Genomic DNA, 71735 nt, shown 5'->3' with positions numbered 1-71735 from the left:
GAAATCACAGCGTCAACAGTCACCCATCCTTTTAACAGTCACAACAGCCTTTTCCAGCTGAATCTCACTATTTCAGTTTCCTAGCATCAGAGATGGTCTCTTCTAAAGCCTCCTCAGGGTAAACCCATTGATTCTAAACCAGACTCAAATTGCAGCAGCCACTAGGGAAAACAGTATGGAGGGTCCTTCAAAAATTAAAAATAGAACTACCATATGATCGAGCAATTCCACTTCTGGGTATTTATCTGAAAAAATTCAAAACACCAATTTGAAAAGATATATGTACTCCTGTGTTGATTGAAACATTACATAAAATAGCCAAGATATGGAAGCAACCTAAATGCCCACTGATAGATGAATAAAGCTGTGGTACATATATACAGTGGAATATTACTAAGCAAGAAAAAAGAATGAAATCTTGCCATTTGCGACAACATGGATGGACCTAGAGGTATTATGCTAAGTGAAAGAAGTCAGACAGAGAAAGACAAACACCATATGATTTCACTTATATGTGGAATCTAAAAAACAAAGAAACAAACAGATACAGAGAGCAAGCTGATGTTCACTAGATGGGAGAGGGATTGGGGGAAATGAGTGAAAAAGGTGAAAGGGATTGAAAAGTACAAGTTGGCAGTTATAAAAATGGCTACGAGGATGTAAAGAACAGTCAGTAATATTGCAATAACTATTTATGGTGTCAGATGGGTACTAACTTATTGGGGTGGTCACTTTATAAGGTGTATAATGTCTAATCACTATTTTGTACACTTGAAATTAATATATTGTATGTCAACTGCAATTGAAAAATAAATTTAAAAAAATTTAAAAACAATCCCAGCAGGCCCTAACAGGTACAAAATATGACCTATGATGGTGCTGCACACACCAAAAGAACTAATTTATATCACCAGAAACCTGGGGAAAATGTGTGTGAATCCAATAAAGGAATCATAGTGGAAGGAATGAAGTGTTGGATTGGGCTGAATTTATTTATATAAATATATAATAGCGTGTGTTATGTAATATAAATTCAAACAGAGATTCAGTGTGTTCTTGATTCAATGTGTCAAGTCAAGTGGCTGGAGTGACTCTGTTTCTTTATTTAGTTGACTGAAACCTGGACCCAAAGGTAGTGACACTAAAACATTAAAGAAAAAGCAAAGAGAAAGCTTCCTGTACACAACAAACAGAAGATGGGGAAAGGCAATACTGGTTTCAAAGATACTCAGTTTTTAAGAATGAATGAAGCCTGGCTGGTGTGGCACAGTGGTTGAGCATCAGCCTATGAACCAAGAGGTCACAATTTGACTCCTGGCCAGGGCACACGCCCAGGCTGGGGGCTCAGTTCCCAGTAGGGGGTGTGCAGGAGGCAGCTAATGGATGATTCTCATCATTGATGTTTCTATTTCTCCAGCTCTCCCTTTCTCTCTCTGAAATCAATGAAAACATATGTTTTTAAAAAAAGAATGAATAAAAAGGAATGGGTTGTGCACCTGGCCAGTGTAGCTCAGTGGTTAGAGTGTCGGCCCATGCACCGAAAGGCTGAGGGTTCGATTCCTAGTCAAGGGCACCTGGGTTGCAGGTTCAATCCCTGGCCCCGGTTGGGGCACAGGCAGGAGGCAACCCATTGATGTCTCTCTTACATCGATGTTTCTCTCTCTCTCCACCCCTTCCTTCACTGCCTTTAAAAATCAATGGAAAAAATATCCTCTAGTAAAAAATTAACAAAATATAAAAAAATAAAATAAAAAGGGAATGGGTTGTGTTCTTAGCCAGGTCTAAGAGAGTTAGCCCTTGTGAAGTTAATTTCTGCTTTTCACACTAATTTCAAGCATGAACATCATGGTCCATTTTTTCCCAGCCTTGCGTGCCATTTGCAATTTGCAGATATTCTTGTCTGGGAGCTGTGGTTAATTTTAATGAGAGATTCTAATGAAATCAGCAGGTCAAGCATAAAATCCTTCCTCTCTTTCCAGCTGTTCTTTCTCCCTTGGAACTAGTCCCTTTGGTTGAGTCCAAGGAGCCTTCTCCCGGGTTCCAAGGGCTATGAAGTCCACCAGTTTTGTGACTTTTCAGTTGTGACACCAAATTTTCTATTTGTGTGTGTTAAGGAAGTTGAAACTTCTTTGTATCATGACTTGAACACGCTGGGAGCAGAATCAAACGGACCACGTGACCCAACACTAGACAATGAGAACATAGGAGGGGCCTGAATTCTGTGCCAGCTCCCGGGTTTTCAGCACTCTCCCCGCCCCAGTCCCCAAACAGTACTGTCCTCGAATTTTTTAGCAGAAAAAGCCCTCATGAATCTAAGGAATAAGGTCGGCTGCCTGAATATTTTTTCTTTTAAGCAGATTCAGTCCCAGAATGTTCTTCATAAGCTTAAATTCTGCTTCTTATTTTGAAAAGAAATTACATATTTTCTTTTTTTTTTTACTCTTACGTAAAAACCTGAGCCCTCAAAAAACAATTATGCAGTGTCGTTGTGAATCTAAGACCCTAAGTCTCACTGTGGGACCCACATGAATCAGGTATTTTAGGTCTAGTATAAGCAAGAAGAGGACAGTGTTCCGAACATCACTGTCCCATGTTTACATCATGTATAGTATCCATCACTTAGCTGACATCACTTTTTTCCATGAAATCATTCAAAGGGAAAGATTTGGTCTCTTTCTCCGAACTTCCATGGAACTTGCCAATTTAATTTTAATTTCTTTTACTCTATAATTTTTATTTTTATTTAGAAAATATTATTTTTTATCACACCAATATCATAGTGGGAAAGTTGGGCTACCATACTGTGAGGATGTTAATTCAACACCTAGTATTTATTTGAAATATTTAATTTTTAAAAACCTAAGTTTTGGTTCAATGCTGCACCATGTAACCACAACAATATTCTAATCCCAGTTTATCAAATTATTAAATACAGAGCGACTTATTGCAGTCCTACATTTTCTCATTGTAAGATATAAAATCACATTGACTGCTGCTACCTCTATTCTAGGAGCTTTGCCCACACAACCTGCCAGCTAATTGCTTAATAATCCTGTACTGATTTATGCTGCAGCAGCAACTTTATGCTGGATTTTCCAGTATCAAAGCAGGGGTGTGGTAGTCCTGTAAAGATAGCAATTATGCCAGCGCAAACTTAAAAAATTCTGCTTACCAGAATTTGCAAACTGAGACATCCTTTAAAACAAATACAGAGCCCCGGCTGGGTTGGCTCAGCAGTTAGAGCATCATCCTGCAGACAGAAGGGCCCCAGGTTCGATTCTGGCCAAGGACACGTACTTCGGCTACAGGCTCAGTCCCCAGTCCTGGTGGGGCCTGTGTGGGAGGCAAGCAATCAATATGCCCTTCTCACATTGATGTTTCTCTCTCTCTCTCTCTCTCTCTCTCCCTTCCACTCTCTCTGAAAAGCAATGGAAAAAAATATCCTTCAGGAGGATTAAAAAAAAACAAATACAGAGCATCCAGAGAAATACCTGTTTATAATATAAACACTTTACCCGGAGGTGCCTTCATTTTCTTCTATAAAGGACAACACTCTTACTTTGTAGTAAATCTCACTGTGTAACGATCGTTAAATATTTTACAGTAATTTCTCATGTATGCTTGAACAAGTCAAAACATTTGAGATTCACAGTTATGAACTTCCCTCAAACTGTTTCTAAGTCAACGGCAAGATTCATAAAACGTAGATTAGAGGGCTCTTACACAATATCCAGCTCTCTCACTCCTAAACATCTTCCATATTTTTGGGAAACTTTTAGTAATACAGTTTAAACACAATTTCTTTTCTTCCCTGAATCTCTCTGCCTTGGCAGCTACAATAAGATTTTTAAAAAGTATTATCATTAAATCAGAAGTTCTGAGTCTTGGTTAATTGTTAAGCATTTTGATGTCCAAATTATGTAAGGCTCCCCGTATATCTCATTTAAATGACATCTCGTGAACTATTTCTTCTCACTTTTGGCTGCGGATCAGTGCTTTCTGAGACATTTACTTAAATCATAAGTAGAGTTGCCATTTACATCTGACTTTCCCATAAACCATGAAAATATTTTTAGTATAAATATGTCCCAAATATTGTGTAGGATATACTTATACTAAATTTATTTTCATGGTTATGCGACTCAATTTTAGCTTGGTAATATGTATTTTTAAAACAGCTTTATTAAGATATTCATGCCTGATAAATTCCACCACTTCAATTGTACAGTTCAGTGGTTTCTGGCATGTTCACAGAACTTTGCCACCATCACTACAATCTAATTTTAGAACATTTTCATCATCCCAAAAAGAAGCCCTGTCAGCATTATGAGTCACTCCCCATCCCTGCCCCCTTATTCCACTGCCCTAGGGAACCCCTAATTTACTTTCTGTCCCTGTAGGTTTGCCCATTCCGGGCATTTCGCACACATGGACTCATACAACACGCGGTCTTTTGAGACTGGCTTCTTTCACTTAACAGGATTTCAAGGTTCTTCGGCGTTGCAGCGTGGATCAGCACATCCAGTACTTTTATTTGCTGAATCTGGCAGCCCGAATCGTAAGGCATTAGAGAGCAGAGCATGTTGCCTAGCACAACGCCAAGAACTGTCCCTACTCCCGGACCCAGGCCCAAACCGATCCCTGGAGACGCTCTTTCAAATCGTCACCCCTCCTTCGTACTCTCAGCATTTGCCATTTTGGGTGTGCAGACCTGGGGTCAGAACTTCCCTCAAGATAACAGGACTGGGGCAGTTAGAGGAGAAGCTGACAAGAATCAGAGGTAGAAGCCCCAGAAAGAGCTGGTGCCCCAGTTGGCGGTGAAAGGACCTGCAGTCGCCTGCAGCAGCCAAATACATGAAACACACACCAGCAGGGGTCGGAGCTGGGGGTCTGCTCCACACACCCGGGTCCTTAGGATGCCTCTGCCCTTCTGTTTCCTTTAGGGCTCCCCTTGATGTTGGCTGTCAGCAGATGTTCCCTCTATGAAACGTTAGGGAGGAAGGATTTAGAACAACACAGTGCGATGAGCCCACAGCCGGAAGTTCAGGTCGGGCTGGCCTTGGTGGTGAGAGTGGTCCTGGGGTAGGAGGATGTGATCTGAGGACACAAAGCAGTTTTGCTGGACAAGTTCAAAGAGCTTGACTTCACATCTGTCAACATTGCTCTTCCCCCGCCCGACCTCCCTGACACCCGACCCCCTTCCCAACACTCCAGCCCTCACTCCCACACCCCAGCCTGACCTTCCCAACACCCCAGCCCTCACTCCCACACCCCAGCCTGACCTTCCCAACACTCCAGCCCTCACTCCCACACCCCAGCTTGACCTTCCCAACACCCCAGCCCTCATTCCCATACCCCAGCCCTCACTCCCACACCCCAGCCCTGATTCCCACACCCCAGCCCTCACTCCCACACCCCAGCCCTGATTCCCACACCCCAGCCCTCACTCCCACACCCCAGCCCTGATTCCCACACCCCAGCCCTCACTCCCACACCCCAGCCTGAACTTCCCAACACCCCAGCCCTCACTCCCACGCCCCAGCCCTCACTCCCACGGCTGCTCCTTCCCTGCCCCTTTTAGCTGCCCTCAAGGACATGGTGATTGAAGACATGAGGCCCTACATTTGCCCTGAATGTCATTTCTGCTCATGGTCTCAAAAAACACTGGTCTGTGGGTGACAAGCCACCTTGGATGCTCCACAATTCTCTGATTAGACTGCGAAGCAGAAAGCTTAACCTAGGCGACCAACTTCTCCAAACAATCTCTTTCTTTTGTTCTTTCTCTGTGTGACTTACTCTTTGCCTTCCTCAGAGTTAGAGAGTTTGATTCGCTCCGCGTGGATGGGTTATGTGACTCTGGAGAGGTTGTGTGACTCGCTGCTGAGGGTGAGTCAGAGGATCCTGCCTCTCGGGGGATTTGAGCCACAAGTTCAAGGCCCACTCTGCCTCGGTGCCAGGAGGCTGCATGCACGCCGGTGCAACCCAGGACGGTGTCCCGCACCCTCTGCTTGTGAAATATGCGTTTCAGGCCTGATGCAGCCTTCAGCTTAAGCCCCGTGGAAGCCGCAGGCAGCCCAGGAACTCCCCCAGAGGGCCTCACGCTACCCCCGGCCCCCCAGAGTAACCTGCTCACCCGCAGGACATGCTCAGCTGGCAGAGCGAATTTTTATCACATTAAAAGAAAAAAAAGAGAAAGAAAACTCTAATCATCATGCTCCCAAAGCTCCTGCAAAGAGGTCAGCGCAAATGCAATGCCTATCAAATGCTGTTCAGGGAACAGGGCCCGGTGAACTTGTCCCAAACTTTCGTTTCTTAATGTTTTTGTGGTTGTTTTTTTAATTTCCAGTCTACTTCATGTTCCAAATATTTATGGTTCCCTGAGGGAGCCTCTTGCCTGTCAGGATTCTAGGCGGAGATGAAAGAATGACAAACAGAACCAGGGCGGGGAGGGCTGTGCTAAAGGAGGCGTCCAGTCTGTGCTGTGGGAGCCCCCTGCGCCCCCCCCCCCCCCGCTGCCCCCCCAGGCGCGCAGGGCCCAGCGGCTGGCAGCCTTCAGGAAGGCCCTGCTGCGGGGCCCCATCTCTCCCTGCCGCGGGGCCCCATCTCTCCCTGCCGCGGGGCCCCATCTCTCCCCGCCGGGCCGCCAGCCCCTCATTCCCCACCAGCACCATGAGGAAAATACCAGCGTCTCATTAGGTTTCACCACGTTCACTAGTTCACAGCAGCAAAACGTAAGGAGACTAAGCGCACATTGTATGCGGGAAAAGCAAATGAAAAAGACCTGAAAATGAGAAATGCAGCCCTGGCAGATGTGGCTCAATGGTTGGAGTGTCGGCCCATGCACCAAAGGCTCATGGGTTTGATTCCCAATCAAGGGCACGTTCCTGGGTTGCAGGTTCGATCCCCCGCCCTAGTCGGTGTGTATTCGGGAGGCAACTGATCAAATCAATGTTTCTCTCTCTCCCTCTCTCTCTCTCTCTCTCCACCCCACTCCCTTCCACTCTTTCTTAAAAAAAAAAAAGAAATCATTGGAAAAAATATCCTTGAGTGAGGATTATCAAAAAATAAAAGAGAAATGTATAAGAAACAAACACAAAGTCATTGAATGATTCAGGAGATGCCAAACCTCATCTCAGACCTCTGTGACAGACAAGGGATGGCCTAAGTCCACCCAAAAAAGTACAGTTGAAATCAGTACATTTGATTTTAAAATGTCGAAAAGAGATTAACCAAAGAACTTGTATGCATATATGCATAACCTATAGACAGACAATAGTGCAGTCAAGGCCCGTGGAGGGGGTGGCAGTGGGGGGAGGGGAGCAATGGGGGCGAGGGGGACATCTGTAATACTTTCAACAATAACGATAAATTTTAAAAAATAAAATGTTGAAAAGCAGGGAAAGATGTTTGGAAATATTTTGTTCACATGGGGTTAAAAAATTAGCAACTTGGCTATCTACAGCAATTTGTCAAGAGATGTGGACAGCTGAGGTCTATACTGGGTTGAATAGTGTCTCCCCAAAATTCACATCCACCGAGAACCTGTAAATATGACCTTATTTTTAAATGGTTACACATGTAACCAAGTTAAGATGAGGTCAAACTGGATTAGGGTGGGCCTTACTCCAGTGACTGGTTTCCTTATAAAAACAGGAAAATTCAGAAACAGACATACAGGGAAGATGGTTATGTGAAGACAAAGGCTGAGACTGGGCTGATGCTGCCACAAGCCAAGGAGCACCGAGAATTTCCAGCAACTCCCAGAAGCTGGAAGAGGCGAGGAAGGGTCCTCCCCTAGAGCCTCAGAGAGCACGGCTCTGCTCACTCCTTGATTTCGGACCTCCAGCCTCCAGAACTCTGAGACGGAGCATTTCTGTCATTTAAAGCCACCCCGTTTGTGGTATTTAGTTTGGCAGCCCCAGAAAAATAATACAAGGTCCCGTTCTGCCTGGTTCATTCAATTAATGTAGACAGTTGCTTTTGAAATAAATAGATGTTGTCTGTTGAGCAATTAGCAATTTCCAGAAAAGCTTCTAAGCATTTTGTCTGGGTCGACTCGCTTCATCTTTATAATAACCTTCTGAAGTGGACAGTATTGTTTTGAGAAAATGTTGAAGCTCTGTTGCTACAGATGAGAACGTGCGGCAGAAAGATATTAAGGAAGCAGCTCAAGTTCACTTGGCTGGTGAATGTTGGAGTAAGACCCGGCTGGGGCAGGGTGGTTCCAGGATCATGCTCTGCTTGCTGCCCACACAATACACTGTGCACACGGAATCATCCAGATCAGTTGTTTTCAGAGAGGAAATGATCCAAGTAATTCACTTAGCCTCATTGTGGATAATTCAGGTCAAAAGTTGGCAAAACAAAATGTCGTGAATTTACGGTTCGTTGGTGATTCCCCTCAACTTGCCTTTGCTCTGGCAACAGGGTGCTAGTCACTCATTCACTGACCCTTCAGGCCATCCTTTGGTGCCTTTGCAATATTGCAATAGTTATTTCTCTTTCCTGGAATGATTTTCCTGGCTTTGGCATATTGTAAATTGCATCTTATCTTTCAAGTCACTGCTCACATGCCATGGTGAGTTTAGAAGAATGTGCACCTAACAGCAGAGCTTCAAAATGCATGAAGCAAAAACTGATAGAACCAATAAAAGACTTGAACAAACGCACAATTTTAATTGGAGACTTTAACATTCCTCCCTCAGTAATGGAGATAACTAGGAGTCAGAAAATCAGTAAGGACTTAGAGGAACTGAACAAATTGGATCCAGTTTGACATTTATAGAACACTCCACCCAACAACTACAAAATACACATTCTTTTCAACTGCGTGTGAAACATTTGCTGAGATAGACTATGTCCTGGTCACTGAACAAACCTTTATAATTTAAGAGAATTGAAGTCATACCAAAAAATGTTGTTGGACCATAACGGAATTAAGCTAAAATCAATAACAGAAAGAAAGATATCTGGAAATTCCCCAGAGATTTGGAAATTAAGCAATTCACTTAATCCCTTACAATAACCATATGGGGTGGGCATTATTATTATTCTCACAACTGATTAAAGATATATATTTATTATATCTTTTTAATTATATATGATATAATTACATTATATATTTTTATTATATTTTTTTATTTATTATATATTTATCATATATGGGAAATTAAAGAGCTTGCCCAATTCACTCAGCTAGTGTGTACTGGGGTCAGGAACTGGACTCAGGCAGGCTGGCTCCGGGATCACTGTCCAAAAGACATACTTTGGAGCAGCCTAAGTCCTCCAGCCAGTGTTTTCCTGCATCAGATGATCCAGATAAATCACTAAGCTTCATTTTAAATGATTCAGGATATTTTTACTGGGTATGAAATACCAAAGTGACGGGTTTTACCCCACTAAGCACTTTGAAGATGTACTTCCACTGTCTCCTGCCTCCATTGTTTCTGACCATTGTTCTCTGTGTAATGTGCCTTTTTGCTTTGCTTGCTTATCTCTGGTTTTTAGCAGTTTGCTGATGGCTTGCCTAATGGAATTTTTCTTTGAATTGATCCTGCTTGGAATTTGTTGAGTTTCTTGAGTCTATATGTTGAAATACTTTTTATCAAACTTGGAAATTTGGGAGCCATCATTTTCTTTGAAAGCTATTCTGCCACATTCTCTCCCCCTCCTCTTCCTCTGGGGCTGCATCTTAGATGTTGCCCCACAATCACTGAGGCCCTGCTCATTTTTTTAAAAGCCTTTTTATTCTATTTGCTTCAGCTGGGATGATTTCTATTCATCCATCTTCAAATTCACTGACCCTTTCTTCTGCAGTTAAGTGTATCCAATAAATGTTTCATTTTGGATATGTATTATTTAATTCAAGGAGATCTATTTGGTTCCTTTTAAAAATCTCCTGGCAGCCACTAGAATACAACCTCCAGCTGGTTACAAGGGCAGGGCATTTTATCCATCTTATGCGCTGCTTTCCCCTATTCCCTAGAACTGGAATAATATTTGTTCACAGGCAAATACACGACTCCATCTCCCCGGCCGTAGCTAACGAGACAAGGTGTCAACAGCTGACCCAGTGAAGAACAGTTGGGAACAAACGAGAGCTTCTGAGGTTCTTCTTCTATTCCCTCCAATGTCTGATGATCTCAAGTTCTGCTGGTCCTTCTTATTAAAAAAATCTAAATCTAGGGCAGTTGCTGATTGTATTAGTTTGGGTTCCAAAGCAGCAGGCCCTGGAAACCCTAAGAGAAGTATTCAAGTCCAAGCAGCTGATATTGGAAAGGATCCCAGGAAACATCTATGGTTAAGTTTGGAGCTGAGGCAGGGAAAGGACAGCAGCCAAACCAAGGTGTGTTACCCAGCCCTCTCTAGGCAGCTGGGCCTTCATCCCGGTGGAGGATCCTGGGAGTCCGTGTAGGGTGTTCCCCCCGAAAGGGCGAAGGAGCTTTGGCTTTTATGCACCATTCTTATCCGTCTTTGGTTGAGGGCTGCTGGGCTTGGGGTGAGGGAGTAAATTCTCCAGTGCTTTTAGTCCGCCAAACTGACATTCTTGGGGAGCCGAAGAAAGACCTCAGGCGCCAGAAGCCGTGCAGAGCGTTCCAGTGGGAAGGCGGGAGGGGACAGGCGAGGGTCCTCCATCAGGCCCCAAACACATCTAAGAAGACAAATATTTACTACAGAGCTAGACCCACATAAATGTTAGTCTAGAGCAGTAGATAAACCGTCGGTTTTGGAGTCAACCCAGCTTGGGCTCAGTTAAGATCTCTTCTGGTTAAATGTTTTGTGATCCTGAAAAAAATGACCGAAGTTCTCTGATTTCCAGTTCCCTCATTTACAAAGGGGTGCATCGCACAGGACTGCTGTGGAGAGCAGACAGACTGTTCTTGCCCACAGTCAGCCCCGAGAAGGGATTTACATCCTTCCCCTTCTCCTGGCTTTACGCCAAAACGATCAATTGTGGCGTCTCCGGGGTGCGTGCGCCAGAAGGAATCTGTATTGCGGACATGGGGTGAAGGGAGAGCACTGGCTGGCATTCTTTAACTACGTGAGGCGGGAACGTCTCCTCGCCTGCTTCCTAGTTTTCAGTCTGAGTGCCTGGAGAGGAGAGGACAATTTACAGAAATGTAGAAGCCAGAGGGAGAGAAGTCGTTTCCGGGCAAGGAGGACTAATGAGGCAGTTCAGGTAAATATTTGGATATTTAGTCCACTAGAGGTCAAAGATTTTAACGGTGTATTAGCTCACCTTAAGCATTTTAAGCAAATGTATTTACTTTCATATAGATCACTAGGTTTTGAGTTAGAAAACCCCAGTTCAAACCCCAGCTCTGCCACCAACTAAACGAATCATTTGATTTTATAAGCCTCAGTTTCCTTACCCACAAAATAAAATTATACATGCTCTCTCTATTTCCTAAAGGGATGACATGAAAACTCTATATAAACTATCAAGTGCCACTATAAAGACATGAACATGTTACTAATACATTATAAAGACATGAATATTGTTACCATAAACATTAAAAAGTATTTCTGTGGACTTTCAGTCAGGGCAAGACCATTATAACTATTTCCTGATCCTCACAGCAATAGGACACTAACATTTAAGAACACTGGGACAATATTTTCAATAAAATTAGGTGACAAGGTTGAGTCAGGAACCTCACAATGGCGGTAGGTAGGACCAAACCACCAACAAAACCTGCTCACATGCTTGGAGGGTCAGCAGCTATGTGAGGAATTTAGGGGAGAAGGAAGGAGCGTTCTGATGGTGCGGGAGCAGGTGATGTGCTGATAACCGAGCTCTCCAAAAACAAAACAAAACAAATAGGCAAAAACCAACTTGACTTGTAGTGTTTGCTGATTTGGGGGTACACATACTCCACCATAGTTACCTGAACTAACTGCAGATTTGGGAGGAGCTGCACACAATTGGGTCTTGCCAGCCAGGGTAACCTGAGAGTTTAGAGTCAGAGCACGGGTGTTAGAAAAGGGCCACCCTCCCAAGGGAGGACTCCACTCCCAGAGGACACTGGAGTGACCTAAGTCCTCGAGGATCTCAGAAATACTCATTAAAACTCTCCTTCTAGGAGGTCAAAGACCCCCCCTGAGTAAAACCCTCTGGTGGTAGAATCTGAATTGACCAGAGCAGGGCCCTGGGCGCAGACAGAGATAAGGTACAAAGGAAGGGCCTGTGGCCCGGAGGTGAGACACCCAGAATGCAGCACTTTGAAGACAAGAACAGTGACGGGAACCTGGGAGCCAAAATCCACCTTGGTCTTGGCCCTACTCCCTACATGACAATATTGTTTTTAAATTACAGGGAAAACCCTCTTCCATCAGTATACACATTAGAAAAGAAATGTAATTAAACCCCCATATGAAGATATTTTAAGGAAGAAGAGAAAAATGAATTGAATTCTGTACCAACAGGCAAGAAGGCACGCCCGGAAAACACGGCCACAGGGCAGATGAAAAGACTGGTTTCTAATACAAAATAAACTCAAAATAATTTTTAAAACTCTGAGGGTTACACAGACATGGCATCAACATGATATATGAGAGTTCAGAAATGAGACAGCCAGACCACAGGGGGTGTCAAGTCAGGGCTGAGAGAGCTCAGAAAAAAATTAGAAAATATTATGTATGAATTAAGACTAAGCAAGAAGTTACACAGGAGCAGGCAGGCATCGCGAAAGCACGGCAAGGGAAACTGAGATGAGAAAGGAGGAAAGGAAGAAATCCAACAGAAATTTAAAAAGGATTTCTAAAAAGATAGAGGAAGAAAATCCAACAACGTACAACTGGAGATCCTGAAGGAGACCAATCAGTAGGTCAGAAAAAATGCAAACTCAAGAACTCTGTCCTGAAACAGAAAGACGCTTGAGCCCACCTACCGAAGGTCACACCGCGTTCCTGCGGAACTCAGCCAGGTGGCCCAGCGGGGACACGTTCTAACCAAACTACTGGGATGGAAGGTTAAAGAGCGAGTCATTTGGTGTCCAGACCAAAGGGAAAAACAAATGATAACGGAGAAAAGATTAGACTTGTGCCAGACTTGCTGATAAAAACGCTTCATAACAGACAAGAGCGTAACAGTATATTTATAAGACTCAAGGAAAGAAAACATAAACCAAGGATTTTTGTATCCAGAAAAATTATATACCTTTCAAAAATAAAGGTTGGGGTGATGGATGAAAAAAAGATGAAGGGATTAAGCAAAAAATATATTTATATAAAACACATAGAAACAGACAACAGAACAGTGACAGCCAGAGGGAGAGTGGGGTGCGGAAGAGCTGGAAGGAGGCAAAGGGGGGACCAAGGGGGTCGGAAGGGGGCTTGACTTGGGCAACGGGCACGCGATGCAGTGGGCAGGCGATGTTTTGTTGAGTTGTACGCTTGAAACGTGTGTGGTTTTGTTAACCGATGTCACCCCAATAAACTCAATAGAGCAAATTAATTAATTTAATTAACTTAATTAATACAATAAAGGTCACAGACCATTATAAACATGCAAGACCTCAGATAATATTGCTCCCACATGCCCACTGAGGAATCTATAAAAATGAGCTCCAGGCAACACCTCAAAATAATCAAAGGAAGCTGCAGAACAAAGACTTAGGTGAGCCTTAAATATATCTGTCCACAGAACTAAGACCAAGAACTGATGGGAATAAAAATAGAAGAAGGCGTTTCAATACTATATATACTGACAATCCAGATATAATACAAATAATAGAAACACAGAATGAACCAAGTCTTTGGAAAGTAGAAAGAGCTCAGTAAGTCAGTCACGGTATTGAGTGTGAGCAGGAGACTCACTTTAATTCCGATGCTGGGTGAGAAAGCGGAGAGCGAAAAAGTGGTATTTGGTAGTTTCATTATTACCCATAGTTGTGGGCAAGTAGACAATATATAAAAAGGAGGAGCCTAAAGGTGTTCTACAAAGATAGCAATTAGAACAAAAATGCACTTTCCTAAATATTAAGATATACAGACAGAGCTAAAGCAAAGAAAAAAAATCCACATTGTAAAAGTGTAAGTATGTACATATATATATAATTTTTATTACACTATTTTATCTTATAAGACTATATAATAGATACACTGTGTAAGAGAGGAAGGATACATAGGGACACTTCCAAAAAAACCAATAAAGAAATAACCCAAAATTAATAAAAAGAATTACCTAGTGGGGTAGAGGTTGGAATCCTGGAGACAAGTAGGACGGAAGCAAGACAAGCGAAATTTACCATGTTGCGTCGTTCAGAAACAGGAGGCGGTTTACACAATTGAAAAATAAATTAAAAAACAAAGAAAGTATAAAGCAAACCCAAAAGATGGGAAAAAAAACTTGAAACAACCACCTTAGCTACATATAAAGCTGTGGCATAACCATACAGAGAAAGCAAGTATTTTAGTGAAACTTTAAAACAGAACTTTTACTGTATATTGTTAGAATCATACAATCTAAGAACACGAAGAACACCAAAGGAAATTTAAAAGTTCAATCAGTAGTGTTTTAGTAATATTGGTGTACTTATTTCTAGACTGTTATAGGTATATTATAGGATAAAGCAAGTAAGTAACTGTTTTAATGTTGTTAGGAACTAAGATTTTCAGTATGAAAGAAAGGAGAGGCTAAAAAAATTTTTTTAATAACCTTATATAATCTTAAATCTAAATTAGAAATATCATATGAACTCATAATTTTAAAACAAATGTAAAAAGTATGCCAATTCTTTTGAGAGTCCACCTCAAAATGGATCACAGGCTTAAAGGTAAAAAGAAATCTACAGTCGTCCCATATCCACGGGGGATACGCTCCAGGGCCCCCAGTGGATGCCTGAGACCAGGCTTGGTACCGAACCCCGCAGATCCTGGCTTTCCCACGTGCACGCACACCTATGATAAAATTTAATTCATAAATTAGAGTAAGAGATTAGCAATAACTGATAAAACAGAGCAACGATAACAACATACCATATTAACATACCATATAACAATATACCATAACAACAGTCAAATTCTTATTCCAGGGGCACCCCAAGAACCCCACTTTCCCCAGCAACCTGTGGGAACAAGGAGCCCTCCCCCCACTTGTACCACTTTCTCCCGAAGGGAATCTCAGGGTCACATTTCTAGATATGGGGGACCTTCTCAAGCGATAGCGCTGGAGCAGGTCCTCTGAGGGGAACTTCCCACGTGGGAAGAGGGGGTTCAGTGTGGGGATGTAAACTGAGGACCCCTTCCCCATCCTGGAGCACTGCGCAGCCCTGGCGCCCCTCACCGCCTCGGGGACTGTCACAGGCCTCTAGGAAGCAGGGTCACGCCCAGGACCCGTCCACTGACTCTCTTCCCCCTGCTGCTGGGATATGTTCCTATAAAAATAACATTTATCATTTTTTCTTGCTAGAAAAGAACACAGTTACTATAGAAAACACTTTAAAACAGATACGACGAAAATAAAGTCCCCTATAACCCAATAATCCAAAACCAGAGCTTGGCGAGGACACGCCCGGTCGTTTGCCTCTGGCTAAGTGTCTGTAGCGGTCGCTTTGCTTTGTCCCGCAGAACAAGATCACGTCCCGCGTGCTCTCTGGTCACTTGCTTTCCTCTCAACAACGTACCGCGGCCGTTTTCCCAAGTTGTTAAATATTCCTCTGTGCCCAGAGCCGTAGCTCGGAACAAAGGCGATTCCAGCGGGGAGGGCCCTTCTCACAAAGGCGGATCCGTCCGTCGGGGCCCGAGGATCTGCCCAGCCAAGCAGAGGGGATGGCGGGGGGACCCGGCGGGCGCTCCCTGGGAGCGGGAGTGCCAGGGGCGCCCCTCTGCCAGGCGGCCTTGCCACCCTCTTCGGGGGCTGGGGGCTGCCCTCTGGAGTGGCAGCTGGGTGGCAGGGGTGGAGGGTGCTGGAACACGGGGTGGGGAGGCCCCTGAGGACCCGGACACCTTCGGATGGCAGGGAAGTCTCAGCCGGACACACCCCTCTTGCTGGACATGTTTACTTCTGGAAGAAACGTGATTTTATGCGGCGTCACCTCCCAGGTGGAGGCGCTTTGCAGACGCCGCGGAAACGCGTGGGGCCTGAGAACTGCAGCCGGGCCGCTTTCTCCACGTGGCCACATCATGTTTAATCAGAGGCGGTCACCAGCAGGGCAACGTCCGCCTGGGGGTGTGATCCCCACGCAGCAGGCGGCGGGTCACCGCAGCCCCAGGCCCAGGCAGGGGCGCAGCGGGCAGGGCCCTGGCAACGTGGCCTGGGAGCTGCACCCCGCGGCAGTGGGGCCGTGGGGAAGCGCTCAGCTCCACCAGCTCCGGCTTCTGAAGCTGTTTTTTCAGCTAAGTCCCTGAAAACCTTTCCCTTCACAGCTGGGTTCCAATTTTAAAACATAAAAGCTCATTGTCCCGAAGTCACCCAGCCTGTCTGACCACTTTGGAAATTTCTTTCTGCTCCAAACAACTGGGAGCCAGTCGGTCACCCCGCCGTCCTGGGTGGTGGGACCGTTTTCACGCATGGGGGCCCCTCAGCCACGCTCTTCAGGGGCAGCTGGTCTCACTTTCCAGGGCGAGGTGAGGCGACACTCGAAAAGAGAGGCTCCGCTTACCGGCGGGCTCAGACTTGACTCAGAACAGTCAACACTCCACTGCCTGAGAGAGGAATTATTAACCTGAAAAACACAGTGTCGCCGGGACTAGTTCTGGGTCTGGACCCAGACGCTCTCCTCCCACCAAACCTGAGCCAGGCTCCTTGAGCCCCCTGCGCCCCGAGGCCCGGCCTTGGCCTTCCCTCCCTGTCTGGGGAGAGTCCGGTTTAAGGAGGAATCCTTGGTCCCTGACCACCCTGGTCGCCTTTGGCAAGAGTCCTGCCACTGCTGTTTCCTCTGAGCCATGTTCCAACCCTGAGCCCCACCTCCCCGCCCGGCTGTAGTGGGCCGAGTCCCCTCTCCCTGACAAAACCCCAGGGCCGGAGGCCCTCTGCCTCGCCGTCCTGAACAAGCGTCCTGAACAATTTTTAACTGTGTGTGTGGTGAGAAAGCCATCAAGCCAAGATCACCTGGTTTTAAAGAATTCACGCAAAATAACTGATTGAACACAATTCCGGCGTTCCTTCAGGCCCGGCTCTTGCACCGGTTTCCCGAGGCAATCATTCGGACCGTCTACAACAGCGGGATGCTGATTTTCAGTGTATGGTTGCTAAAGGTTTGCAACTATGAGGAGGAAGAAAGTGGGTATCTGCTAGTCTGTAGACGTCGTGGTGTTGGTTTTATCTTTACAGCTGGAGGTTCCTTGCCAATTTGAGTTTTCAAAGTAGAAGCTTTAAGCAGGTGGGTGCGGCAGATGCACCCCTAGGCCCTGGTCCCGATGAAGCCAGGAGGAGGGCGCTGGTCTCCTTCCGAGGAACCAGCTGCTGCTACCGAAAATGTCAAAGCCATCAAATCACACAACCCGACATGCCTGTCCTCCAGCCTTCCGGTACGTGGTTATTTCACAGGATAGGGGGAAACAGTGACGACGAACCCAAACCAAAGCCCTTGAACAACATTAGAGCAAGCGGAAGGCACCAACTCATCGCTCTGAAAATTACAAGGAGAAAGAATTAAGCTACTGAAAATTCTCTCCTTCCTACAGTAACTTTATTTTAGGGTAATTTAACAGACCTAATAGATGAGGGGGAAGTTTCTATACAAAATAACTCTAGCCAATAAATGCAGAATAGCATTTTAAAATTACATTTTACAACTTCTAATTCATCGATTCAGACCCTTGCCAGGTGGGTGTTTAGTTGAAACTTTTAATAAGGCGGTTAGGGTGTCATCCTCTAACCCACTGATCAGCTGAGCATGCCAAATATGAGACATAAATACAAAGAGAAAACAGGGACAGGGGCAGGCCGCAGCTAGGGACTGCGCAAGCTTTGCTCCCCAACTCTCACCATCCATAGGAAACGCAGGGGACAGAGACACAAGCTCAGTGACACCGGGGCAAGCAATCAGCCAACACCGGAATGTGGAGTATTTTACAAGATAACACTGCATTTCTTCAACACTTCAATGACCAGGGATAAAAAGGGGGAAGGGGCTGTTCTACAGTAAATGAAACTTTTAAAATGACTTGTGAGACATAAATATAATGATCGACCTTGTTTGGATGCTGATTCCAACCAACCTTGAAAAGACTGCTTAGTCAGTCAGGAAAACGGAATCTACGCTGTGAATTAGACGAGCTTAAGGAGTTATTGGTAATTATTAATAATACATTGTGGTTACGTTTTTAGGAAGTCCTGTTACTTACGGGTGGAATTATCTAAGTGGGGAACAGGTGTGGGTGGGGTACAAGACCACGTAGACGGCAAAGCATTACAGCTACGGAAGCCGAGCAAAAGCAGGTAAGTGCGTTATAGTCTTTACTTTTCTGTGTGTTTGGTAATTTTCACAATAAAAAAGAAAATGCAATCAAGGATGGCAATCAGGGTGCAGAAGACATTGTAAATGTAGTCTGAGCAGCTAACACCTCTGAGGAAAATCATGCGCCATCACAGAGCCCCTCCTGCCCTGTTTAAATAATTCAGCATTGCACCTTGAATATAGCACTTTTTTCTGTTAAATTTGGATTTGGGATCCAGTCCTTTGTTGAGACAATGATGGTCGATTAGCACCCAACATCAAACATTTTTCAAACTATAATCCTCCCATCTGATGAGCATGATAAAGCTAAAAAGAGAAAAGTTTCATCCCCAAATCCTTCGATTCCAGCAGGCAAAGCCCAGCTCTCCAGCTCGGCGGTGGTGACCCCAGGCAGCATTCTTCCTGTTTCAGGTGAGTTTCACTCCCCCCCAGTTCTCAGGTGAGTTTCACTCCCCCCAGTTCTCTTATCACTGCACGTGAACGTCTCAGGCAGGAGGAGCGACGCCAGCTCTGCTCAGCAGCGGGCGAGTCTGTCCACGCGGAAAGCACGCGGCAGCCACGGCGCTGGCAGGTGGCCGCCAGCCAGCACGGCCGGGATCCCCTGGAAGAGCGTCCTTGATTTGTCTGTTCTGCAGCCGTTTGCATGTCCTCCAAAGCCCGGCTCCCATAACATTATCTGCTCGGGACGGTGGAAACGCGTTTCCACACGAGCAAAACACAGCAACTGTGCGAGGCATTGGAGGTGGCGCCGCACCACCCCCGCAAGGAGCCCTGGCTCCCGCTGCTCCGCACGGCCTAGAATCGGTCCCCTCCACTGGGGCTCCTGCGACCTTGTACCTTTCATTATGTTTTTATCATGAAAATATTCAGATATATCTAAAAGTAGAAGGAAATGAGGCTTCCGTGCACCTTTTCCCACCTTTAGCAATTATCAACATTTTCCAAATATTTTTCTACACATTTCTCCCCAACCTGTTTGTTTCGTGCCTGTTTTCTGGAGCATTTGAAAGCCAGTCCCAGACATCCCACCCACCCGCCTTCTACCTGCTTCTGAGCCGGTTTACACCGTGCAGAGCTGGTTTACACCGTGCGGAGCAGGTTGACGCCGTGTGGAGCGGGTTTACCTGGCAGCGTCTCCAGCTGGACCACTGGGCTTCAAGAACCGGGCTCCTTCATGTCTTCAGCAAGCAGCACCAAAACTGGCCCTCGGGAGGTGCCTAAAAAACTCCAGCTAGTGGGACAACCGCAGGAGTGACCCCGCCCAGAAGTGCCCGGCCAGGCCCTTTCTGGGTTCCTGACCTTCTGAGACCATCCAAGAACAGTTGTTCAGGCCATTAAGGATTGCGATGACCTGTCTCGCAGCAATAGATAACCAGACCATTAGGCAAGTCACTTAACCTCTCCGTGCCTCAGTGTCCACATCTTTAAAATGGGGACACAACAGTACCTACACCACACAGGGCTTTTACTAGTACTGAACGAGTAAGAACATAGCCACCTGCACGCTGTAGCCCTTACTGAATGCTGGCAATTCCACCTGGGAAACACAGGCAGAGATCCTGTCCCTCCTGACAAAGACAGTCCTTACCGGTCCTCATTCGCCCGGCGTGCTGACTTCGGATGAGGGCGCATTCCATAGATGAAATCCACCTCGAGGATGCTGTGAGTTTTGCCTTCTTTCAAAGATGGGGAGAAGACAGAGTTTACATGACCCCCGGCCCATACTTTGCGTGGCATGTACGCCCTGAAATGCAGGCATGTGTGGCAGTCGACCTTGGTCCCACCTCCCCCGGTGAACAAGCTTTGGGAGGCTGAACAGTCGGGCCAGAGACCACTTTCTCTCTGTTCTCGGGTATAAGTCAACTGAGCGACAGGGAAGGTTTCTCAGGAATTTGATCTTGAAGAAAACCTGAATATACTGAACTACGACTGTCGTTGCTCTTTCACAGAAACACGGGATTTGGTACTTTCAGTGAACTGTATGCAGCCTCAGTAGGTGTCTGAGAACAGCACCGTTTGCCTAAATGAAGGAGGGGTGGTCATGGAGCTCGGCAAAGGCAGGCATGAGGATGGCTTGTTAGGGTGTTTCAAACAAACCCACAGCAGGATAAGTGCACATCCATACTTCGTATCCTCACTCGTCACCTCTGATCACTAATGTCACACCTGCTTCTGAAAATTAGTCATTACTATTTATTCATGTCAGCATTAAATAATAGTCCATCTCGAGTATGTTTTACATGAGGACTGGGACACTTCAGGGGCCTTTTCTGGGCTTCTAGGTCAAGAAGGGAGCTTCTGAAAGGTGTTTGTTGGGACTGCGTGAGCCCTCCCCATCAAAGGTACGAGCTTCCCTTTTCCGTTTGCTGTGGTTTGAAAGTACTCTGCCTGTCCCTGCAAGGCCAATGTGGAAATCACAACAGCACTCTTGGCAGCTATGAGTAGGGAGCCTATCAACTGGAAGACTTTAAGTATTCTGGGTGGAGCTAGAGCATGGGCCATGAAAGAAATAACTGAATTAAAACCAAAATACAGACTCTTTCCTCCAAGTGACGTGAGAGACACTTAAGTAATCAGTAGGCCGCACAGCGCCACACGCACGTGTTCTAAGTGAAAGCTGTTTCCTGGAACTGAACTCAAACAAGCTCAAAGTAAGTAAAAGACATATACAGGCGCATTGAAAGAGAACATGTTTATTTACACCATTCCTTTTTACAACTGCATGTTTAAATAACAAACATTTCCAGGAAATCAGGTAGTTTTAAATTAAGATATTTAAACAAAGAAAATTTTCACAATGTGATCTTTATTTACATGAATTTTCAAACTGCACAACAAAGAGCTCTTATTCAGACTTGTATCATTTTCAAAACCCTGCCATTTGGGGAATTATGCTGATCATCAGGTCCCTGCAGTCTGGGCCCTCACAGATAAGGATCTCGATAACACAGACACACTCCTGCTCACACATGAGCCACACTTTGGCGGGGAGCTGATCCTATCTGACGTGATTTGATGGTGAGCGAAGTCACGTTCGGACGACTTAGACGACTCCGATTACAACTTTCGGGAAGTTTTCTGGATCAGTCATGCAATTGCTTACAAGTTCCGAGTCTGTGTTATGGGAACACACTGAATTTGTGAGGATGGGTCACCTCCAGTGTAGCCCACCCCACAGGGACTCCGGGGAACTGAGAAGGTCACCAGGCCGATCCCAGTGCATTTCCCTCTCCCCGTCCACTCACATCTGGATGCTTGATTTTCCTCTGTCGTCGCACATGCAAATCACTTACTTTGAAAATAATTTACTATTCACAAAATGACTTTCAACAACACTGGTGTGACAACTTTTCACGTCACACTGACAGATTTCAAATATTTATTAGTGAAACTATAGCAGAGGATAGACTTTCCTAATACTTTGTGCATGAGTTCCTCTGAATAGTTGGTATAACGTCCATTAAAAAATAGAGAAGATTCACTTTTACCATGATCAACGCTACAGTTCAGAATGAAAATGTAGAGAACTCTGTTCGACATCCCTGTGAGACCAGCCGAGGGCCATCTTGCACCTCACGCGGCCGCAATGGAAGCATCGTCCACGAGCCGGCCCTGTGGCTTTCAAGAGGGAAAACAAGATGAGTTTACAAAGTAATAGTGACCACGAAAGCACTATTCATTGAAAAGTTCTGAAATTCTTACATTAATCAGAAAGAATATATGCACCCCGATGTTCATAGCAGCACAGTTTACAATAGCTAAGATCTGGAAACAGCCCAAGTGCCCATCAGTAGATGAGTGGATCAAAAAGCTGTGGGACAGTCACACCATGGAATACTACGCAGCTGTAAAGAAGAAGGATCTCGTACCCTTTGGGACAGTATGGATGGACCTGGAGAATATTATGCTAAGCGAAATAAGCCAGGCAGCGAAAGACAAACATCACCTGATTTCGCTTATATGTGGAATCTAAAGAACTTAATAAACTGATGAACAGAAGTGATTCAATGACATGGAAGCATGGATCAGACTGACGAATGTCAGAGGGATGGAGGACGGCGGTTGGGGGAGGGGGAGAGAGTAACCAAAGAATTTATATGCATATATGCACAACCCAAGGACACCGACAATGGTGGGGAGAAGGACTGGGGAGAGGGATGAGATGGGTGGAATGGGTCATTGGGGAGAAAAACGGACATCTGTAATATTTTAAACAAAAATAAAATTTTAAAAAAAGAAAAGTTCTGAAATTCTTAGAACTGCTCACAAAAACAGTATAAGCACGTGGATGCATCAAAATAAACTTTATTCACCTTTCACCTCGGCTTCTTTCTTCACTTGAACCTGGGTGCGGCAACTGCGTGCCCAGGACCCGTTCCCTGACCCCCATGCAGGCACCACCAGCCAGTCACACACCTGCCCTTGCTGCGCCACTTCAGCCACTACTTCTCTCCTAACCTGGTGTCCAGCAGCTACTGCCAATCTGTTACCCGGGGCAGGTGGAAGGGAACCTAGTCACTACTGCTCGTAAGTGCCCTCCTGTGTCTCCGCTTTGACCAACCAGTTCCTAGAGGATTCAAGGTCTCCCAATATCCCGTTTGAGAAAAAGGAATTCACCAAGAGCTCTAGGCTGCCTAACAATGAACACTGCAAGGGCACAGCAGCAGATAGAGACAGAATGTCCCCTTCTCAAAGGCCACTGATGGAAAAAATGTAAAACATCACAGCAGGAGAGTGAGACAGAAAGAATAACAGGCGTCTAGACTAGCTACAAATTTTATTTTATTCCACAGATGGACATTAGCAGATCTCTGCAGGGAAAGCACAAGAGGGTGCTCAGAACTTGAAAAAGAGCAGTTACAATGTCGCCCCAAAAGCCACTGCTGTGCTAGAAGCAGAAGGATTCCTGCAGGACTCCTGCCATGAAGGGGGCACTCCTGCTGCCAGTTTGGTTGTTGCGTAGTTGTGCGTATGCATGTGTCTGTGGTTGTATGTGTGCGTTCATATGTATGCATGTGTGCTTGTATGCACGTGCACGAGTGGCTGTGTGTATCCATGTGTGATAGTATGTATGCATATGTGGTTTTACATGTATGCATGTGTGCATGCATGTACCTGTGCGTGCATGCATGTGTGGCTGCATGTCTATGTGTATTCATGCATGTGTAAGTCAGGTCTCTGACATTCAAGGCAGGAACAGAATGAATGAAAGAAGTGGTGCCTGGTCTTTTACACTTCATGTAACTTTTTTTACTGATGGAGGATGCTCAGCCCTAGAAACAGGACAGTGGCTCAACCTGGTTAAATCCTACCAAACACAGCTTTACAAACAGGGCAGCAGACAAGTACATTGTGCAACCAGAAAACTGAAATATTTTAAAAGGAAGAAAAATCCTGAGCCAACCTTGCTCCAGGACAGCACTGTCCAAAACCTGAGATGACAGACGTGCTCTGATTCAGTGCTGTCCAAAGTGGGGCCCACTAGTGCAGGCAGCTAGCTACTCAGTACCTAAAATGTGGCTAGTGCAACTGAGTAACTAACTTCTAAATAAATAAAGTTTTAATTAATTTAGTTCAAATCTCAGTAGCCACACTGTTAGTGGCTCCCATACTGCAGTAGCACAGCCCTAAAGTTTAATGAAGGTGGGATGGGATGTAAAATCCTAGTCAATGATTGTTCGTAGGTAGGAAAAGGGCAACCCTCACACGCTAGAGTGACAGCTAAAGCAATTTAATGTCTCCCCAACTGACAAAGGAGCTGGTTCTGAGAAATCCAGTCAGTTTATCTGGCAGCAGTCAAGTTACCTGAAGGCGGTACTTGTATTTAGAGAAAAGACCACAGCAGTTAGAAAAGGAAATGTTAATTATGTTAAAATGCATGAATGTTTATTTTCCTGGAGCCTTTCCTTATGGACTTAACTCTGCCTAAAAGAGGCTTCCTATGGAAGAAAATCTGAAGCCTAAACCAACACAAGCTGGGATGGGGTCTGGGGGTCTGAGTGCTACAGGGAAAGGAAGGAGACTAAATGATGAAACCAGAGTCCCGAGCTCTCAATACACTCAACTCTCTCATCAAATGAGCTATGCTTGACAGCGAGTATGCAGCCACATCTGCACATGAACACACTTTCACACGGATGTAAAGGCCACACTTCTGAGTTTAGAAACAGCAAATTTCAGAAGCTCAAACAGCTAAAATGACCTCAGACACCACCCATCCCCCAGTGCCCCCCACTCCAGCCATGGCATCTCCCCTGCAGGTGAGCTCAGACATGACAGTGAGGAACACAATGGAAAATGACGTTAGAATGTGACCAGGTGGAAATGTGTATAAAGCTATTGTTGGGGGCAATGGGTAGATGGAGAATCTCTAACTTCCTCTCAGTTTTGCTGTGAATCTAAAACTGTTTAAAGCCACTGTTTCTAGACATGAGATCTAAAATCATGAGTTTAGCCTTTCTGGTGTGTTTTTTGTTGTTGGAAGGGTTAATAAAGTGATTTTTCTGCACATGCAAGAGAGTGTATAAGTCTAGAATAAAAGCCAGAATAATACATAAACAGAAACATTTATAATGTACCAAATCCCAGCTAACAGAAACAAGACACAGTAGGAAAGAGTGTGCAATGTCGCCTGCCATCCCAAACGGACACTGACGGAAAGAAAAAGAGGAGCATATATACTCATGAACACCCGAGCTACTGAACACCAGGACTATCTGGGGGCCAGCTCTGACTTCAGGCATCACGGTGGCTGATGGGAAGAGAAGCTGGAGCTGAATGGACCCCTGTGCAGTCAATTCACTCTCACACCTATGACCAGCTACATAGTCTTTTATTGCAGGAACCTCGAAAGGGTATCAGTGGAAAACATCAGAACACTCACCCAGAGTATAGCTTCCAATAGATGGTCATTTTCAGAAAAGACCCAACCTATATAATTTTATTAACCAATGTCACCCCAATAAACTTAATAAAAAGAGGAAAGAAAAAAAAGACCCAAATCCGGTATTACACAGTTAAAATGGGAGTTAGTTAAGTTCAGCGATCATATTTAGAAAACCCATTTTGATTAAAAATTAGTTACAAACTAACTATAACTTAAAAGCATACTTTACTAAAGCCAGAGGAAAAACATGTTTAAGGATACTGTAAAGGTAAATCATTTACCTAAGGAAATAAAAACCTCTGAAATCAGATTCTGTAAAAAATGCAGTAACTTTATAGAAATGAATAGCAATATTGCATAATTCATACAATAAAAGTCAAAACTATCAATGTCAAATTATTGTTTAATGATGTTTATATGAAAAAACATCTTTTGTTTGTTTTCAAGACAGTAAATTTAGAAGGCAGAACATTTCTAAGCCTTACCTTTACAAAAATACTGGTAGGTATGAAACGCCTGAGCAGCTGGTTTGTGAAGTTAGGAAATCTCAGCAAGCTGATGTTGAGAGATGGCAGCTGCTGGTATCCAGCCATGAGAGGATAGAAGTTGTATAACATTTCCTGTTCGGTGCCAGGTAGGATACGTAACCGAATCTAAATCATAAATGTTATAGATATTCAAATATAAAGACTTGCAACATCTGTGTTGTTACCTTGGACTATTTACAAAGGACTGGATACCCAAATCTTTCTGAGGAAACATTCTCTCTCTCCTATTCCATCTTCCCAGATCCCAAAGTGTAGAGCTGAATTAGCAAAAGGCAAGGACCACACAGATAATACATTATAAAAAAAGGCGCATAATTCTATTCTACCAAGGTCTAAAAGGCAACTGTACCAGCTTAAAAAAGAGAACACTCGACAGGGCAATAAATTCTGCAGTGTAGACCAGGTAGATTTTACAGTCACAAAACGTCACAGGATAATTTGTAGAAAAGGATCTTTGTAAACTTGATGTCAACATAAGAAAATTAGTTGTTTCTTATGTTTTCTTTTAGGGATTTTACCTTTGTGGTAAGGTGAGTAACTTCGGGGGGGTCAGGAAGATGTTTGGAAATTTTTAACAATACTTTAGAAAAGAACACAAACTGGTAAGATTCTGGTATCTTACATTATCCAATTATTTATAAGTTAATATGTGAAAAGATCAAGACACTCAAGAAAAGCTTACTCACTTGCAGTGTGCATGTAGGTACATGGCGTGCCACAGGTAATACATGCACGTGTGCACCAACATATCAGAGCTAAGATTACACTTAATATGTAAGTTTAAATTAGGGTATGAACTTACAGTACGCTTCATACATAGTTCTATTTCTCATTTAACAACAAACACAGCCTCAGCACACGCACAGCACAGATGACTAGTCAGGGTAGGTACCTCTAGGTGCTGACAGGTCTGTTCCTCTAATTATGCCCTCATTAATAAAAAGTATACTGACGACAAAATCTCTGAAAAACTTCACTGATAGTGCTGAAAAGAATTAGGCTTTTAATGTAGGTAGTCATGCCTCCAAGCCTCAAATTAAAAGACATACACACACACACATATACATACAAACTCACTAGTAATTAAAGGGAAATCTAAGATTTTCAGGAATTCTACTATATAGCCCAAGAATTTGTAAACTCTTGTTTTTAAGGAGAAAGAACCTATACATGTGATCTCAATGTGAAAAGGTTTGCCCATTTAGTCCACCTCTATAACAAGTATACTTAATCTATAAAAGTAGCTAAAAATTCACTACTATCAAAATCATGGGGACCACAGTCAGTCTTATCAGCCATGTGCATAGCTCTCCACTTCCTGGCCACGCCTGGCGTCTACATAAGCAACCCAACGAGATATGACCTCTACCTGTTTAAGACCTGAGAACATGAAGGCGTCACTGGGCTCCACGGAAATCTCCACGTCTTGAACCAAGTTAGTCTTATTCTGCAGGTGGTACCTGACGGGTAATGATTCTCTGACACGTCCAAATGATGGCAGATCTGCAGAGAAAGACAATATAATGCTCTTGGCTAAAAAATAGAGCTCACCACTTATGGGTTCTTTTTGTACATCTCATTGTATAAGACATGGGCTTATTTAAATTAATGATATTACTGCATTCTTGCTAAATAAGAAAATGTTCTGATTGAACAAGAGCCATGGGACTATGATAAAATAGGCCAAGAAGAATCAGAGTTTCCTTCAAAAATGGATTGACTTAGAAAGGGCATTAGACTATCAGGAGATGAATTGTATTTTAGGAATAATTTTTAAATCTACAAAAAGTTTCCCAAAGTATCAACCATGGTTCAAAAAGGAATGACAGACAGTATGTACATCTGGATGGAAGCACATACCACCAACTGTGAAGTATTCCTGCCCAAAACTTAAACCTGAATCTGACCACACCTACAGATCTATTTATAGGACAGAGAAACACCACTTAAAATAACACAATGCAATCAGCAAAATCCAGACTGTAGCAAACTCTGTTAAGACGAATGACTCTGTTTCTTCAACAAGTAAACAGCAAGGAAGGGGGGGAAGTGAAGGTGGGAGAGGCGGCGATGGCAATGGAGTGGGGGAGAGGGTCTGCCTACAGACTTCAAAAATATCCACTGCAAAGCAGAGCCCTTAGGACAAACTAAAAAACATTCAGAGTCAACTAGGGAAATTTCCACACTGGAATTTGATAACATTAAGACAATTCTGCCAATCTGTAAAGTCATGATAATGGTATTAGGATTACATTTAGAAAAACCACCACTAATGTTAAAGATACACACTAAAATGTGTAGAGATCAAATTCTATCTGGATCTGCTTCAGAATAATGGGGGTGAGAGGAGTGTGTAGAGGTACAGATGACAAGACTGGTCACAGCCGACTTCTGTAAATGCCGGGCGTTTTTCCTAATAGTTTTTAAAGATCTTAGACACTAAAACCAATACTCCTCCTGGATTCTTGTCATGCAGTGAGACCCGCATGCCGTTACCTGCGTTAACATGCAGAGGAATGTTCTCCACGACCACATGTGGCAGGGTGATGACGGTGCTGATGACGGGGATGCCGTCCATGGCCGAGGTCCTGCGGGGAAAGGTGTCACAGTCACATTTCACGTGGGAAGTCAGTACATCAAAACTGGGAACGTGCATATTCACCAACCAGTTGCAAAGGAAATACAGTTATCCATCTCCTAAAACTTCTTTACTGCAAGTGGCTGTAAAGCAGAGCTTCTGGAATCGCATTTTTGTTTTGAATGATTCAATTAACATCAATTAACGACGTTATGCCAAGGCTGCTGCTTGGTCCCGGGTGAGGGAATGAGGAGTCACACCAGGATGTCAACCGACTACACCTCAGCACAGCACTTGACACGGCGCCTGGGGGTAAAATGTCCTCGCTGTAGGTGGTCATGGGGTGACTTACACTGTGACGCAAGCACTTGGTCATACTGAGGACAGTTCCCGGAGGAGCCCCAGGCCACTCCCAAGTGCACCTTATATCTGGACAAGTACACAGGAGAACTGAGGAACTGAAAGCATTTTATTGCGGGTGAAGGTAGTGGCCTCCAACGCCCCTGAGATGAAGCGACGGCACGAAACTGCCCGACGCTCTGCCCGGCACCAGTCAGGGCAGGACCGCAGGGCGGCTCCCCGAGTGCGGGGGCCCTAGGAAGGGTCTGCACCTGGAGGCCAAGAGCGGGGGCCGGGGGCGAACGGCCCAGAGCGAAAGCAGCAGCGAGGGCAGCTAGCCTTGCCGCTAAGGAACGGCTCTGTGCCACTACGTGGAAGACGGATCATCAGCGCCTTCATGCTGTTTTAACTCCTGTAAACATATACATTAAACATCGACATGTAAATTCAGAAGTAGGCAAAAGCAAGACAGGTTATTTTTTAAAATAAAAGTACACACTTTCCTTTCTGACTTTTAATAAATGTTATTCGCTGTTTTGTGATTTATGAAGTAGCTGTGCCATAGCAAGAATCTAGCAGGGGCTATCACGCCTCTACCTCCCAGCCCACGAAGACATATAATTCGTACAAGTTCTTGATACGAACTCTAATCTTTTGTCAGTTACATACTGCTAATAACTCTCCAGTCTGTATTTTGTCTTTTCAACTTTCTTTACAATTTTTTAAATAAATTGAAAATGTTCATTTTAAGAAATCCAATTCATCAATTTTAGTGGCTTATACTTTTTGCCTTATTTAAAAGAATTCTTCCCTTCTCTGAAATGATAACATGAGTCTTTTATTTTTCTACTAAAAGTAATAAAATTTGTTTTTTATAATTAGGGTTTTAATACACTTGAAATTAATGTTTATATGCAGTGTACAGCAGAGGCCCAATTTTCCCCAAATGGATACCCAACTGTTCACCACCAGCTATAAAAGAGTCCATCCTTTCCCCACTGATCTAAAAGGCCACCTCTGTGAAACAGAATTTCCATCCGTGTGGGTCTATGGATTTATTTTAGACTCTCTCTTCTGTTCCACTGGTTTATTTGCATCACCTAAGCAACACCACAGGGATGACTGCAGTAGCTTTGCAGTAAACCTTGGAATTTAGAAGGGCAAGGACCCCTGCTCAGTTCTTCTGGAGCATCTTGAATGTTAAAAATTCTTAAAGTTTTATAATCCTTTCCATAAGGGTGCTGTACATCTTCTGTTAAATATATTGCTACGTAACTTGTATTTTTTGTTATGTAAATGATACCTATTTCAAAAGTACATTGCCTCCAGTTATTTCTGACAGGTAGAAATCCAACTGATCCTGTACACTGATGCTATACCCAGCGACCTTGCTGAAACTCTTACACTTCTAATAACTTTTGAGTCCCTTGGGTATTCCATGGAGACAGTCCTGTTAATCAAATAAGGGCAGTTTCTCTTAATGTTTTAATGGTCCAATCATCAAAATTGGTTTGGCTAAGATTTCATCAGAATATTGTGACAAAACACCAATGAAAAGGGTAGCTGTCCTTTTTAATCTTTGTGTATATGACAAATGTATATGATAGCATGTGGCTTCGTCTCCTCTCCAAGACAGAAGCTCCCAACTGTAATGACACTGACAAATAGCAAAGGCTCCAGAACAGCACAGACAGTGAAGGCAAGAGCGCTGATGTAACTTACCTCTTCCAGGAGATGATATAATGTCCCGTCGCGACTCCACCTTCCACATTCCCCACAGACGGGCACCGGAGGCAGAAGCACTCGCTGGCGCTCTCTCCCGTCTGCAAGACAACTACAAGCAAGGACCTTACAATCCTGTGCACTGGCTCACGTGTGGGAGAGCTCACATTCGAGTAAAAGAGCAAGAAAAGGACACCTTGTTATACATCACTTATAGACCTAGACACTAAGGCTCACAGAGTTAAATGACTTCTTCCAGGTCACAAAGGCCTATGCAGCGTTTTTCCTAATCCAGCAACATTCCATTATAATAAAAGCAGGTGAGGCACCTGCACATCTGTGACACATTCCTCTGGGGACTGATGAAAGGGAGAAGTCTGGAGTAAGAATCATATCCTTTGGTGATTATTTTTATTTCTCCAAATTAGTTCATGTCAGAGGAAACACTTCACAATAGGGAATGAACACATCATTTTAGTTATCCCTTACGGTACTCAAAATGTCACTCCAGAAAACTCCTGAGTTCCTCTGAGTGAACACATACTGTTGAGATCACCAAAATGGAACTACACCATATAGGGCCTCATTACTGCCCAATGTGGCTACTCACCTCTCGTGCAAGGATGCGTTCCTCTTACCAATTTTAATATTAATCTCCAGATAACTAGATAAACACTCATCTTACCTCTTGTGCAAGGATGTGTTTCTCTTGCCAATTTTATGGTAAATCTCCTGATAACTAGATAAATGCTTGTCTAAACCAAGCCCTCCCTACCCTTTGGCAAGCAGTATTGCTCCTTTAAATGCCAGCTGGCAATAGTGCCCATCTAATGCCAACTTCAGCAAATCTACGAGCAAAACTTGAGAATAACAACCAAGTCCTAAACACTAAGCAACTGTTTTTACGGTTTTCCAACGAAGAAGGTTGTGATAAATTAATGGTTATCATTGTAGGTAGATACCAGAAATGAAAAGGAAAAAAGCTGAGGCAATCTTTACTTGAATTAACTACTTTTAAGTAATTTTTAAGGACTGGGAAATGATCATGTAGCCCAGTAAGTCAGTCCCACATCAATTCAAATCTCTTAGAATAGCTTTTTTAAAAAAACCTGGGATGTTCATATTAAATTCCTCCGAAGTCCTCCCTAATCCTAAGAAGTTAACCAAAATGACCACAAACTCTCTTAACAAATAACATTAGGGTCAAATTTATGATCTAAGAAAGTTGTGATTTTCAGTGTGTCAAACACAAACTTTACAGTGCACCAATGCTGGTGTTCTCGGAGGTGGCAGACAGAATAATGTCACCTCCCCAAAAATATCCACATGGTAAATCTCCTGAAAACTAGATAAATGCTTGTCTAAACCAAGCCCTCCCTACCCTTTGGCAAGCAGAACCTTTGAATGTTACCCCGAGTGGAGAAAAGGACTTCACAGGCGAGATGAAGATAAGGGCCTTAAAGCAGGGAGGTTATACTGCGTTATCTAGTTGGGCCCAATGTAATCACAAGGGCTGTAAGAGAGGGACGGGCAAGGAGGAGTCTGAGGAGATTCGACCTTGGAAACAGAGGTCGCAGAGAGCTGAGGACCTTGCACAGCTGGCTTTCAAGGTGGAGGGAGGAGCCACAAGCCAAGGGAGACAAGTGGCCCCAGAAACTGGAAAAGGCAAAGGGAAGGACTTCCCTGGAGCCTGAAGACTGGCAGCCCTGCTAACACCTTGAGTTTAGGACTTCTTAGCTTGAGAATTTTAAGATAATAAAACCTTCTTTCTATTATCTTAAAAACTAGACACAATTCATTAATTTAATAAACACTGATTAACTACTATGAGGCTGGTGACACAGAGTAGGAAGGCACACACACACACACACAGACACACACACAGGCACACACCTAACGGTCTTCTGCTAATTAAGTGGGGTGATCCACATTCTCACCTTGGTCCACCTGGGACTCCAGCTGATCCACGGACGTCATAGAGGGAGCGAGCTGGAGCGAGCTGGAGACAATCGTGAGGGCCCAGGGAGAGGCACTTAAAAGGTCTGTCATCAGCAGAAAGGGGATGTCAGCATAGACCCTTTCCAGGTGCTCAAACTGTCACGAATGAAGACAAAAGGTCTGTCAGGAACTACATCAATCCATCTGAATTTTTCTGTTAATTTCTATAACCCAAATGATTTCAACAGGCTTCACAGGACATACCTTTGTAGAAACAAATTTAACTGAGACATCGAATGGAAAGACGGTTTCTATTGTTACAGTTTCATCCTGCAGGTACAAAAAGTACATGCAACGGTTTCTAAATTGCAGCAATACATGAAGTTTAAAAACAGAAGGCATATAAAACCACCTAAATAAACAGTCCCAATTTATTTAGTAAGAAGCTAGGGTTTTCCCTTTGATATCTGTAAGAATCCATGTAGAGAGACCAGAGTACTTTTCCTAATAAATTATCTTATGGTATTATCATCACACAGCAAAATGCTTTCTCACACGTTATTTCTCTCAGGACCAGTGACAGTGGGCAGGGCAGGCACTGCCACCACTTTACAGGAGAGGCACCAGAGGTTTAGAAAGACTGTAAGTGACTGGCCTTAGGCCACAAAGCCAGTGGTGCCAGGCACAGAACCTGGGTCTTCTTGTGTCACACAGACTCAAGGTGAGTAAAACAACGATAACGTAATACGGCCCAGTGTTATAATCACTACTTACATATTATGTAATGCTCATGACTCAAGGGAACAGATGCCATCGTTACCACCACCTGAAGATGAAGTTGTCACACAGCTAGTGAGTGACAAAGGCAGAAACTGAGCCAAACCTGACCCTGGAGCCTGACCTTAACCAACGTGCCACATCTCCTCTATAGAGTCTGTTCAAAAAACGGGGATTATTGGATCTCTGGAAACAAGCAACCTGCCCTGTTGTTAGAAATCTTTAAAAAAGTCATGCTGGTTAAAAACTCAGGTTGTAATGCCAGATGGATCTGGATTTCAGTCCTGGCTGGACACATACTCGCTATGAACACCTCAGACATAGCGACGTGACTTTGAGAAGGTTACATGATCTTCTTAAGTCAGCTTCACAATCCTCACAGAGTTGTTACGATAATTAAATGAGATAATACACAGAAAGCACTTAACGATGTGCCTAAAACACTATTATTATATGCTTCAAGGTATTTCCTCTTTCAATATCATTGAGCTTTCATAAAGTGTAATAGGTAGGATATATGATCTGCTTATTTCAGTGCTGGGAAAAAGAAAACAGTGCACAGTGGTTCAGTGCACCTAAAGCCTGAGGCCTTGGTGCTTCCCCACAGAAAAGACCTCTGGAGATGAAGAAGCAACTCAGAGACCAGCTCAGGTGGCCACCTTGACGTCCCAGATGGTCTGCAAAGCAGACGCAAGAGAGGTAAAATGAGATCTAATCCAGTGAAGGGAAAAGCATCTACATTTAAATTTCCAAAAATGTCTCCAAATAACACTAGGACCTATAAGATGCTCCATGAGAACAGTGCTTCTTGGTGAAATAATTTTTAAAAGGCAAACACTATAGCCTTTTGTGAAGATTCTCAATGCAGACTGAATGCTGTGCTAAGTCCTGAAGTAAAAATACCTAACACCTTTCAACCCAGTATTTTCCAAACATATTTGACCAATTAACTCATTTTTGTGTAACACCTACTTCTATCTCCCAGAACTGTGTCCCTTAATGGCACCTTGGGAACAGGCTGGCTGAGAGAAGAGCACACACACTGTCTTCTCTAGAGAAGGGCATGTGCCTCAAACAGTGTCTGAGGAGAGGATGCTGTTTGGGTGCAACAGCGAGCACCCTGCTTTAGCTGACCCAGGACAGTTACTGGGCAGCAAGCAATTTTCAAAAGGTACCTTTCCATAAACTTCATGATCAGAAGCAGAAATGTCATTCACAGCTTAGGACCTAACGCTGCAGAGAACTCTAACATTCTTATTTTACAGCTAGGGCAACCGAGGCCAAAAGAAGTTGCAGGGCTCGCCCGAGTTCCCAAATTAGGAGGCAGTGCTGAAATTAGCACCCTTAGCTCCTAACTCACCATCCCCAGGGTTCTTTTTATTACATCAACCTAGGTCAGCGATTTTCAATTGGTGTGTGGCATAAATTTTTAAAATATGTTATACCCGACTATTTACGCACGGGCCCCGACCTCTTTTCCCTTGTCAAATAAAAAAATGACAAGAGCCAACACAACAAAAGCAGTCTGGCGTGAATGAATCAAAATCATACCTATTTTTGTCAGACTGACATAAAATATGTTTTTTGTTGGGTGCAGAATTTTAGCAATTAATTTATGTGCCGTGAGATGAAAATGATTGAAAAACGTTCTGGGTGAAACTTTTGACGGAATATTCCATGCCTTCCTCCCTCCCTCTTGGGAATTACTCCTAATTCTCTTAGAAAATACTCCTCTAATTCTCTTAGGATGGTCTTGCCTCCTGGTGACTTTTAAAGAGCCCACTGCCCAGACTCCGCAGCAACCAAACTACAAATCCCCAGATTCCTGGGCCAACTCTGTTGCTGGGCTGAGAACCCAATTTCTAAAAAAATGCTGAGACAACAGGGCTGCCAGGACTAAAGAGATACTAAAAATCACAATTTTCCATTAATAAAAGAGTATACAAGCATTACATAAAACATAGTTAAATCTATATTAAAAAAAATGCCCCCCAAATCTCTATAAATAGAAACTAGACCAGTAAGAATTCCAAAGAGTCAAGAGCAGCTGCTGAGCTGTGAACTATGACTGACAGCTTCCCTATTTTCACTCTCTTCTTAACAAATCGACTTTAAGGACCTACTGTAATAGAAAAAATACTTCATAAAAGGAAGCCTCCCTTCCTCCAAAACCTTCTACATATAAGCCAACTTACAGATTTTATCCAATGTGTGACTCTGTAAAGAGCAGAGAGGTTTAAAGTCTCAAGACTTATCTTCATGAGACCTCAAACCTGTTGATTCTCATGTGAGAACTCGTGCCAGCGTATCTGCTATTGTTTCAGCAATGACTGCCTTATGTTGTTTATAATAAACATATATAATTAAAAAAAATCAACAGATTTTAATTAAAATCTGAAATAGACTATAAGCACCTAACTGCTTATTTGAGAAGTAAACTAAAATAACATAAGATACTCCACATGATGCTTCCTGGAGGACCCACGAAAAGCAATACCTTGTGACACTTGCAAACGATTTCTTTGTCTTCAATAGTAGTGTTGATCAGGTAAGACACATACACAAGAAACATTCTGGAGCCCACCGTTCCACAGCGGACGTATAGCGTTTTTTCCAGCTGTCACAAAATGAAAGTGTTTAATTTAATCACCATTCCAGACGCCCACCTTATATAATTTACTGTCCCTGCCAGTGTCAGAGTGGGTCACTGCTACTCCATCTCCATCTTCACTCCCAGCTCCCCCAGAAGTCTGTGTGGTTGGTGTGGAACAAAAGTGGACTGAAAGATGATTTCATGAAGTTACAAACCTAGTGTTGTATAGATCTTAGTATTATTTAGTTATTCTATCAGACAACTAATTCTCTGTATTAGAGTTGTTTGTTCTAAAATCCCTTGTATAAAAACTGAAGACATTTTACACATTTAAACGTGTCAAATGGCATAAAATGTGCAGTAGTTAAATCACTTTTTTAGTCTCAGCAAATGCTATGAAAATGCTCTAAGACTCACTACATATTTATACTGCAAGCGCACACATTTTCTCTCCGGTCACTGCTGACCAGGTTTACCTGCTCTCCTGGACGGAGGTCTCCAACGGGAATGTCAGTGAGCAAGGCCGGGCAGGACTCGTCGCACAGTTCTGTTCCGTGGAGAGTCACCTGCGTTTTCTGAGTTAAATTGGCATCCTGTCCTAAAAGTATTAACAGTGGTGTTTTAACATCCAGAGAATCAAAAGTTATCCTAATAATACTGCGTAAAGTGAACTATATCATGACCATATTTTAAACAAACTTCCTGGAATCGACGCCAAGGGTGTTTATGTTGCACTGATACCGACCAAATTTAAAAGGAATGCTTACCGGGTTTTAAACCAGCGGTGAGCTTCACGTCTCGGATTTGGGTCTTTTCGTGGGACTGAACAGTCACAACCAAACAATACATTTCATTTGTCAGGGCAGGAGGGTCATGTCGCAGATGTACCGAAATGTTTGGAACTCTGGAAATGATCCTTTGGGGAAAAACCGTAGCTAGGTAACTGATTGTTTTAAAAACAAATGATTCACACAAAGAATTAAAGAGAAATGCGATGACCTTTGCAATCTGCCTGGCAAGCTCCACTTACATTGTGTTGGCCTGAATGAGGACACTGTCCCAGTGGACCTCATTGTCGGGGAGCCTGGGTCGTCTCTTGAAAGAGCGCGAGGCCTGCAAGGCTTCCTGGGATGAAGCGGCATCTCCTCCTCCGCCCTGCCAGTTTAAAACCACGCACCTTCCATTCTCGTGGCCCAGGACAAGATCCACGGAGGTGATCTAAGAAAAGCAGGTCTGTCAGATGTGGCGACTCATTCTTGTCACCAGCCCCTCTCAACAAATTACATCAGAAACTGCTGGTCTATGAAATTTATCTAGAAACGCAGTGTATGAGAGAAGTCAGAGCACCTGCTGCCCTGGCAGGGTGGCTCTGCTGGTTGGAGCTGAGTCCTGCACACCAGAAGGGGCGGCTTCGATTCCCAGTCAGGGCACATACCCAGGTTGCAGGTTCGATCCCTGGTGGTTGGGGTGCAACCGAACCAACTGATGGTTTATATCAGTTTCTCTCTCCTTGCCTCCCCTCCCCCTTCCTCTCTCAAAATCAATAAAACAACAAAAACAAACACCTGTGGTTAGAGTCCTATCCTGGCCATCACTGAGCTGGGACATTGGCTAACAGCATGCTAGGTTTCAACTTCTTTGCCTTTAAACAGAAATAATAACTTCACTTCTTAGCTAGGATGCTGACTTATGATTTTAGCATCTAGCATAGTGCCTGACATAAGAGATGCTCAATCAGGGGCTGTTGGGCGAAATAAATGAATGTTTTGATAACTATTAATATACTCATAACCTAATTCCACACATTTTTCCTGAAGACATCTGTATTAGCAACGAAATTCTTTACTAATCGAATAAATGCTCCTTTCAACTAAATCCTTCAACAAACGTACTCAAAATAGTATTATTAATTACGATTTAAACCTGATAAGCTTCCTTAGGTACCTTGTAAAAATATGTAATTAGGGATTTAGTGAAAATCATGAAGACTTTCTTAAATGAATACGCAAAATCTCTGGACACTGGTTAATAATAAATCCAACAGACTCACAGAAATTGTTAAGGGAGTACTGGTATTACAGTCATGTTTCTGTCTTAGAAACAGTCCCAAGTGTACATCAGCCAACCATTCTCACTCAAACCATGGAAAGCACGTACTTAGTAAGCACTTACCATATGCTAATACAATCCAAGCAATTTACATTACCTAACTCATTTTATCCTCAAGACACACCAGGAGGTAGGTACTGTCCCTACCCCATTTTAAAGATGAATAAACTGAGAACAGAGAGGTCAAGGAACACCCTAGGGCCACATGCTGGGAAGCTGGAGAGCTGGGATTTAAACCCACATAGTTTTGCTCCAGTTTATGCTCAATAAAACCATCCCTTTCATCATCCATGTCTGAAAGGCATTTTGATTAACTAAATTACATGAATCCTTTAAAATATGCATCTTCATTTTTTTCTTCAAAAATATGCAATTAGCAATGTTTACATATCAAAATGATGTAAATCTTTAGAATTGTCATATTACACAAAACATAATTGCTCTATCATATAATACATATATTTTATTTAAAATTCCCTAAGGGATTATGCCACCATTAAGAAATAAGGTTAGTCTTATGTGCCTACAGGAAATTATGCCTAATATGCACTATTAAGTAAAAGAGCCAACTGCTGAACACTATGCACAGTATGTTCTCAGTGAAAGGAAACCTCCCAACCAGTATGAATGGTTTCCCTTGGCTAGTCCAAAGGGCAGGTTTTCATTTTTTACTTAATCAACTTCTGTATTATTTGAATTTTTTTCTGACATACACATATACTTTCATCATTTAAAATATCTCTTAAATAAATGTCGTAACTAACCTCAATTTTCTTTCCCACATCTTCAGTTTTTGCAACAAATTTAAACAAAAACTTCCTCGTTTTACCAGGAACTAAGCACATCTTTCCCTGAGTCAAATTTTCTAAAACTTCACTTGCTTTGGATGCTTCCTGGATTACACAGAACTGGTTGTATTCCTGAAAAAGAGGGTAGCAAGAGCCACAGTATAAACATCAAGTGTCGTATGTTTTGCTTACACTAAACACCCAGTGAGCGAGAGCTCGGTAAGTTTATTCCACTGAAACTGAAGCATCGTTAATATGAAGGAAGTTTTAATGCAATGCAGGCACTTATCCCCTCACTGCTGCACAGGACCGAGACAATTCACTACACACAGGCTGATCTCTAACTTCCCTGGCGAGAACGGAGGCACTCTCTGCTGCACTGGACGCTGCTGCCCCCTCCAGCGAGCCTTCTACTGCCTGGGGACGCTGGTCTCCTGGCGCTCATCCTGCGCGACTCCAGCTTCCTGCTCCCTTCAAAGGTTCTTCCTTCTTGTCCCCTAAACTCAGGGGTGCCACAGGTTCCCGCCCTAGGCCAGCAGTTCTTCTTTCCTGTGTTCACTTCGGTGCAGTTTCTCCATGTCTACCTCTTCGGCACCTCTGTGCTAGCGGCTGATGTTTCCCACATAAACACTAATTCTGTCCTATTTCCTTCACTAAAAGCTCACATCCACACTGACCAGAGGGCAATTCCCCTACGGTTAAATTCAGCACGTCCCAAACTGCAGGTAAATCTTCCTTCCCAGAGCAGCTACTCTTACAGATGAGTGAATGAGGACCTGCCCGGCTGGCGAGGCTCAGTGGTTGGGCATCGACCTAGGATCCAGGAGATCGCAGTTCGATTCCCGGTCAGGGCACAGGCCCGGGTTGCAGGCTCAGTCCCCAGTAGGGCGTGCAGGAGGCAGCCGATCAGTGACTCTCTCTCATCACTGGTGTTTCTATCTCTCTCCCCCTCTCCTTTCCTCTCTCTCTGAAATCAATCAAGATATATTTAAAAAACACCTGCCCTGTACAAACCTATGGATTCACCACTCCCATCCAGGAGCTACCTTCTACCCCAGCAGATGGATTACCTTCAGAGAAAATTCTTAGAGTTACTTTTATACTTTCCCTTTAATTTTCATTTCTATTCCATGCTTGTGAAACCTAAGAACTATTTTTTTTGTAATTTGTATCCTGAATTTCAAATAACACATATTCAGAACATGATCTAACTCTAAAATTAATAGTTTTACATTTTAATACTTTTATTAGTTTTTAATTTTAGAAGTAGTGTATGATTGTTTAAAAAAGGAAAAAAATACAATAGTAGGATATGAGCAAAGTGAAGTAAGAGTCTATATACCAACCCTAACTCCAGATTTAGGATATTTCACGGTGAACAAAAATTTCCTGTCCTCGTGGAGTTTACCTTCTAGTAAGAAAACAAGTATTTACCAAATAATCCCCCACATAGTGAAACCGCAGCTGGGACAAGGACTGTGAAGGGCTTTGGAGCCTGGCAGGTCAGTGGGTCATGTGGGTCAGGGAGGTGTCCTTGAGGAAGTGAGGCTTAGAGGCGATAAAACAAGAGGAAAGGAACCAATAGAGAGAGGAGGGAAGCCAAGCCAAGCGGGTGAAGCAGCACATGCAAAAGTTCCCACCCCGATAGCGCCAGGTCTCACTTGTATCTGAAATCTGTAACCATGGAAACAGGACTCACAGAGCAGGATGGTCGTCACCAAGAGGTGGGGGAAGTGGGAGATGCTGCTCAAAGAGCGCAAACTCCCACTTACAGATGGAGAAGTTCTGGGGATCTCATGTACAGCACGGCGACTAAAATGAACAACACTGTATATGTCACTGACAGCTGCTGTGTTCTCACCACACGCGAGACGACTGTGAGGGGATGCATGTGTTACCTGACCCTACTGTGGGCATCATTTTGCAACATGTATGGGCACCAATCACCATGTTGTACACTTTAAACTTACACAATGTTATATGTCCTATGTCAATAAGAAGTAAAGTAAAATAGGTTTTGGCCTTTTAAAGAAGGCCTGTCCTTTATTCAGCCCATCCCCTTTTTTGTCCTGTACACACTCAGGAACCCAGCCTTATTTAAATGTCACTCGAATCCCTTTACTTCCCACCACTAGCATCCTATCCAAATCCTCAAACAAAAGGTCACGTACGTAAGAGGAGGTGTCCTTTATTCCTGCATTCATAAAAGTAGCCTCTGGCTGGTTTCCGTAATATTTCTTTCCCTCTATTTTGCTACTGGAATAAAACTTCTTAAAGCTTTTGCTTTAAAATTCTCAAACGTTTCAGGTTCACCAAGATATTAAGAATATTACAGCTCTTGATACTTGCTTGCTGGTTAAAGGCTCAATATACTTTCTGGGTGACCAGAGGTAATTATCTATTAAGTGACCTTATAATTGAAATAGTTGGAACATAACTGAGTACTTGATTAGACTATATCACACTATGAAAGTGTTCAAATATAGGAAATATAGCATGATCCCAATTATGCAGACAAAAGTTGCTTATCTATGTGTGCACTGAAAATGTCTAGGCCGTTCAAGAAGTTGGCGGTGTGAGCTCTGGGGACTGGAGGTGGCGCAGCACAGATGCACATATTTACTCCTCACTTGTATCTACCCACCTCAATTTCTTTAACATCAAACATAAAATAGGTTAATAATTTAAAATTAGTATCAGTGCTAGATTGTAAAACAAATGATTTTGAAAACTATATTCATTCTGAATATATCTTATTTGGAATTCAAGTTACATATAAAAACGTATAGACAAAGTTCTTAGACTTCATAAGCATGGAGTGGAAAACAAAAATTAATAGTAGGAAAAATGTAAAATTTGAATTACTGATCCAGAGGTTGAGAACTATACATATATACCCTAATTTTTGTTACTACAAAATCATTAAGACCTAAAATTTACTAAGCTCATTTTAGCTAATTTAACAGAAACTACAATAAGTTATACACAGTAAAGACACATGAAAAGGTAGCATTACCTGATTATTAAAGCTGACACAGAGCTTAGAGAACCTAATGGGATGCGGACAATCAGCCTTAAGATAAATATCAAACTGCACAGGAACATCAACGTGGAAACTCGGGGCGTGGAACTTGGCTTTGCATTGTACTAGGAATAAAACAAAGGGCTGAGTCAGACACCAGCACACTCCAGACACTCACACATGACTCTCCGGTCCAGCTGCTCTGCAGAAAGGACCCACCTACACCGGAAGTTCTCACCGACTGCTGCAGGGAAGCACTCAACAGACACAAAGGAGCTCACTTTTTAAAACAAATCAGGTTTAAATAAACTACAGTTCCAAAACCATCTTTAATTTTAAAAACATAGTTGTTCCTGAAATATAACTGGCATCTAATTTTAAAGGGAAAAGAACCGTTTTGTTACTTTTAATTTATTTCAAAATACCTGCCCTAGACAGTAAAGCACTTATCTTTTAAATAGCAATCTTTTGAAATGTGTTTCAAATAACACCTGAACAAATAACAAATGAACAAAGTAAATACAAGACATACACACTATTTAAAATTTTGATCAACAGCGGAAAATAAAAAGAAATCAGTTTATTTATAAAATGACTACACTTTGAAAATTCTTCCTTTGACTTTTATAATTATTATTCTGCACCTACTCACTCTGTAGAAATAAGGGTGATTTCTCTGACATAATACGCTGATGTTGGCTACCCACCAAATGGCACGAAGTCCTGTACTCCTATTGTGAAGACGTTGCTGCCGGCCAGGGAAATCCGGTCTGCCCACAACTTCTGAGCAGTTTTCACGGCTACGCTATCACAGTCAGGCTCAGGCTCAGGACTTTCGTTCTGCACCAACACAGAGTCAAACAGTTGTTCAGCCAGTTATAAAATATACAAACGCAGAGATTCAGATCTAGGTATACATATTCCTAGAACTTATTTTACATAAAGAATTCCCACCTACCATTAAAACATTTATGAGGTTCTTTTCTATCCGAGATTTCTGGTCATCTTTCAGAGTTGAAGCTAATATGAAGGAAGAGGGGGAAAAACTACAATTGTAAGACAGGCAAGTAAGTCTACCCCCATTTAAAATATTATAAACATCTCTGCCAAGCACAATTCCAGAAAACTGACAGCACAGCTTTCTAGAAGTTAACCCAACACTTTGTGTACTTGCATTTGAAGTCTATGTGAAAAATTGTTTTATACTATGTTTCAAAAAGGCAGAAGAATTTTGTTTTTCTCAACTATGAGACCCTAAACTGTTATAAGTTGCATGAAAGGTGTGAATCCCTTCACTTCACGAAGGGACCTGCACAGCAAAAGCAAGACCGAGTATTTGAAACAACTGTTCTCCCAACTTTAAGAAGCTTCAAGTTGCTAAATAATCTTAAAAATTCAGAATTTTACTGAAAGGACAAATTACCTCTTCCAAGGAGTTCCAGGGAATAAGTAATGTAATCCTTTAACTGGGCCATGAGGTAGGAACACTTGAGAGCTGTGGTCAATATAGATGTGAGCAGAGTCCACCACCCTTCACTCCGGTAATCACACATCACATAATCCAGCAGCCTGGAAGATATGGGACAAGACAGACTGGGATGGCTTCCTAAGACAGGGTGTGGAGAGTCCCGGGAGAAAATAAACTGCCTCAACCTTAGAAAATCTTACTGAAACTGTTAACAGGTGTTCTCTAGTCAGCTAAATGATTGAACTAGGAGACAGTACTTGAAAAAATATTACAGGAATAGAGTTTAACAGAAGTAGAAATAAATATGGAAATAATAAACCCTTCGATACAAATTTCTAATTTCACTGTAAGGTAATCAGAATACTTGTAAAAGTAAACAGTGAACAGGACTCACTTCAAAGCTTTGGTATAATCCTTTGCATAGTAATATTCCTCTCCCATCTGAACCACTATAAAGGAAGAAAGATTTGATGTACATAATTTAAAATCACTCAAACTTGACAAAACTATGGTATGTTATGGATACATACTTAGATGACTTTTCATTCTTGGACACTTATACTTCTTAAATTGTGCAACAGCGTTGCTCAGGAGAGTTATTATTATTTCCTGTTAGAAAAGATAAAGTGTGAAACGCTCTGATAAAAACAACCTTATGTTTTCCTTGAATACTCTAATAGGTGAAACTGGGGAAAAACTTACAGAGTGAACAACATTTCTCTCTTTCAGCTGAATGGCAAGAATTCCCACCTTCTCTTTCTCAGGATCAGAAAGATCAAAGCCTATATCAGATAAGACGCAACCCATTTTAGATAGTTCATTTAACATAAATCCTTCACATAAACAATGGGTGTGTGCACTCCTTGAATCCTGTACTTCAATATAATGTCTCTAAAATTCTTAGACATTCTAGAATGTTAAAGGCTATAAGAGGCAGCTTTATTAGCGCGGTAACTTCTCTGTGACGTGTTTTAGAGAGAACATCACTGAGCTCAATATTCTTTTGCCAAGTGGAATCACCCACCCGAATGATGACACCAACATTACTCTCTACACAGAATGTACTTCCTGGAGATTACAGTAAATAAATCCTCAATGTTTGCCACAGAAATTGCTTAAATTAAATTAAGTATACATAAAACACAAAAGAGATGCAGGAAATTATTTTTAAGTTGATACCAGTGCTGTCTTAAAACGTCAAATAAGTTATTAAAGTTAAGACAACAGATGTCCAAAACATTTTAATTGTATCCACATCTTTAATTTTGTTATTCTGAGTTGCAGTGATATGAACAAAACATCCTAAAAACTAAAAAACTGAAAATCTTTTTAAAAGTGTTCACCTCAACATAATTTGTCACGCCTAATGCAGCCAGTGGAAACATTACGATAGCAATCTTGGCCTTCTGAGGCCGAGAGAAGAGGTAGGAGGGAAATACTACTTACTTAGCACTCCTTGTCGCCATGGTCTTTGTCCATAAAAGTCGAGAGCACCTGTCTGTGTTTCCAAGGGATCAGGACTAGGATATGTTACCGAAGCCTGTGAATTAAAACACAAGCCTAAATAAGAGTCTGTGTGACCGTCACAAACCAACTCTCCCTCAACTTTTGATAGAATAAAAAAATGTTCATAATACAAATACCAAACATATTCAAATTATCAAAGTCGTGAATAAATTAAATTTTCACAAAAATTAAGCCAAAAGTATTTCCTTCAATGTCCTGGCAGTCTCAAAGAAATTAAACTGAATAAATCAGCCTCATTCTGACAAGTGAGTTCATGGTACAGCAAGTCCTCGAATAACATTCGAGTGATGAAGAGCCGTAGGGACTTAACTTGTTGAATGTCAATCGCCTGTGGCAGAACTCGCTGCGTTACACATCAATCATTTCGCTTAAAGTCGCAGAAACTACCAACAACGAACGTTAAGCAAAACTTACTGTAGCTATCACATCTTTTTTTTACTTTTGCTATAACAAACGAGTAAAAAATATTATGTTATCATTGATGTTTATTCCATATATGTAAGTGCTTTCTGTGAAAATTAAAATAATTTTATAAGTAGTTTTAAAAAGACACCATTTTCCTTGATTCTCACTTGTGCTTAAGTCCTGGTATTGGTAGAGAAGGGATACTTTGGGCACCAGAATTTACAAATTTATACTGCTTTATTTTTCTTTATAACTTTTCTCCTCTGAAACTAAAATGTATATAAGAACATTGTTGAAAACTGCAGAAAACATCCAAAAGCAAAAAGATAAAAATTTAATTTACCTGTAAACCTACTGCCACTGTTAACAATGTATACCTGATTCTTCCAGAGTTTGCATGTAAACATTTATCAACTGGAATAATTTTTCACCCTTGCTTTTTTCATTTATATCTATTTTGTACATTTCACACATCATTACATAGTCTTCTAAAACATTATTTCTCATGGCTGCCTGCTGTTCCACATTTTAAAAAATCTCCCCATAGTTGTTCATCTTATTTCTATTTTACACTACAATTAATAAATCAGTCAGAACAACTTATAAATAAATCTTAGTACTTATCTCTTGGGATTTCTCTGCTTTAGGCTGCCTGAAAATTAAATTCTGGGTCAAAAGATATGCATGATCTTGAGGCTCCTCAAATTATTATTTGACAGAAATATTATTTTACATTCCAGCCAATGACATTTGTTAACATCCATTTCCTCATGTTTTATAAAACCTAGTTTTAATCAATTTCCTTTAAAAATACTGTGTTCAAAATACAATAGACCAAACTTTTAAAATATAAACCACGCAAGAGTTACAAATCATATACAAGTAACATGGTAGGAAAATAGTTATATCATGATTTCAGAAAAAAAATCATGCATTTAAAGTACTAACATGCAAACTGCATTTGGAAAAGCTTTTTAAGTTATACTGTTGACAATATTTACCTATCTTCAGAGAAGAAAACTGCACATTTTAAGTAAAATCAAAATGACTTAACAACATGAATGTTAAGTATGTGTGTGTGTGTATATATATATATATATATACACCATGTTCTTATTTCAAAGGTGCTTATGGGGAAACTGGTAGCTAAATATAATCATCCAAGAGAAAAGTAAAATGAAACGTCCAGTTTAAAAAACGATGTAATTAACATTATGTCTCAAACAGATTCTGAAGAGTTTTCCATAGAGGAAAACCCCAGGAAAAGAAAGAAGTCCAGAGTTATCCTCTCTGGTGGGTCAAAATAAAAACGTGTCCTTCAAACTCCTACAGCAGTGAGCACAAAAACAAAACACTGGACTTACAGTGTGGCTTTTACTTTAAAGTAATTTTCTCTTGTCTAAATCACTAGCTTATTGACAATAAGTCACTTCTTCAAAGAAAAACTTGTGCTTTAATTCACAGGTGAAATGGAGTACAGGTTAAAACTGAAAATAATTATAATCCCCAAAATATAAAAAGCTGATTACATTCAAAGGCTAGGAAAAAATTACCCACACCAGCTAGTTTTCTCTTCCTTCGAGAGAAGAGGAATCAGCGTCCTAAACGCCAGACCACAAGGGAGTCAGTAACTTACTTCATGGTTACAGAGGGACTTTGCGAGCTGTTTCCGCTCCTGGGCATAGTACGCTGCCTGCTGGTAATAGAAACCAGGATTCTGAGTTTGAATAGCTGTCAACCCTAACTTAATAGCTTCATCAAATAAATCTCCAAAGGCCTGGAATCTTAAAGAAAAGAAAAAAAATCAAGAAATAAAAAGGAATGAAAAAGAAAAGGAAAAGCTTACTTCTATAATTATTCATACTGAAACCACAGTCTCAGCAGACTGTATTAAGATAATGCTACTGATGAACTAATTAATGGGTATCTCTTGTATAAATACTAATACACACTAATTAATTGTAGGTAACACATAGATTCTGTATCTAAGTCAACTGTTCTGAGCAAGCCTTTATAAATATACTCCCAAACTAGATGTCAACATGGTTGCCACGACTCAAATGCATCCAGGCCTCTAGGAGCAATTTTTAAACATCAGTCTCAAAAAGGAATTTCCATGTTAGTTAGGATTTTGCTTTGTTTACGGCTATATTCTCAGTACCTAGACACATGGCAGACCCTCAATATATGTTGAATGAAAGATTTCCATGAATTAACTGATTTCCATTAAGGAACTGTATGAATTAATATTTACTATTGCTGGAAACACATTTAGACAAGATTAAAAACCTACTTACAACAATCTGAGTCCAGTTTAGAACCAAAGTCCATGCTAATTCTATCCCTCCAAATCCCAAGTATGTTTAAAAAAAAAAAATTCTAAAAGTACAACTTAAACATACTGTTTAGACATCCATGCAGCATGCTCAAAAGACAACTCCGCACTTCCGATTTTTTTCTTACACAAGTCGATGTGTTTTCGGAACTGAGCAATGGCATCCAATGGGGTGTTGTGCTGAAAACACAGCCTACAGATCTGCAAAATGTAAAACCAACCCCAACAGAAAGAAGAAAATCAAAGTCAAAGACATATTCATTTAAAAATGTGTCAACTTTGAGACAAATTTTACAAAGATTATGGAGCTGCCTTCTCTGAAGTTCTCCGAGATAGAACTGATTTTCTTTATGACAATGGTTGTACTAACACCAGGTTATGCCCCTTTGATAAATGAAATAAAATTACTCAGCATTGTATTGAGTCTATTCTATACCTTAGACTTTTTCTATACCTTTTATACTTTTAATAGTATAAAAATATCACAAAAATATATACCCAATGAAGAACATAAAGATGGGCAAAAATAAAATATCTCCAGCAGGTAACTAAGAAAGGACAGGTTAACTTTCAGTTTTAGAATTATCAGAAAGCCAAGGATTCTCTGCAGCACAATAGAGCACAGTAGCTTCCATATCAAACAAGGACTATAAAAGTTTGACAGCTTCGGGTTGGGGATTCCATTTCGAAACAGTAATAATCTATGCATATGTAGGGTAAAAGGGAAAACAAAGAAACAAAGACTAAACTTATTTCCATATACTTATACCAGTTTTAATCTTATTATTTTAGGGACAAAGGAACACTTGAAAAGTTAAGCCTCTCACCTGTCCCTGTCCCTCAGCCATCCAACCCCCTTTCCACAGGCAACCAGCTCCCAGAATATGTTTTGTGATATATTCTGTGCACAGAAAAGTGTGTGCGTTTATACATAAACTCTCTCTTTACACAAATAGCATCTCACTAAATATGCTGCTCTGTGCCTTACTTTTTCACCTAAAAATATACATATCTTGGATCTCATTCCATATCAACATATGGGGCTGTCTCATTCCTAATAGTTATATAATAGTCCATTGTTTGGAGTTATAATTTATATTAACCAGTCACTTATTTCTGGGTTGATTCCAATATTTTCCTATTACAGGATGCAATAAATATTCTCACCTGTGTGATTTGCAACTCTCAGTACATATCAATTTCCTGAAATGGAATTGCTAAATTAAAGGGGACATCCACATTAAATTTGTAAAGTCATTGCAAAAATATTCTCTACAGAAGCTGAACCAATTAACACAGAAATAATGAATTAAAGTATCCATCTTCCCTCACATCACCAATCCAGTGCCAGCCATCTTAAAATTACTGTGTGTGGAAAGATTAAAAGCAAAACAAACGGCCCTCACTTGCCTTCTGGGAGCATCTATTTCTTCCATATATAATCTTAAAATGCATAAATAATATGTATAAAAGTTTCCACTAAAGTGAATAGATACACCTTTCCTATGGCTGTGCCATTAAAGCAAGAAAGCCTTACATAGTTCTAATAGACTAAACCTTTAAAAATTCAATAATATAGGCAGCTTTCTTCCCCCTCCTTCCTGCTCCCACTTAAAAACAAACAAAAGACCCTGTAGAGGAGTTTAACAAAAGTAAAACTGCCCCAAGTGAGAACACTGACACTCATAAACTCAAAGCCAAGGCACTGCAATTAGGCTGCTAAGCACCAGGCATCCTTGAGATAAAGGACATAAAAGAAGACCATAGTTAATCAAATACTTTTCAGAACAAGTAACTAATTTTGGTTTTCAAATTTTAAAAAGATAATCTGATACTTAAAGATAAATTTTCTTTATTTGGAATTAGAACTATTACCTTATAGTTGATAAATCCTGCCATAGTCTTAATTTCCAGAATGTTAGTTTCATGAGCTCTCAATTCATGTACAAGATTATAGGCAGTCCTATAATTCCTAACAGAAACATAAGGAAGGTAGTTAATTATGACATAAGTTAATTTTAAGAAAAGATTCCTAAGAATCAAATTATTAAGAGTAACAGAGCCAATGTTGAGTCAACATTTCTCAGCACTCAACAGTCAATAACATATATGTATTAGCCTCTGATTTCCTGCAAAGTGATATATTGATTAATAATGTGCGAGAAGATTCAACAACTTTTCACTAAGAACAGTACCATCACTGGCACACTGTTCTGTCATTAACATCTGTCAATAACTGATAAAAAATAAGTTGAAAACGAAAGTAGACAATTGTCCAGAATTACATTTAAAAATTGGCATTCTTAAAAGTGTCATCATAAACTTCTCAAACAAATAGACACTGTATTAGGAAAGAAGGTACTAGCAAGACAACAGAGGTCCACAGCTTTTAAACCCGAGCATCTCTACAAGGTAAGTGGACAGCACTGGTCTTGGGTATAGCCTGGAGCAGGAAATGTCCTTAGGGTGGCTGGTGCTGAGAAAGAAGAGCCTGGCAGACGGAGGCCTACCCTGAACATGGAAGGTAAGGAAGAAATCTCAACAGTCTTCTCCAAAGAAAACTGCTCCTAATTTCACCACGTGAATTTTTTTTTCCAAAATTGGTTTTGAACAGAACTAAAATTAAAGGTGTTAACTAATACCATGGATTAAAAATGAACTACATTAAAGCCAGCTATAATGATCTGAAGTTGTTGAGATTTAGAGAACACAATCTGGTGCTTAGCACCTCAATAATCTCACACACACACACAGGTTTCTGCACTATTCCTTTGAATAACAGATATATTTTTATTTATTTCTCTGTTTTTCTCCCTGTACACTTAGCCTGTCCTCAATGTTAGGATATAACGCTGTTTTTTATCCCTTTGTTACACTGCCACTGCCAAAGCCAGAAAGAGACCACGTTTAATTAAACTGCGGCAAAGGAATAAAATGCTTAACCACTGCCGAGACATCGGCAGCTACGCATCAAAGCTCTAAGCAGAGCCTCCGAATGAACAATGATGCTACTGACGGGCATTATAAACCAAAAAACAAGTTTAATTAAAAATAAAATCATGCCCTGGCCAGTGTGGCTCAGCTGACTGGAATGTCAAAAGGCGGTGGATTAGATTCCAGGTCAGGGCATAAACCTAGGTTGTAGGTTTGGTCCCCGGCTGGGTCTTGATCAGGAGGTTACCTACTGATGTTTCTCTCTCACATCAAAGTTTCCTCCTCCCTCTCTCTCCCTTCCTTCCTTCCTCTCTCTAAAATCAATTAAAAAACTAATAAACAAAATCATAGTGGAACTGAATGCACTACACACCTTGAATTCATAGTCTGATTTAGATAATGTTCAGTGCACATTTCACTTTGGAAATCAGTCTTAACACAAGCAGCACTTTAGTGAATATACAACTAAGAAGGAGAAAGTGGGAAAATTTTAATATTATATTTCTTTAGGTTATGACATTTAATGGAAGTACACCAGAAAGCCTATAACACTATGACATTTACTTCCAATAGAATTTTTTTTAAATCTAAAACTAATATATCCCACTCACCACTCGGCAAACAAAGTAAATACTACACACCTGAATCTAAATCAACATAAACATTTTAAAATTAACTTGGTTGTGATTCAGAAATTGACAATTAATACATTATTGTTAATTTAAAAATAAGAAAAATTTAGTTTGACAACTGTTCAAAACTTACTTCAGCGCGTTTTGTGTATCTTGTTTCAACTCACTGAAGAAAGCTATTTTGAACTGATGTCTAACAAATAAAAGCTGAAAAAAGAATAGAAAAAGATATCATTACACATATTCTCTTAAAACATATAAAAATTTTAATAACTTTTATTAAGAGGAGACACAAAAGTATAAGGAAAACATTCAAAATTAATGTTCAAGAACTATTCCAACAAATAAGTAGAGTTAAGAAAGCTATAAAAATCTGTATTTAAGAACTTTAAGGGCAACGGATACAAAATCTAGTTAGCTTTTAAAAAAACTTTAGAAGTACCAAAGCCCATTTAAAACATCAGAAGTATTAGAGACGTTTACTGGCTCCCTCAAACTAGCCTGCTCTGGGACGCTCGTGGTCCCTCCTCAGGAAAGACACGCACCTGGTGAGTTGTCTTATTCAAAAACTCTTTGTGAGATTTCACTCTTCTGATCTCTGTGTAGTAATAGGTCTGTGCATGTTCATAAAAGGCGTTTTCTAATCTGTTTAAAAATAATGATAAAACAACACTCAAACACTGAAGTTATTTTAAACAAAACTATTTAACAATCATATTTGTAAGAAACAAACGTAACATTCTGATACTATCTAGTTTACCTCATGATTAAAATAAAAAGTGAAGCAAAATCTGAATTTCCAGATTTAAAAAAAAAAAATCTAAATATAAAACTCCTGGAAAGCTATTTTTTTACAATCCAAAAAGTAAGTGATAAAAATAACTTTGTAACTTGTAAAAATTAGGTTACCTCTAAAATGACTTCCACCATTGTTTAATAATTTCATGAGAAGTCTAAAAGAAACAGATATCCAACACTCCAATAGATTTGACCATTTTTTATGATTTTAATATTTAGGGTCTAAAGGATAACAAAACTAATGGGAAAGGGACCGAAAATGAGAACTAGCCAAGAGGCGAAGTAACACTGGCATGATTTAGTCTGTTTCTCTCCTCGACTTTGCAATTACACAGGAACAGAGAAAACGCGCCTGGAGATGGTTAAATAACTAAGCTCCCTCTGTGAGCCGGTACATCTCCAAAGTGTGTGCCTCGGGCTCGAGAGAAAGCCCAACTCAGAGGCAGGCAAAGGTGGAACTTCAGGGGTTTTCCTCCTAACAAAACAGAACTCTGAAGTTGTATTCGAAGAGTTTAAACACATCTAAGGGAAGTATGTAAAGAAAAAAAAAAATAACTAAATAAAAAATTTTAAATTAGATATTAAATTTTAAATTGGACTTTCTAGGTTAATACTTTCTCTTTAATTTTTTTAAACAAATTGATTGATTCTAAAGAGCGTGGAAGGGGAGAGAGAAACACAGATTGGTTGTTGTACTTATTTACTCATTCATTGGTTGCCCTGACAGAGCAAACTGGCAACCTTCCCATGGCAGGACAACACTCTGACCAACTGAGCTACCCCAGGCAGGGCCTCTGAGATTCATATTTTCTATTTACAAAGCTACAGTATAAAATTTTTTTTAACTATGAAAATAATTTTAATTAGATTTTAACTTTGAACTGTATAATGTTTGAAAGAATATTATTAACTGAAGCTGATGGCTTGTTGGCCTTTGGGCAAAGATCAAGTGTAGTAAGCTGCTGATAGTGGTACCTCAAGGAATTGGAGAAGGTTAAGGAGTTGACAAAGGGGACTTTTTTTAAAACTTATATCCTCAGTACCATTTGAATTTTTCCCCACTAACATATTTTTTTAAATTTCTAAAAACTACCAATTTCGCAATGCCTAGTCAACAATCTAAAGGAAAATATTTCAAAGACCTTCACTTCTACCGGTGGGCGTGGCTCAGTGATTGTCAACCCATGAACCAGGAGACAATGGTTCCACTCCTGGTTGCAGCCCCATCCCCAGCAGGGAGTGTGCAGGAGGTGGCCGATCAATGACTCTCTCTCATCACTGATGTTTCAATCTCTCTTTCTCTCTCCCTTCCTCTCTCTGACATCAATAAATCATATTAAAAAAAAAAAAAGACCTTCATTTACCTTATAATGTAACCCACAAGGTGGTCAGTGTGGGGCAGTACAAACAAAGACTTTCCTGAGAGTTCACATGCATTACATAAAGCTGCAGCCCTTTCTGAAGCAATAACATCCTCTCCTGTTGACAAGACCCACAAGGATAAAGAGAGAAAATAATTAATGCATTCTTCACAATGAGCACTTCCCCACATCTGAACAACACAATTAAGACTAAAAACCCAAACCACTGTCACCATGCCAGTAGGAATCCTGGGGCCCTTGAGAGCACAGTGGGTTCTTAGAAGTTACACAGTACATATCCGTTAGGGAAACACTATGGAATTTTCTACTGAGCCAACATAGGCTAAGTAATGCCAACACACATGCCAAGTAACTAACCAAAAACCGTAACTAAAAATGGAAGCAATAATTCATGGAAGTGGATTTAGCACGCTACAAGTTTCAACACAGAAACAAAAAAATATTTTGGCCTCAGTGTCTAACAACATAGAAGCAGCATTTGAAACTTTGGCATTTTCTTACAGGAAATTAGAAATCCTATTGCATTTTTCTTGGCCCTATTGCAAATTAACAACAAAAAACATTTCATGAGGAATATAATTTCAAATAGATTTCAGATAAGTAAACAACATTTTTTAAAAAACAAACAGATAGCCCGGCCTGTGTGGTTCAGTGGTTGAGTGTCAACCCATGAACCAGTCATGGGTTCGATTTCCGGTCAGGGCACATGCCCAGGTTGCAGGCTCCATCCCCTGTAGGAGGCGTGCAGGAGGCAGCTGACTGATGTTTCTCTATCACGGATGTTTCTCTCTCTCTATCCCTCTCCCTTCCTCTCTCTCTAAAATCAGTTTTAAAAAAATCAAGTGATAACTGTTCTGTCAGCTGCTACAGGCCTACACCGGGGGACACGCAACAGGGAGGAGGGCTTAAGATCTGACTCTGGAATATTCTTAATTTTTATAATAAGCACTATGCATGTACTTTTTAAAGTTAACACACTGTCTTTTGCATAACTGAATGCATAAAAGATTTCAACATTAACGCTCCTTGGCAATAAGAATTGGAAGTATAAAGCAATTAATTCGTTATTAACTTTTTGATACCTGGGGGCAAAGGGGTTTTCTTCTGAATTAGAACCACTGCCACTTTTGTGTTTCTGCCTTGTAAACTCTGCCTGCAATGGAAAAATTGTAACATTAAATAATTAAATTGTTTTTTAAAAATACAAGACTTTACATAAAATACAAGTTTGATAATTCGAAGAAAGAGAAACTTCAACTAAAAAACCCCCAGATTAGAGGAAATCTTTTCCTCCTTACAAAGAAACATATATACCACACTGATTTAAATTTTGAAAATATAATCATTCCAAAAATATAACCTCACATCAAGCTTCTGCTCCTTACCAAAGTCTGTTCTGAAAGCAAAAGTTTAACATATACTTTCACGTAGAAGTTATAATACAATATCTTTATAGTGATACATTGCAGAGTAGTCATTCAAAAGAACTGTTCTGAAACTCAAATGTCAATAAAGCAAAAGTATTATGAGACTGAAGAGCAAATTACTATATCATCAAAAAATATATTATAGACACAAAAAGCAGCATTTGGAAATTCAGACCAATCCGTCTTCTGATCTCTTCATACTGCTTAGCATTATATAAATTAACATTAACGCTTCCTGTTTGGAACTGAACATGTGTCACTGGAAGTCAGCAATCCCCAAAGTGACCACTGCAGTCTAAACAGCACCCAGCTGCTTTCAATGAATGTTAGTAAACCACAGACACATACGACCCAACCTGACAAGCGGAGACGACCAGACCTGACTATCTCCACTCTGGTAGCGCACTCGGACTGCTTCTCCTTCCACTGGGGCTCGTCCCAGTCCAGCTCATAGAACACAACCACCAGGGCCGGCACCAGGTTCAGGTGCTTATTCATCCAGCCCGTCTTCAAGATCCCCTTCGGAATGTACCACTCATAGGAGGTTCTCTGCAAACATTGGCAGAAGTTGAAGAGTTACTTGATGACAACAGCAGCAGAAACCACCTGTTCCTGAGCCCCAGGCACTTTCTGGGTATTTACTCCTTCGGTATATACATGAGCGATTTTTAATAAGATGAGGAAATCCCAGCTTACAGAGATTAAATAAGAGCTAGAAAGTAGTAGAGGTAGATCTCAATCCCAGAGCTGCGACACTTTCCATTTAAAGAACGGCCAAAGCTGAGTGATTCTAATGATGTCAAGGCTCTCAAATACCCGGGAAGCAAACAGCCTTTTCCAGGTAAATTTGACTTGTATTCCTCGCCATCCCAGTTTCTGTTTCATAAAAGCTGCTCAAACTATTATCTAAAACCCAACATGGCTTCATTTGTTTCAGGACATATTGGCAGGATGGCATTTCACCTTACTTGCGGATGACAGAAAAAATGAAGGACAATTCTTAAACACAGAAGCAGAACAGTGGTCACTTGGGGGTGAGCACTAAGTGCCAAGTCGTGGGAAGGGGTGCAGAAGATGAATTGGCCCTAGAGAATCCCGCTGAAATTTCAAATTACTTCCAAAGCACCCGCACTGACCCAGGCTACTCCAGCTCATGTTAGTCTCAGGTCTACTTCAAGTGAGGAATGACCAGAACAGCAAGGAAACCTGACACAAAAAACCTGGGGACTCAGGAAAGAACTGGGCAAAGGAAAACAAAAGCTCGTGAACTGGAGAATGGATCGAGGAGAAAAGGGGGTGAGTTGTACCGGGCCACTGGCCTTTCCTGACACAAACACCATATTTTAAAAAATGTGTAAGGGCCGCCCAGTCAGGCGTGCCTCAGCGGTTGAGCGTCAACCTAGGATCCAGGCGATTGGGGTTCGATTCCTGGTCAGGCACATGTCCTGGTTGCAGGCTCGATCCCCAGTAGGGGGCCTGCAGGAGGCAGCCAATCAATGACTCTCTCATCATTGATGTTTCTATCTCTCCCCCTCTCCTTTCCTCTCTCTGAAATCAATAAAGATATATTTTTTAAAAAATAAAAAAATAAAACTAAAAACGTGTAAGGGCCAAGGGTGCTGTTACTTGCACAATTTCAGAGAGCTCAGTTTTTAGGGCTCAGCATGTGAAACTGTGTCTCCAGTGTGTGGTTCTCAAACACATAAGCAAAAGAATAAGCTGGTGACCAGGCATAGGTCCTACCCTCCCAGACTTTAACTCAGGAGGCCTGGCATTTACATTTTTAATAAGAACCCAGATGATGATGATGTACTTGGTTCAGAGGCCAGACTGTCAGAAATACTACTCTGGGGCACACAAAAAGGGGGGGGACGGTATTTTGATCTATATGCCTTGTTAACTGACTTTCAGACCAACCTCATATGATTACAATAAATAACAAGTCAATCAATATATATAACTTTCTTAAGTAAACTGACATTAGCTGCAATACTATATCATTATAATTATTTTTCTATGTAAATCAGAGTCTCTACTATGATGTCCACCCTAAAAGTCAGTTTTGAACTTGCTACCTTTCCTCATTCCATACTGAATAAGCTGTTTCAGTTTATGTAGAACTCCCCAAGGACAGAGAGCATGTCTCATTTAAATTTCTGTCACCAGCTCCAGGTACCTAACACAAAGCGAGTGCTCAAAAAATGTGTGTGAAACTGTAAAGACCATGGATTCTCTAATGATGCTGGTCATGATGAACTGGGAATGTGAAACTTAGATTTTTTTTGTTTTTTAAACAAATGAAAAAAGGAAAACCTAGGCTCATAGGGTAAAAAGTTTAATAATTATAATTATTCCTCTGGGATTAAAAACATAACTACTATTAAACATACCTGTAATGTATTACAGACAAGATAAAGCCCAGGGTTTTGGGTTTTGTTGTTGTTAATCCTCACCAGAGGATATTTTTTCCATTTTTTTGTTTTGTTTTGTTTTGTTTTTTAGAGAGAGTGGGAGGGAGGATGAGAGAGAGAAACATTGATGTGAGGGAGACACATCGATTGGTTGCCTCCCGCACAAGACCTGACCAGGCGAGCACTGAACCTGCAACCCAGGTACGTGCCCTTGACTGGGAATTGAACCTAAGACACTTCAGTGCTCAGACCAGCACTCTAACCACTGAACACACTGGCCCGGGCACCCAGAGCTTTCTATATGCATCACTAAAACTGGAAAATTGATAAACTCAGGGGTTTTCCAGTACAGACAACAGGAACAAAAAAGACACACACACACACACACACACACACACACAAGGGAGAGAGGGGGAGCCCCCATGCAATCATAATGTCATTACCTTGGGTCTACATTTGGGATACTCGTGGTCACCTGGAAGCACCTTGAAAGAAATTGGTACCCGATCAGCTCTCCGATTGGCACAGAAAGCATCCCAGACTGCTCGATGGACAGCATTATAAACTACATCCAGGCCAGTAAGAGTAACAAAGGCCATAGGCCGACAACATAATTCCACTGGGAAGTCCCACTGTGTGGGGCTCATGTTCAAGGCGTTAAGAAAGACCTGAAATACAAATGTTGATACGTTCATAACTCATTTTTTAAAAGCCCATACCCATTTCTAATATATGAATCTTTGTCACTAAAAAAAATTACAAAAAGGTAAAAGACTTTGAAGTGTTCGCAAACTGTCCAGAAAATACAAAAGAGATCAAAAGTTTTTGAAAACTTTAATTCCTAAATTGACCTACTGGAACTTGGTAACTATCGGTATTGTATTTTTTTAAAAAATCTTTCATATTACAAAGGTAGTCAACTTTAAGACATATCGATATTTTCAGGTAACATCTCAAAATGCACTCAGAACTTTGGGATAAGCAGACCAAGAAAGCAGGAATATTGTCAAATTAAAATAGGTCTCACGACCTACTTCAGTTATAAAGATAAATAATCGACTTAGATATACAATAAAGAATAATTATTTCTAATTTCTCTGTAATTACTAACATCTAATTTCTGAATTCCTGAGATATTAAAATAATATGCTAATTATTGTAAATAGTCGGCCCTACGTGTCTGTGGTAGGTTCCACATCTGCAGATTCAACCCTGCTGTGTAGCCTAGCTGCATTTTCTAACAGTCATGCTAAAAAAAATAGAAACAGGTGGAATTAATGGTAATATTCTATTTAAACAATGTATCTAAAATACTGTCATTTTACATTAACACGATATTTTACTTTTTGTACCAAGTTTTCAAAATCTGGTGTGTATTGTACATTCACAGCACACCTCAATAGGTCTAGCCTATTTCAATTGCACATACGGCTACTGGCTACCATACTGGACGGCGCAGCTATAAATTACTGTAATTCTGTTCCAAATGAAGTTGTATCAGAAATTCTTGCACGTTCTACCTTAAAAGCTTTGGCACTTTGGGTCGTGCTAATTCTGCAGCAAAGGAATGGGAATGGCAAAGGACAGGTGCAGAGGTGGTAGGGACCGCGATGGCAGCGTGTGGGAGGAATTCCTTCCTCCCGAAAGCAGCAGAAAGCAGCCGACGAGGCAGGAGGCGCGGGCGCAGCGAGTGAAGGCGGCGGGGCCCAGGCCGCGCGAGGGAGGCGGTCTGGGGCTGCGTGGGGGCAACAGGGGGGCTCTAGGAAAGGGCAGGCGCACACGGCAAAGAAAGGCGGCCTGATGGTGCGAGATAAATGGACGCGGTCGCTATTTTTTAATTAGGAGGTTCAGGGAGTATGACGAGGCTCCTAAGGATAAGATTCAAAGACGTTCAGCTACAAAACGACAGCTCGAGGCCTGGGCGATAGCAAAGAGCTGATGCTGAGGATGTGAAGCAACAACTGATCCAAGCCAAGGGGCCGGCCCAGGGTCGCGGAATTCAGGACAGGAGGAGATATCACCCTGCAGCCCCACGGGCGGACTCTCTTCCTTCCCGTTGCCCCTGGAACCTGGAGGCCCTAGAAACGGGGGCGGCGGGGCCAAAAGAGAAGCGCCAGCGCTGCCCCCGCAGACACGGCCGCCAGACGCAGGCCCCTAAGTCAGCATTGTTCGGAGCCGGCCCTCTCCCTCGGCGCTGTCGCCTGGCCCCTGAGCTTTCCGGGCCCGGACTCACCCAGGCCGCACGCACTGGGCCCGCTGCAGCTGTGGCCGGTCGCCCCCAGCCAGCGGCGGACGAGGGGGAGCAGACGGGGGTGTCTAAGAACGCGGGGCCCGCTCCTGCAGCCGCCGCCTCTGCGCCGGTTCCAGCAAGCAGGACTTCCCCCTGCCCGCCTGCGCATGCCCAGGAAGCCCTTTCTGCGCTTGAGTGACAGTGCTCTACACCAATCGCGACCCAGAAACTTTACGCCGCTCCACAAAACGTAGGGAAGACGCTCCATTTCCGGGAGGAGCAGGAGCTGGGCGGAGAGAGAAGGAGCCAATAGGAGAAGCGAGAAGAGAGAGGAGGCGGGGCGTCTGCCGTTGCTGCTCCGCCGTCTCTCCCCAGACACACCGGAGCCCCGCCTGCCACGGCCCCGGGTTCCGCGCCCGCAGCCCTACAGCCGGCGGCTTCGCGCCGCCCGAGGGCCGGGGCTGCGCGTGACCGTCGTCTGCGGTGCGAAGGGTGTGCCTCCCGCAGCCCAGGGCGCGGAACGGGGACGCCCGGGCCTCGGGGCCGCCGCTCGCGCTTTCTCTGCGGCGTCGCGAACGCCGTCCGCCCGGGAGGCTCCCGCGCCCGGCGCGATGAGTGCCAACGAGGACCAGGAGGTGAGTCCCGGCTGCACGCCCCCGTCCCCGCGCAGGCGCGCCGCCCAGCGCCCGCCCCGGCGACCCCCGGCGACCCCCGGCGCCCGGGCGGACGGCCTCGCCCGAGGGGCTGGGTGCCCGGTTGACCGGCGCCCTGCGAGCTCCGCCGGAGGTGCGCCCGCCGCTGCCCCCGCTCCCCGCGAGGCTTCCGTTTCCTCGGCCCGGGGTCGCCGCAGGTCCCCCTCGTAGCGAGAGTGCGACGCGGCGCGCCGGGCTCGCGGGAACCCCGCGGGGCGGCCCGCGCGTGGTGAGTGAGTTGTGCGTGGTGGCGCCTGGTCACCTTTCAACTTCAAACCTGTTGACACGCAGTCGAGTTAAACTTCAGACGGAGGGAAAGATGACCCGGCGCCCCGGGCTGGCCGTGTGTGAGGCGGCGGCGCTCTTCCACCCCGTGGTCGCCTACCTGAGCGCACGTCGAGTTGCGGGGGAGGCGGCGCGTCCTCTCCGGGGGAACCTCCTGGTTTTGTCCCGTGGACGGAGGAAGGGAGGCCCACGAGGGCGGAGAGCCAGCGGCCCCTCGCGGCCCCGGGGTGGGGTCGGGACTCGGGTGGGAGATCCCTGGGTGACTAGCAGGTCCCTGGTCGTTTAGGATAATCTGCTGCTTGAAAGTCAGCGCTTTTGCACGGTAGGTGCAGTGGAACCTCTGGGTTGTAAGTTACCTTTGAAGGACCCGAAGTCCAGCGAGCTCGTTGGCACCCGGGTCCCCTCTGAAATGCTCTTGCCGGTGAGCCCCTGAGCCGGGCACGAGCGCGGTGTCGGCTCCCCCGAGCCCCCGTGGGCCCCGGGCCTTAGAGCCCGCGGTGGTGCCGAGTCGGAACGCCCGTGGCGGGGCCCAGGAGGACGTTGGTCCTTCCCACGTGAGTACTTTTTCCAGATCCCTGAAGACAGGTTTCCTGCCCCGTGTTTCCAAACCACCTCTTCTCATACTAAATGGTTTTTCTTTGTTTTTTAGCTTTTCTCGGTGTCCATTTTTTTTAAAAAATCCTCCTGGAATCGTGTGTCTGTGGACAGATGATAAATCTGTTTACATCCCGTTTTAAAATGCTGGCATTACAGTGCTCTACAGTTAGGTTTACTGTCAGCGAAAACTTTTTATGCAAAGCGGTGGGTCTTCCACCCTGTCCTTGTGTGTTTAGGTGTCCAGGGACTTTACCCTGCCAAGTTTCATCTTGTTGGATTGTTTCGTTGAGGACTTTTTCAATTCTTGTTCTCACTATCCCACCTAATTGTCATCAACAAACATGGCAAGCCTGCCTTCAACGTCTGTTCTTGTCTAGGTCATTAATTAAAATATAGGAAAGAATTAAGGACAGGAGGAGTAGCACTATGCTTTGAGTTTGTTCCAACCTAATCTCAGTTATTCCCTTTTTTAAATTATTGATATTTAGAGAGAGAAAGGGAGAGAGAGAGAGAGAAACATCGATCTGCTGCCTTTCGCACGCTCCCCAACTGGGGCATGAACTTGTAGCCTGGGTATGTGCCCTGACCAAGAATTGAACCCACCACCTTTTGGTGTACGGGACATCACTTCAACCAATTGAGCTACCCTGGCCAGGACACTTATCAGTTATTCTTGACTCCAGTTTGAATTTCTGTAAATGTAGCAAAAGGAATCTATGGAGCCTTACTGGAATCCAGGTAGACTGTTTCGTGCCTTTCCCCAATGTACCAATCAGGTTACCCTCTCTGAGAAGGGTTGTTTACATAGATCTTGTTTTGTATATGCTTTCTAGGTCTTAGGAACTACTTCTTTTCCAGGTCCTCACAAACACTTTCTTTAATAATATATGCTAAAATTGTGTCTACATAGATCAAATCCACCCATCTTTAGTTTGTAGAAGTCATGACATGCATTTTGTTGAAAACTAAAATATGTGTCCACGTGCAGTCTCTTTGCTTCTCTTCTCAGGTGGTCATCAGTAATCACAACAGTAATGGTGTCTTCTTGTCTGCAAGCCCTCAGCGTTCTAAGAAATATTTCCAGGCAGGGATTATTAGTTAGTTACATTTCCTCTGACAGTCCTTTTTCCCATTTGGGGTAGATCCTTGTCAACCTTTTTCTAACTATCATTTTTTCAAAGTTCTTTTTATTGTCCTTAAGTGGTTTTTCAAGTTGTATATCAATCTGTGGGAAGGATTACAAGTATAAGATATATAAGTAATGCTTCTTCATGCTCTTTCTGCCCGAGGCTGCTCTTTAGCAGGGTGATAAAGGGCACAGGCTTTGGAGCTGCTTTAGACCAAATCTTATTTGCCCCCTGATGGGAAGGAAAAAACCGTGAGGTTTTCTTCACAGGATTGATGTGAGAATTAAGAGATAATACACTGTAAAATGCTTAGCGGTGCCTGGCATATAGTTTTAAAGTATTAGTATCAGTATTATTGTGATGTGTTGGTACACCCAAATATATGATAAACAGTTAAGGCCAGAAGAGTTAGTCAAGTTTTACATAGTTGAGTGGGCTTGAATCAGAAAGTAAAGGCCGTCTGTTTCTAATCCATTTATCCCACTAAACGAAACCCATTTGATTCATTTCTTTCAGATGGAACTGGAAGCATTACGTTCTATATATGAAGGAGATGACAGTTTCCGGGAATTAAGTCCAGTTTCATTTCAGTATAGGGTAAGACAATGGCATGAGTAGGAGAAGCTCCTCCTTTGCTGCAAAAGACTAAAGGTTGCTAAAAATGTTGATTTTGTTTTTAAATTTAGTGGTTTGGATTTATCATGTCTTTGGACTTTCTGAAGCATTTAAATGAGGACACGTCACTATGACATCAGTTTTTTTTAAATTTATTTTCTGTTGCTAAATCCTCACCTGAGGATATTTTTTCTGTTGATCTTTAGAGAGAGTGGCAGGGACGGGGGGAGAGAGAGAGAGAGAGAAACATCGATGTGAGAGAGACACATCCATTGGTTGCCTCCCGCATACGCTCCAACTGAAGCGGGGATGGAACCTGCAACCCTGGTACATGCCCCTGACTGGGAATCAAACCCATAACCCTTTGGTGTGCAGGCCTACGCTCTAACCACTGACCTGATCATGAGCATTGGAAAGAATTCATTCTAAAGATCATAATTTAATATTCTGTATTTGTATCACTTTTTACAAGCCTAAGGTTTCCCTTTTCTTCAGATAGGTGAAAATGGTGATCCCAAAGCCTTCTTAATAGAGATTTCCTGGACAGAAACATATCCTCAGACACCTCCAATTATATCTATGAATGCTTTCTTTAACAACACCATGTGAGTAGTGTTTTGTTTTCATTGGGTATTTTTTAATACTCTTTGGCTCTTCTCTTAGTATATTTCTTATGCATTATAGATCCTCAGCCGTAAAGCAGAGCATATTGGCCAAGTTGCAGGAAGCGGTGGAAGTTAATCTCGGCACCGCTATGACCTACACATTGTTCGAATATGCCAAGGACAACAAAGAGCAGTTCATGGAGAATCACCATCCCGTCAATTCTACAGTGAGTGTGCGGTTTGTTTTTACCAGGTTTTTTTTATTGTTTTGATTTTACTGTTAGTAATTAATTTTTACTACTTTATTTTATTTAATTGAAAGGAGATTTTGTATTAGTTAAAGTGAGTTACATCCGAGTTAAATAAGAACAATGAATTTTAGATTTCTTAGCTTCTATGTAACTTTAAAAATTAAATTGTACTCTCCATATTTTACCTTTCCTATAAGACTAGAATATTTCATGTGCCCGCCAAAACTGAAGACATTGTAGAAACTATATTTTTCAATTTTACTTAAATCTCCTAAAAAGCTCAGAAAGGGGATTTCTTATGTAGAGTTAATGTATGAAATTTTTAATGAGGCTTATATAGTTATAAACAGTTCAGTTTGAAGGTATTGCAGCTTAAGGGGACTTTATTAAATAGGAAAAGTATACATTTCTTCTAGAATTACTTTAGGAAAGAATCTTTTCCGACCATGAGCATCTGTGTATTGGCCATCCTGCACTGAAATGTTTGCGTGATCAGTAGTGAGTTTTGTCTGTGAACCAAGCTGTAAGTTTTGATGGCGAAGGCCGCATCGTGCACTCGAGCAGTTCTGCTTCCACGTTCCCAGGGGAGCACAGGACACTGGGAGGCAGCTGGAGAAGCAGCGAGGGCGGGAGCTAAGGTCGGGGCGGGGCCAGACCAGGTGGATTCAGACCCTCACTGTACCACTCACTGCATGACTCTGGGCAGGTTTCTTCATCTCACACTGTGCTCAGTTTCTTCACCTGTAAAATGGCAGTTAGAATAGCATCTACCTGATAAAAGACTGTAGCAAAGATCAAATGAGTACTAATGTACAGCATCCATAGCAATGCTTGCACCTCGTGAGCATTTTAAATTTTGCCTATTGTAAACTTAGGCTACATGAACCGAAATACAGGAGTGGGCAAAAGTAGGTTTACAGTTGTAATACAAATAAATAATAATTAATAAATAGCAATACAAGAATAAATTCTGTTTCCCATACTCACAACTGTAAACCTACTTTTGCCCACCCCCTGTTTTAAAGATTTCCTTCATTTCTTTGGGGAACCCTGGTAATCTAAGTAGGCATGTGTGATTTTTTATTTAAACTTCCAAAGAATAGCAAATTAGCTAAATTGTAAAGTTGCCTTGGAGCTTCAGAGCTTCACCATAATGCTGGTATCAGATCTTTCTGAGGGACTTGGTTACAACAGTTGCACTAACATTGTGTCCATCTTGTGAACTTTTAGAAGAGTGAAACCAATATGCTAAGTTCACCTGAACTAATAAGCAAATGAACAAATTTACTTCACAAGTCTAAAAACTTTCAACTCATTTCAGGATGTAGCCATATTTTGTGTAATTCAGTGAGTTTTAAGGCATGGGTCTAAGAATTCCTTTTTTTCCCTAGACATCTGTAAGCAATATCATCTCAGTTGAAACTCCTACTATAGCCCCATCAAGTAAGAAAAAAGAGAAAAGAGAGCAGCTTTCCAAAGCCCAAAAACGTAAACTGGCAGATAAAACAGGTTTGTGTTTTTTCGTTCTCTAACACAAATAAACGCGTTGCTTTTTAGTGCGATATGGGTGCTTAGTAAGTTTGTTTACATTTAGATTAGTCTCTTACTCTTGGAGCATTTGGATCAGAGGCTGTATTAGGTCACAGGCGTGTGTTGACAATACTTCCTGCTTCACCACGAGAGAGGACATCCGAGAAGGTAGAAGAAGGTAGAAGAAGAAGTGGGCCCTGACTCTCGGGAGCATTAGAATAGGACACAGACGTGTGTCCTGCTGGTACCTCTCTGGCATGCTTGGGATTTTTCTGTTTGTTTACCTCTATGGCAAATATGTGTACTATTGAAAACTTTTTGAAATATAGCTTTCACCTGAAATGACGTCTGATACACCATTAGGTCTTGGCACAGTTTCTTACTGAAATAAGCAGTGACCTTGTAAGCAGCAGGATCTTTGTACAAGTGCATGAAACTAGTAAGTTGGTCAGTTTCTCTTCCTGGCATTACCAACTCACCTCCATATTTTTTCCTTGCTATCAAGTTTTGTCTTGAATGAAATTAGGGGAACTTTCAAAGGGTGCACCTGAAATACTTGGCACGTGTGCCCAGGAAAACAGTGCTTTGAACCACAGTGATCGACTTTTTTCAACTTAGAAATATGAAATTTAAATTTTTTATCTATTGTGCAGAATAGTATATAATCTTATTTATTTCAACATTAATTAATTTAAAAATTACTGATTGGTCTTAAAAATAAAGTGACTCTTTTTTCTCCTCTAGATCACAAAGGAGAGCTTCCTCGAGGCTGGAACTGGGTTGACGTGGTGAAGGTATACAATACTTCTATTCTAGTCTTCAAAAAACTTGTGACTATTGCCATCGAATAATGACACTTTATCTCCCATTTTCTCCCCCTCCACCTCTGGATCTCATCGGGACATCTCTTTCCTTTTTTACACTCAGCATGTAAGTATTTATAACTGCAATGAAGTATGACTGTTTGTGTAAGTACGTCTTAGGATGGACATACTTAACTATGACTCTCAATTAGTGATAATAGGAAAACTGAAGGAACACATCACGGAAAGAAATGCTTTGATTTCTTAGGAGAAATTAAGTATTTTATTTAGGTCAGAGCCTAGTTGTTTCCCATCATTATCAAGAAAGATTTTCTGTTTTTGTTGTTTAAAATTGTTTACTTTCCATTTTGAATTTTTCTGCCAACTACTCAGTATTTTTCTCGCACAGATTTGTAGCTTCAAATCTGTTAAACTGATACTTAACACAGTAAGTTCATTCTCTTTGTAGAAGTTCATGAAATGAATTTTGCATGCAGTTAGTGCCAGTACTGTCAGAAGTATTCAGTGTGAGCCAAGGAGAGGTAAAGATGAGTTTAGTGAGGACCTACAAATACGGGCAACTTACAAACAGCATATTCTTAAAGTTTATTTTCAAGTCAGCTGTTTGGGCCATGGGATGCCTTTTCTATAAAATCTGTTTAAAATAATCTTTGTGCTTCTAGACTCTAGTACAAAAATACTGCGTGGGAGTAGGGAGCCATGAGGTACAGATGGAATAGAGAAACAGCTGCTCACCTTCCTGGGCAAGAGGCTGGCTATATATGAGCCATCTCTGTGGGAGAGGCCTCTCTGGCATCCTTGCATCTCCTGCAGCCCCTGCACTGGTGCTTGGTGAATGCTCCATGTTCCCAGGTGTACTCATAGGCATCTCACCAGCTAAGTCTGCCCTCTCTTGAAAATGCTCCATGTCTTGGCCAGTGTGGCTCAGTTGGAGCGTCATCCTGTACACTGGAGGGTGGCGGGTTCGATTCCCAGTCAGGGCACACGCCCGGGTGCAGGCTCAGTCCCAGGCTGAGCTGGTGCCTCAGTCAGAATGAGAATGCATCTTGTTCATGCAGCAGGTCGCAGCTATGAATGAGCAGAAGGATAACCTGAGCAACCCAAAGGCGAAGTGCTTCGCCTCCCCTAGCTCCAGGAGGTGTTTGTTTCTTTTTAAGAGAGTCCTTGCTAATGCAAATTAGAATTTCAGGCTATAAAAGAATATAAAATTTAATCCAGCACTCTTGGGAGATGGGAGAGATGTTTTTAAGAGGGAGGTTACCACATAGTCACGGTTGGGACTCAGAATTCCAGCACCCTAAGTTAGTGGTTTCCACGTGTGGTCTTTGAGCCCCTGGCAGGTCCTGGCAGCCCTCTCAGTGGGCCTACAAGGTCAAAGCTATCTGCATCATAACATTAAGGTGTCATTTGCCTCGATCTCTCCCGAGTGTACCGTGGCGTTTAGAGAGGCAGCGTGACAGGGTAATACCGTCACTAACGTTCTTCTGTTAGAGCACTAATAGAATGTGCGCTTTTTGGTTCTTGTGTTTCCCAGGATTTTCTAAGGTAGTACATGGGTTTAGGATCTAAGTATGCGCACTTTCACATTAACTCTGATTTAAAAAAGAAGTGTCTGATTAAGATGATAAACCTTATGTTTTTTACCACAATAGAAAATTTTAGAAATTAAAAAAGAATTTATTGTTTATAAAGAAGACAGAAACAGAAGCTATCATTCATTTTCCAAATGGCACCTTCTGTATATTCTTGGTTCCGGTTTGGTTTTTGGAAATCTTCGAGGGATTTTCCTCCTTTGTTCTATGGGGTGGTATCTGCAGAGACTCCATTTTAAGTGTTAGATATGGTGAAAGCTGGAGGTGAAACCTTGCTGTCTCCTGTTCCAGTAGCTGTAGATGTTTGCCTTTGACATGAAGTGGAAATAACGCACGATGATAGCTTAAACCTGAACCTTTCTTTTATCTTTTTTTATAGTTAAGCAAAAGTGGCACAAAAGATGATGAATAGCGCTTGGAATTCCAAACAAGGGAAGAGCATCCTTTAGACAGCAAACTGGGTTCAAAATCTTCCGTCACCCTTTTCTGGTATTGAGGTGGCTTTTTATAAAACAAGTTTTTGTACGTTTCCTACGTGAAAATGTTTTAAGCTGCAAGTTCATGAAGAGATTTGGTTGTAGTAAATTATTTTCACAAACCCAGCCTTAATAAAAGGTGAAAATGTTACTGGTTCGTATACTTTGGGAGCCTTTTGAGCTTTGTCAGTGGACAAATGAGAATACTGAATAATCAATGTTAATTTATATGAACTTATTCTAGTGGATCTGATAGTGTCTTTTTAAGTATGAAGCCCTTTTCCAAAACTCCTGTCCCAGGGAGTAGGACACTGAGTGAGCAGTCCCTCCGCAGCACGGTCTGTATCAGTAAGCTTCTCATCTTGAAAGGCGTTCCTCTCCTCTTCCCGGAATCACTGAGGCATAAGTTGCTTCAGGGAAATTTAAATCCTGGTATTTGAGCTTTACACATAATATTCTTTTTCGTTTTTGTGGGTCCCCCTCGCCAAGGGTGAACTTTAGTAAGTGAATGAATATCTGTTTATACTTTTCTCTTGGTTTGGGTACTGTTTGATCATGGAAGCGTTCCTGGTGTGTGGAATAGAAGAATATAATATAAAAACAAGTCTGCCCCGCATCCGAACGGAAGTGCTGGTTTCTATTTAAAACATTTCTCCTCGCTGCATTACCAAGATGGGAGTACAAGATGCCTTAATATTTAATTTTTGTATTGTTGAAGACAGTGGTCTTAATAAATTTCTATTTATCTGCTAGTGTATATCGTTAGTTGTTTGGTAACTGAGGTCTTGTAAATGATTTAGCATAAAACCCCATTTCATGTTTTGTTTCGAGTATTCAGATGTATTTCTCAACCCCAGCATCTTTGTGATAATAGAAGTATTGCAAATGCTGAACTGTAGTACATGCTTTTTTTTTTTAATCATTAATAGAGGAAACTATTAGTGCAGTTTTACCAGAGAGTTACTGATATCTTTGTGTGTTTACAGTGATGCTGTTTCTGCTCCCCAGCTTTAAAACTACTTAGAACTACTGCTGTGCTCGGTTACACCCGTGCAGCTTGGGTTTGAGTTGTTAAAGAACAACTGAGTTTTAAAGAAGTTTCCTTAGCATAAGAGCACCCTGAGCTGTATTCCTGGTTTTTACTGGGCTGGCATTGGTTTCGGTTAAATCATTTGAATTATAAAGTAAGTATAATCACAGTGAAGAGGCTTAATCTCATTTTTAAAAGCTGAGTCACATTTATTTCTTGAAATAATATGATAGAAACATTAAAATTCAGGGCCACTGAAATTGGGGTTGTGTGTGTACTTTTTTGTTGTGTTGATTTGCCTGATTTTTAAGAAACAAACTGGTACATCTACTAGTGGAAGAAAGTACTTTGTTTTTCTCTGAAGAGTCTGAAATTGTTCAAGCTTATCGTTGGTTCATAGATTACCAAGAATAATGCTAGTAAAATGCCAATGAACTATTTTTACTGTTTTTATATAAAATGTACAAATTCCGGGAGGTGATGGTGGCAGTGGTGCCTCTACTACCTTGTGTCAGACACTTGACCATTCTCATCAATACAGCCATCACTGGTCAACACTCCCAATATATTTTCTCAAACTCTGTTTACTTAAAATTGTATGGAATGGCATAATTAATAAGCAATAAAACCTGAATTACACACAATGGTTTTTCTACGTCTTATTTCAGATGACTTGAGGGAGTCGTTAATTTTGTAAACCTGCCTAGTCTTATGGTGCAAGGTGTACCCTCCTACTAGAAACTGTTCAAACCGTTGGATTAAAAAATTTTTTTAAATGAGCTGACGAGAAGGAAAGAGTACCCAATCTAAAAACTTAAGTGAAAGTTGGGACGTAAAGGTTAAGGACAACTTTTGTTTTCAAGTTTCAGAGATCCAAGAGGACAGGAGGTGAAGTCCAGGATTTGCCCAAGGTGAGGGGTCTCACACACACCCCCATGCTTGAGGCTGAGCACTGTTCCCCAGTGGGGGGTGGACCCTGAGGACTGTTTCTCTTGAACTTTGTTGAAGGAAGGGTAAAATGTAAATATCACACATGTACTCTCCTGACCACTTATAACAGGCTACCTCTCTCTTGGATTTCAGCCCAAATTTCCCCCATATGGGCCATCTGGAAAAAAAACAAAAAACCTCAAGCCAGGATTTTAATTTAAAGTGGCACCAGGTGGGTAGAGCCTCTGGGCAGCATAGAAATAACCACAAATTCGCTCTGAAAGAACCCACCTTCCAAAGAAGCCCACCTGTAGAGTCCATGGAACGTGTACGCACATCACAACTCGGTGCAGGACGCAAGGCGCTGAGAGCCTGCCGAGAAGAAATGGGAGCACGAGCCTCGGGTATATACTCCAGTTATTCAGAAGTGAGTAAGGCACAACAAACTATTAAGTTATCGAGTAGGTTTAGGAAAGGACCATGGAGATGTCTCAAAATGAGAAACAGTAATTGCTCGCAGTGTATAAAAGCCCGTGGGGTGACACTGGGTTTTGGACTTCCTCTCATTTTGATCTTAGCTTTAGCATCTCAGTCCTTCCACGTCCTTTCTCCACAGGCCCCAACACTGTAGATTAGCTGGGTGGTTGGAGCCTTCACAAAGCTCTGCCCGACGCTACAGATGTGCCCCTGGAACTTGTGTGCTTTCAGTTATGTGACAAGGTGATGTATGACCTAAAGTGTGTGCCATGCAGTTTGTGATGCGTGAGTGAAGGGATCCTCGAGGGACTTGACCAGCAGCGTTTTAGTGGGAAGGAAGAGAAGAGCAGAAAACACCAGTGTATCCTGCATGCTGTAGGTATTTGCCTGTGTGTGTGCGTGTATGTACAATTGATTTCCTAAAGTGAGTAATGGTAAAAATGGGGTTTGAAAGCCTTTGATCAGAGCATGCAAAAGATGGAACACATTTTATGTGAAGACTGTTATTTTGAAAAATACAACTTGCCATTTAGTGTTAACGTTAATCGTTGATTTTGCATTTTTCCTAAAGACCAATTCAGTCAAGCTAAGTTGCATAATGTACTCGGAGATGAGTAGAACCTTTGATTTTGAGTAGGATCCTTCATTGACTACATTTGTAATAATAAAAATCCTTGCCTGACAGTTTTTGCTTATATGAAGAACTGAAGAGAGCATAGAAAAGCTAATGCCTCAAGTAATTTTAATAGCTTTAATTTCTTACTGATGAGAACCCAAAATAAGGAAATTAGTTCAATTATCCCACCATTTCTAGAGGAATAGTTATTTTCTTCCTGGGTTTCCTATAATAATCCAGTCTCCAAATTAAGTTGTCATGATCATCAGATGGTGGTGATAAAACAGGAAACGCTCCTGCTGCCCATTTCTCCTGCTTTTACTGCTGGCATCTGGGAAGTTTTAGGTGACCTTGAGCATTTCTCTGAGGCCTTCTGGAGCTACCATATGTCCCTTTCTGAGGCCCCCACAAAGATTTGGCCTGTTGGGACACTTGGCATTTTAAGGAGCAACCCATCTCTGCCCAGGGTTCTTTCATCAACCAAGGAGAAGGCAACTTACAAAAGGAGAAACTTCACAAGGAGAAAAATGCTGATGGAAATAATTCTGCCTGAGAATTAAGTGCTTAGAAATCAACCTTGAAGGTTTAATAGGAGGACAGTTTTTAGAGCACAGAGAGGCAGGGGGAAAGGACTCCTTCGCTGTGAGGAGTTACAGCCGGTGAGCCTCACCGTGTGGCCTGCAGACTTGCCTCGTGGGTGCTCCAGCTCCGCTCCTGCTCCTGCCGCAGGTGAGCCAGAACCTTCGCTTTCACAGCGGCCCTAGGTGTCCTGAGTTACCGTCACATCGGCTGCGCGGGAACGTCCTAGGGTTTGGACCCCTGTATCCTGGGAAAA

The 71735-nt window shown here is 42.1% G+C and overlaps 2 protein-coding genes across 8 annotated transcripts; one reads left to right on the top strand and one right to left on the bottom strand.

Moving 5' to 3' along the window:
- Window positions 1-21081: 21081 nt before the first annotated feature.
- On the bottom strand, window positions 21082-59407 carry TRAPPC11 (trafficking protein particle complex subunit 11). 4 transcript variants are annotated; one of them, XM_081130315.1, is made up of 31 exons: window positions 59257-59320; window positions 58200-58272; window positions 57467-57691; window positions 54992-55161; window positions 54268-54338; window positions 53168-53282; window positions 51551-51650; window positions 51139-51212; window positions 49315-49411; window positions 47507-47640; window positions 46741-46888; window positions 44619-44712; window positions 43875-43954; window positions 43703-43781; window positions 43567-43621; window positions 43128-43273; window positions 42663-42724; window positions 42412-42544; window positions 41699-41829; window positions 38659-38814; window positions 36816-37003; window positions 36553-36701; window positions 36262-36383; window positions 35690-35809; window positions 32680-32745; window positions 32415-32571; window positions 30478-30589; window positions 28335-28426; window positions 27208-27341; window positions 25776-25943; window positions 21082-22022 (listed from the first exon to the last, which is right to left on the bottom strand). In XM_081130315.1, the coding sequence occupies exons 3-31, from the start codon at window positions 57668-57670 to the stop codon at window positions 21978-21980; spliced, it is 3402 nt and encodes a 1133-aa protein (XP_080986441.1). In that variant the 5' UTR covers window positions 57671-57691; window positions 58200-58272; window positions 59257-59320; the 3' UTR covers window positions 21082-21977. The 4 variants fall into 4 exon arrangements, with proteins under 4 accessions (XP_080986441.1, XP_080986440.1, XP_080986442.1 ...); XM_081130314.1 differs by lacking the exon at window positions 58200-58272 and having other exon boundaries at window positions 59257-59406; XM_081130316.1 differs by lacking the exon at window positions 58200-58272 and having other exon boundaries at window positions 58544-59382.
- Window positions 59408-59570: 163 nt separating this feature from the next.
- RWDD4 (RWD domain containing 4) lies at window positions 59571-69521 on the top strand. 4 transcript variants are annotated; one of them, XM_081128528.1, is made up of 7 exons: window positions 59571-59888; window positions 62471-62551; window positions 63065-63174; window positions 63254-63401; window positions 64817-64934; window positions 65700-65749; window positions 67751-69521. In XM_081128528.1, exons 1-7 carry the CDS (start codon window positions 59865-59867, stop codon window positions 67781-67783), a joined length of 564 nt encoding a protein of 187 aa, XP_080984654.1. In that variant the 5' UTR covers window positions 59571-59864; the 3' UTR covers window positions 67784-69521. The 4 variants fall into 4 exon arrangements, with proteins under 4 accessions (XP_080984654.1, XP_080984657.1, XP_080984656.1 ...); XM_081128530.1 differs by having other exon boundaries at window positions 59614-59888; window positions 63069-63174; XM_081128531.1 differs by lacking the exon at window positions 67751-69521 and having other exon boundaries at window positions 59611-59888; window positions 65700-65880.
- The last annotated feature ends 2214 nt before the right edge of the window (window positions 69522-71735 follow it).

The sequence above is a fragment of the Miniopterus schreibersii genome (genome assembly GCF_964146895.1).
Source record: "Miniopterus schreibersii genome assembly, chromosome: 2".
Lineage (NCBI taxonomy): Eukaryota > Metazoa > Chordata > Mammalia > Chiroptera > Miniopteridae > Miniopterus > Miniopterus schreibersii.
The sequence above is the reverse complement of the archived record's forward strand: the minus strand, read 5'-3'. Positions and strand labels throughout refer to the sequence as shown.

What these genes read in the sequence shown, in the direction of transcription:
- TRAPPC11 (XM_081130314.1), bottom strand. Translation starts at nt 57,670, where the DNA reads ATGAGCCCCACACAGTGGGACTTCCCAGTGGAATTATGTTGTCGGCCT. An exon ending in AGTCCCTCTGTAACCATGAA is followed by an intron (nt 44,713 to 46,740) that starts GTAAGTTACTGA and finishes TTTAATTCACAG; the next exon opens with GCTTCGGTAACATATCCTAG. An exon ending in CTCATTCAGGCCAACACAAT is followed by an intron (nt 36,702 to 36,815) that starts GTAAGTGGAGCT and finishes TTTTCCCCAAAG; the next exon opens with GATCATTTCCAGAGTTCCAA.
- RWDD4 (XM_081128531.1), top strand. Translation starts at nt 59,865, where the DNA reads ATGAGTGCCAACGAGGACCAGGAG. An exon ending in GTGCCAACGAGGACCAGGAG is followed by an intron (nt 59,889 to 62,470) that starts GTGAGTCCCGGC and finishes CATTTCTTTCAG; the next exon opens with ATGGAACTGGAAGCATTACG. An exon ending in CAGTTTCATTTCAGTATAGG is followed by an intron (nt 62,552 to 63,064) that starts GTAAGACAATGG and finishes CCTTTTCTTCAG; the next exon opens with ATAGGTGAAAATGGTGATCC.